We start from the raw sequence: 72,089 nt of genomic DNA on the forward strand, positions 1-72,089 counted from the left end.
CTTTCATGGCCACTTATATTCCTTTACCTATTTTCAATCTTCCCGGCCATGAACAACAACCTCAACCTCCAGTGGTTCAAGCCACCCAGGCTCCTCAAACATCAGATGCTCTTCCATTACAGGTAGTAATTCCTCACTCTCACTCCCTTCCTACTTCTGTTGAAAGACCCCCAGTGGTTGATAGGGCTGACCATGAAGTTGTAGAACCACAGCTTCAATCCCAGGTCATAGAGCCAAACACAGAGTCACATTCTATCTCAACCTCTCCCCCACTGTCTAAAATGTTACCCAGAAGATTACTAGGAAGTAGTACATTGTTAAATATGAGTGAACCCTCAGCTCTGCCTCCTCCTAAGAAAAGAAGAACATATTCTGAGGCATCTGAAAGCCCATCCTTGTCCTCCCAACAGGACATGGACTTTGAAATGGCCAATGAACAGTTACTAGAGGCATTCTCTCAACAGGATGCATCTATTGAAATTCGCCATAGGGTCATGGCATCTTGTACTGAGTCAAGCACAATTCCATTACTCACAATGGAACCATACACTTCCCCAGATCATACCCAGGACACACAGCGAGGAGTGCACGTAGAGTCGGTTACAGTGCCTGCCATAGTTACGGCAGAAGAGCAGTCACATGCTTCAGAGGGAAAATCTGACTCTCCGCCATCTTTAATAGAGTCATTTTCTCCCCTCCCAGATCCAACACCTCTGGCTCCCTTATGGGATTCTCCACTCGCATATTTATCTGGAGAAAGTGGAGGGCAACTCGGTCAATCTATCCCTGAAGCAATTCAGACATCTATTCCAAAAGATTTGATAGTATTGACTGAGGATCGGGACTCGCGAATTCCCATTGCACCACCACTGACCTCTCTTGAAGAGGCTAGGGTGATTTTTAATGCAGGTACAGAAGAACAGCAACAGGAAGACTCCTCACGAGCAATTATATTGAGAGAAACACATGCACGTGAGGTGAGTGAACCAAACACGAGTGAAATTCAGGTGAGAGCACACACAGACACTGATACTGTAAACCTGTTAGCTCAGATTGCTGCCCTAAAAGAAGAACTTGCTAAAAGCCAAGCTGAAGCTCAAGCATTCAAAGCACAAGTGGTTGAACGGTCTTCTTCTTCCACCTCTGTCAACAATCAGCTTGCAATCATAAGGAATGACATCTCAGATCTAAAGACCACTGTAATACCAAAGCTCAATTTTATTCAGGACACTCCAACTTTATCAGCTGATGACATATCCAACTTCTGCTCTCTACACACAAGAATGACTTCTCTTGAAGACCTCGTTGAGATGAATCATTCACTGGACTCCTCAAGATTTCTAAAGATAGAGACGGGCATGGAACATCTCAATGAAGGGATGAAGCACCTATATTTCATGATCAAGAATTCTCATTGCCCTAATAAAGAACAAAGAACTTATTTTGAAGGACCTTCTGGTGGAGGATCAGGCTCTGGAGGTGATGGAGGTTCCAAAGGAAAGTCAGTAGAGGATCCCTCAACTAAGGGGGATAAGAAAGGGAGTAGTGCCAAAGGGAAAGAAAAAGATACCTCTGCTGGAAACAAAGGAAAGGCTGATGATGTCTACTACAGTGGAGAACAGGATGACTTTGATATTTTTGACATTCCCACTGAACCAGTTCAGGAAGATAAAGATGGGTTATTTGAAGCTGAAGAGGAAAGTGATTTTGGAGAATGGGAAGAAGAAGCTCAAGTGGATCCTATGTTTGAGAAAGAATTTCAGAAGGAGCAGTCAGAGATGAAAAGAAAAGAAGCTGAACTCAAGAAGGTCTCTCAGATCATTGACATGAGAAAAGACATTCAAAGAACAGAAACTCTTCAAAAGCAACGTCTTCATGACATTAAGGCTCAAGAAAGGAGAAGAGATGTCAGACTAAAGATTGGTGAAAAATGGGATGAAGCTAGGAGAGTACTTGATATGCCTCAGCTGAGCACTAACAATGATAGGCAGTTCTTACATCTTCTTGACAAGCTGGAAATCTCAAATCCTAACAATGACATGTACATGAATGCTATCAAGACTGAAGTCTCAAGGATCACAGCTGCTTTTGATAGATCCCTAAATGAGATGAGCATTTTTGTATATTGTCAGAGTGAAGGATCATTCAAGGTGTCACTTCATCTATTTGAGAATCGTTCTTTGTCAGAGATTTGGGTTCTTTTAAATAAAGTCAAAAGAAGCTCAGAATTGAATGAAGTTCTTCGAGAAAGGCTTAAAGAGTTTGCCAGCAGGGCTAGTCCTCAAGTGGTCAACAATCCTCATCAGGTGAGATTCTTTAAGTCTGATTGTCTTCAAATCTGTCAGCTAGATGTACAATCTCTTAAAGACTACTCAGCTAAGCATCTGGTCTGGATGGAACATCATTTGAGAACTGCTGGATATTCATCCATGTTGAAGACTCAAGCTGCTGACTTGATTCAAGCTTATTGTGAAAAGAATGTTAAAAGGTACAATCAACTCAAGAATAAGCTGAAGTCAGTTGGAGTTCAACCAGTCAGACAAGCAAGCTTCACTTCAGAAAAGGATCGTGTCTTTGACAAGGAATTGCTTCAAGATTTAGAAGAAGGTGAAGTCAGAAGAGAAGACAACTGAAGTCAATTAGCTCAAAACTCAATGTAATATGATTAGAGCTTTATGAATCAAGATAGTCTAATGTAGTTATATGTTCAGGCTAGAGGAACATCTATCTTGTATTCACTTGTAAATTTCATTTGGAATCTGGAAAATGTTAAATATAATCCAGAACTTTTATGCTATTTACTTTACATTACTGTTTATATCTTTTTCTTATTTGTTAGTTGAGTTATCCTCTAGGTATTTGTTGTTATTGTCTAACAAGCAAATAGGGGGAGATTGAAAGGCATATGTCATAGCCTACTCGTTTATTCGAGTATTTAACTCAACTCAAATAAGAATGTAATAAGTAAATAGTGGATCTATCATCAGAGAGATCTCACAAAGTAACATCTGTCAAAGAATAAAGAAACATTGTTCATCTGCAGACTTGAAGATTCACTGGAAGAAGTTCAAGAATTTGATCATGCCTCAGTGATATAAATCAAGATCGTGAATTTAATCAAGTGACAGAGATCTCGTCAGAGTATCATTTATTACAAGGATTCAATCAGAATATCAAAGTCAAGACATGAAGAAACGTCACGGAAGTTAGTCACTCATGAACCAGACAGTACATCGAGTGTCAGCATTGAAGTGGCGGAATTGATTCATAAGTCTCAGTGACTTTCAGAAGATTGTCAGAAGAATGGATGCTGCTCAGGGTTAGTATTAATTCTCTATTAATTAATTAAGTCATATAATTTAATTAAGAGAATAAATTATATCTGCAAAGATTAATTTATTGATTAATTGAATTAAATTGATTAATTAATTTAGAATTAATATTAAGGATTTACAAGATTTTAATTGGTTTAAAATCTGCTTAAATTCAGCAAGACAATTCATTTGAACTAGTATGACAATCGGTATGACAATTGATAGTCATACCGAAAATCATGCCAATACATTTAATTGTCTTATTAGAATTTCTGTTTAGATTAAAATCTGTTATTAATTCAGCAAGACAATTTATTTGAACTAATATGACAATCGGTTTGACAATCAATAGTCATACCGAAAGTCTTGCTAGCTCATTTTAATTGTCTTGCTAGTTGTAAATTTTGTCATACCGAAAGTCTTGCTGACCAAAGAGATTGTCATGCCAGTACATGTTTACATTCGGCCGTTTTGATAAAAAGGAGCAGAAGTCTATTATTTCACTATCGAAAAAAAACAGAACACAAACTCAAGAACAAAAGAAAAAGGAGCAGAAAAATATTTCATCTCATCTGCAACTTCAAGATCAATTTCTAGATTGTAAAGTTAAATCCAATCAACTAGAAATACTTATCTTGTTCTTGTGTATCAATCTAGCGGATTAAAATCCCTAGAACTTAATCTCAAATCGCATTTAGCATTTGATCTTTTAATTACAAAAATAGAAAAAGTTCATGTCGAATTTATTCTAGATTTGTAATAATTGATTTGAGATTAATCCCTTGTAACCGATACCGTAGTTGTAACACCTTTCAAGTTTAATAAAAGTTTTATTTAACTTGAATTTTGTTTCACAAATTTATTCCGCTTTTTATTCGACTAAACGGTATTGTTTGCATTCAACCCCCCTTCTACAAACAAATTGGGACCTAACACAACCATTATGTCAAATTTAACTAATCTAAAGGACACCAGAATGATGTCAGCGAGCATTGCACATTATACTTGATCAACAGTCACATATATTAGTTATAAAAACTGTCCTGATGAATAATGTGTGTAACACAGTAAGAGTCGAAACAATAATACTGGTGAATCACAACTTGCATTTGAGGATGATGCAAGAAATAAAATTTTTAAAATGCAGACACTGATAGATTTGTCACACATTGACACATTTGTGAAAGATGTATTAACTTTAAACTATAACTGTAAGCTAAGAATGCACAACGTAGACGTCAAGAATCTTGTAATCAAAATAAGTTTATAGAAACATGTCATATAGATTGATAGACATAAATTCAAGATACATAAGTTCAATTGAAGATAACACAAATCCATTGCGTAAATTTAATAATTCATAGCATAAAGTAAAATCTTGAAAAGCATCAGTTGAAGAGTGCATTTGTGATATTTTGAGTTCCAAAGATGCGCCATCTTCAGACCCTCTGGCCATAATTCACCTTCTTTCTGATAGTTTCCTTGTACTGCTCTAGTGCAAAGGAATTCCACAAGTCTTCCTGAAGCGGAGGTCCATCTAGCAGGTCTAATGGTTTATTACTCCGTGCATTTGGACAGATTTTGTTTGCTGGTAGCAGGAGATCATTTCCAGCAATGTTACCGTACATGTCTGAGAGCAGAGTAATAATCTCTTTCACTCTTCCTCTCATATCAGTATTGGTGACTGTCATATACATTTCAGTAGCGGTACTATCTAATTCAGCTGGTCAATATAATGTCTTAAAGAAAATGTAAGCAAAACTGGATGGGAAATATGTAGAAGATAGATTTGAAAAAACCTCAAGATGCATTTGAACATTATGCCACTACAACAGTGTGAGAGATAAGTTAAAAAAGCTTGCCTGATGAACATTGTGTCTAACACAATGAGAAACGATGCCATAGAACTAGTCATGTATAACTTCCATTTGATGCTGATGAAAGTCATATAGCTTATTTCAGTCAAGAGCTTCAAGATCATACTTGATATGTTTATTTGATTGTTTACGCTCCCATACTAACAAAAACTTCACAAACAAACTGAAGCTTTCTGTCTAGAAAATAAGGTGAGAAAAAAGAAGAGTGATCAACTCTAGTGAAATAGTGAAAATAGTTTGATCAGCCATTTGAGAAACCTTTGGTGAAAGATGTAGTTAACTTGTTACTATTTTGAGATTTAAAGAAAATGAATGCGTAAAGACTTAATGGACACGTGCAGTTATTTTGGACAAAAGGTTATGAACGTTTCATCTTCCTTTTGTGTGTAATATAGTTTTTTTTTGTCCGGAGAAAAAAACTATAAATATAATAATTTGTATGTACTTATTCCCAAAACCATATTTTATTTATAAAAGATCATGTAAATAATATAAGAAAATAAACTAAATATAATCATATAAGAAAATAAACTAAAGATAAAAGAAAGTCATTATATAAAAAAGTCATTAATGATTGATATATATATATATAGTAAATTTTGTTTACCCCAAAAAATGCTCTTCTTCAAGATATGATTTATTTTTATCTTTGGCATCCTTATTTTTTGTTCTAAATATATTTTTATTTATTTAACTTTAACAAAGTGATTTTTTAATAAACTGAAAAATAGATTAATAACAATTCAACAGTGTAACAAATACTTAAATAACCAACATTGATTTTACTTATAGTTCTATGTACTCTATACTTTTTTAAAGTGGTGGAATAAATGAAATTAGCAAATGCATATTATTTACTTTTCTTTAAAAAAATATGTAATTGGTATGTAACTTTTAAGTAAAATCAATATTTTCTCCAAAAAATATTAAAATTTAATTTTATTGGTCCTTTTAAAAATTTGAAATTTGGTATAATTCAACTTTATTATTTTCATCACATTTGGTATGATTCACTTAATTCCAATAAAGTCAATATTATTAGTAATTTTGTTTACATGACATAGTAAATTTTATTTACCCAAAAAATGCTCATCTTCTATATATGATTTATGTTAGGAATATATGTGCATTAGTTTGATGATATGTTTAACAAAATACTTAAGTAGAAATTTAGTGTCAGTAGCCTCAACGGATAAGACCACTTTGGCTATCCGTTGATGGTGTAGCTTTACTTAGAAATAAGTCTAGTATTGTAGCATATTTCAGTCTCTGTATTTAAAATGTAATTCTTAGAAGTTGAGAGAAACTATAAGTCATGTTGACTACTAGATGATATGCAGATAGGAAGGCCAATTATAAATATTTCATGCCTTGTAATTTTGTATAAATGAAGTGGTATCAACGGATGACTTAAAGACCTTCAACGGATGAGAAGCTAAGCTTCAACGGATGTCTCTAAAGCTTCAACGGATAACATCCTTCAACGGATGAGAGCATCAACGGATAAATGCATCAACGGATGAAAGCTTCAACGGATAACATCCTTCAACGGATGAAGTCATTAACGGATGAAAGCTTCAACGGATGTTCTGCTAATTAGCCGTTGATAAGTGGTAGTTGTACCTACAGACAGAGGCACATGGGTTGACAGAGAAAACTGAGATGTGGTAGCCGAATTTCAGGATCAACAGAAAAAGCAGCCGTTCTTCTTTAGTACAAAGATGCAATAGTCAACAAAGTACTGGAGTGAACAGGAAAAGAAGCAAGTGAAGAACTTATTTTACTATTGTAATTTTATATTGTTTTTCACTTGTACACTTGGTAATATATAAACCAAGAAGAAGCTAGTAATTAGAGAGAGATTTTCCAGAGCTGTTAAGAAATATCTTGAGAGAAAATTCATCTAGTTTGTACTAGGATGCAGCTGTGATCAACATTGTTGAACACAGATTTTCTAATATACCATCTCTGGTGGAACAACAAATCCACCAGAAAAGTTTTTAAAGTTTGTTGTGTTCTTTACATTTTATGTTTGAATATATATCTGTCTGCATTAGCTCAAAGCAATTCATACACTTGTTCATCTAGAACACACTGCTTTAATAAACTTCTCAAAACCTGAAAAAGTTTTGAGATTTACATTCAACCCCCCTTCTGTAAATCTCATTGTTAGTCCTCTAGGAATAACAATTGGTATCAGAGCAAGCTCTTGACACACAAAGAGTTTAAAGATCTTGGAATCTAACAAAGATGAGTAAGAAAGATATTGGAGTAAAGATCCCAGTTCTTGACAAAGACAGTTATCACCACTGGAAGGTGAAAATGCACCTTCATCTACTCTCCCAAGATGAAGGTTATGTAAACTGCATTGAGAATGGTCCTCACATTCCCCACAAAGTAGCCACAGTTGCTACGGCCACAATTGCTGTTGGTCAATCCATTCCAAAACCTAGAGCAGAATGGACAATGGAAGACACAGAAGAAGTCCACAAGGATAAGAAGGCTATGAACATTTTGTTTAATGGTCTTGACAAGGATATGTTTGATAATGTGATAAATTGTTCAACTGCCAAAGAGGTTTGGGACACAGTTCAGTTGCTGTGTGAAGGTACAGAACAAGTAAAAGAGAACAAAATGCAACTTCTCATTCAACAGTATGAGTACTTTCATTTTGAAGAGAATGAATCTTTAAATGACACATTTAATAGATTCCAAAAGCTGTTGAATGGACTGAAGCTGTATGGTAGAGTGTACCAGGTGAAGGATTCAAATCTTAAATTTTTGAGATCCTTACCAAAGGAATGGAAACCCATGACTGTTTCCTTAAGAAACTCTCAGGATTATAAGGACTTTACTCTTGAAAGATTATATGGAATCTTGAAGACTTATGAACTAGAGTTGGAACAGGATGAGGTATTGGAGAGGGGGAGAAAGAAAGGAGGTTCAGTTGCATTGGTAGCTGAAAATGAGAAAGAATGCAGAAAAGAAACTGTGAGATCTACATCAAGCTCCAAAGATGGTGTAAGAAATCCAGAATCAGACAAGGGTAAAGAGCAAGTTGCTGAAAATGAAGACAACTCCAGTCAAGATGACTCTGATGGTATTGATGAGCATCTTTCATTTCTGTCCAGGAGATTTGCAAAGATGAAGTTCAGGAAAAACACTAGAGCCACTAAACCCTATAAGAACATGGTGGACAAATCCAAGTTCAAGTGTTTTAATTGTGGTATAAGTGGACACTTTGCAAGTGAGTGCAGAAAGCCAACCTCTGAAAAGAAGAAATTTGAACAAGTAGATTACAAAAAGAAATATTTTGATCTACTCAAACAGAAGGAAAGGGCTTTCATCACTCAAGAAAAGGACTGGGCAGCTGATGGAGATGAAGAGGATGAAGATGTGGATTATGTCAACCTTGCTCTCATGGCTGATTCTGAAGAAAACGAAGTTAGTTCATCAAGCAATCAGGTAATCACTACTGATTTAACACAGCTTACTAAAGAAGAGTGCAATGATGCTTTCAATGACATGTCTACTGAATTGTATCATTTGCGTGTGTCTCTTAAATCTCTTGCTAAAGAAAATAGTAGGATCAAAGAGAACAATCTGTTTTTAAGTAATAGAAATACTGTGTTAGAAAATAAGTTGATTGACCTAGAGAAAACCAAATTGCATTGTATATCTGTTGAAAATGAACTAGCTGAATCTGTTAAGAAAGTAGAAATACTTTCCAATCAATTAGAGAAAGAGCAAGAGGTGATTAAAGCCTGGAAAACATCTAGGGATGTAAGTGCTCAAATTGCCAAAGTCCAAGGAATTGAATCATTCTGTGAAACTGCCTGGGATAAAAATAAAAAGAAACTGGAATTAATTGATGGACTGTCAACGGATGTGGAATCAATGGATGATGAAAGTTATCCGTTGAAGGAAGAAAAGGAACATCCGTTGAAGGTTCCTCAATTAAAACAGGCAGATGTTTCTAAAAGAGAAAATCTAAAGAAACTCAACAAAAAGTTTGGTTCAACTTCAAAGAACTTTGTCAAAGAAGGAGCAAGCACATCCAAAGATGTCAGAAAGGTGAATGTAGGGCACATGACCTTAGAACAGTTAAACAATAGGCTCAAGATGGTTGAGGATAAAAAGGAATCCAAAAGGAAATCCAACAGAAATGGGAAGGTAGGAGTTAACAAACATAACAATTACACACCTGACAAGTATGCTCCTAGAAAAAGCTGTGTGCATTGTAGTAGTGTTAATCATCTATCTGCTAACTGTAAATCTATTAAGAAATCTCCCATAACTGTACCCTCTTCCATGCCTAACATGTCTGTATCACCTCTACATGCTATGCCTGTTATGTCTCAACAAAATCCTTATGCACATTTTGCAAACATGCCATATTTTAACAATCCTTATCTTGCTGCATTCAGTATGCCTCAAATGCCATACAATATGCCAATGTGGAATAACATGTATGCACAATCCATGCCTAATAATTCTATAAATGTGATGGATAATGTTGTGACTAACCCTACACCTCAACCAACCACATCTAAGACCAAGGTTGACTCAAACTCACCTAAGTCTAAAGATGCAGGAGGAATGAAGTCTAGGAGAAAGGCTAACAAGAATGGACCCAAGGAAACTTGGGTACCAAAATCAAATTGATTGATTTTGTGGTGTGCAGGAAAATAGAAGAAATCTATGGTACTTGGACAGTGGCTGTTCAAGACACATGACTGGAGATTTCTCCCTGCTCACAGAGTTTAAAGAGAGAGCTGGCCCCAGCATAACCTTTGGAGATGACAGCAAAGGGTTTACTAAGGGATATGGCTTGATTTCAACAAGGAATGTCATCATTGAAGAAGTTGCATTAGTTGATGGTCTCAAGCACAACTTACTGAGTATCAGTCAACTATGTGATAGAGGGAATACAGTTTCCTTCAATTCTGAAGCCTGTGTTGTCACTAGTAAGGAAGACAACAAAGTGGTTCTAACTGGAGTTAGAAAAGGAAATGTGTACTTAGCTGACTTCAACTCTACAGATGCAGAATCTATTACTTGTCTCTTCAGCAAAGCAAGTTCAGTTGAGAGTTGGCTATGGCACAAGAAGCTATCCCATTTGAATTTCAAAACAATGAATGATCTAGTCAAAAAGGACTTAGTAAGAGGAATTCCTCTTGTTGAATTCTCAAGGGATGGTCTGTGTGATGCTTGTCAGAAAGGCAAACAAAGGAAAGCATCATTTCAGAAGAAGCTTGAAACAACAATTGATGAACCATTACAGCTGCTACATATGGATTTGTTTGGACCAGTCAATGTATTGTCAATAGCAAGAAAAAGATATTGCTTAGTGATTGTAGATGATTTCTCTAAGTTCTCATGGGTCTGTTTTCTTGGATCAAAGGATGAAGCAAGTGAAATCATTATCAATCACATCAGGCAAGTCAACAATCATCCTGACTTGAAGGTTAGAAATATCAGGAGTGACAATGGAACTGAGTTCAAGAATTTGACATTAAGGCTGTTCTGTGAAGAAAATGGAATCATGCATGAGTTCTCAGCTCCAAGAACACCTCAGCAAAATGGGGTTGTTGAAAGAAAGAACAGATCTTTAATTGAAGCTGCCAGAACAATGCTTGAAGAATCAAAGTTACCAACATATTTCTGGGCTGAAGCTGTTAATTGTGCCTGCTTCACTCAGAATATTTCTTTGATCAATCAAGCTAAAGGCATGACTCCTTATCAGTTGTTCAAGAGAAGAAAACCAACTCTAAACTTTCTTCATGTCTTTGGATGTAAATGCTTTATACTGAGGAATCAATCTGACCATAAAGGGAAGTTTGATGCAAAGGCTGATGAAGGAATATTTGTTGGTTATTCAGCTGGAAAATCTTATAGGGTCTACAATCTAAGAACCAACATTGTTATGGAATCTGTGCATGTTGTGTTTGATGATAAAAAGATTGATGGACTAACAGATGAGGGACATAATGAGAGACTCAAATTTGACAATATTGAGATATATTGTGATGATAGTGAAGAGGAGACTGATGGAGATGACACTTCAAAAGGGATTCAAAACATGCCCCTGGATAATGCACAAAATACTGCATCCATTGATAGAAGCAATGCAGTATCCGTTGAAAGACATAGTGCACCATCCGTTGAAGTACAAAATGAAGCATCCGTTGATCATAGTTCATCAACGGATAATCGATTTACATCATCAGTTGATAGAACTCCAAGTTCCCTGCAAAGGACCAACAACTCAGGGGGAGTTTCAACTAGTCAACACTCTGTCTCACATCATGACAATACTGAGGCCACCTCATCTAGAGCACATCTTCCACCACAAAGGAAATGGACCAAGAATCATCCCTTTGAACTGATCATTGGTGATGCATCATCTAAAGTGCAAACAAGAAGAGCTACTCAAGATGAATGTCTGTACAGTAGTTTTCTATCTCAGGAGGAACCTAAGAAAGTGGAAGAAGCTCTATTGGATCCAGATTGGATATTAGCTATGCAGGAAGAGCTAAACCAATTTGAGAGAAACCAAGTTTGGAAGCTGGTACCCAAACCAAAGAACAAGAGTCCTATTGACACAAAGTGGGTATTCAGAAACAAGATGGATGAAAATGGCATTATCATAAAGAATAAAGCCAGACTGGTTGCTAAAGGCTATTCTCAGCAAGAGGGAATATATTTTGATGAAACATATGCTCCTGTTGCAAGACTTGAAGCCATCAGAATATTTCTAGCCCATGCAGCCCATGCCAATTTCAAAGTCTATCAAATGGATGTCAAGAGTGCATTTCTAAATGGGAAATTAGAGGAAGAAGTCTATGTAAGTCAACCTCCAGGATTTGAAGATCCAAATTTTCCAGACTATGTGTATTATCTGTTGAAAGCACTCTATGGACTGAAGCAAGCACCTAGAGCCTGGTATGAAACCTTATCAAAATTTCTTTTGGAGAATCACTTCACTAGAGGTACTGTTGATAAAACTCTCTTCTTTAGGGATGTTAATGGCTCTAGTATACTTGTTCAAATTTATGTAGATGACATAATATTTGGCTCTATAGATGATAAACTTTGCAAAAAGTTTGCTAAGCTAATGCAAAGTAAATATGAAATGAGCCTAATGGGAGAACTAACCTATTTTCTTGGTTTACAAGTTAAACAAGTTAGTGATGGAATTTTCATTAGTCAAACTAAATATATTTATGATCTTTTAAAGAAGTTTGACTTAATGGAATGCTCATCTGCAAAAACTCCCATGGCCACTGCCACCAAACTTGAATTAAATAAGACTGAAAGGTCTGTGGACATTACAAGTTATAGAGGCATGGTTGGTTCACTTTTATATTTAACTGCTAGCAGACCAGATATAATGTTTGCTACATGTCTGTGTGCTAGATTTCAAGCTGATCCTAGGGAGTCTCACTTAATTGCTATCAAGAGAATTTTCAGATATCTCAAGGGTACACCAAATTTAGGAATTTGGTATCCTAGAGAATCTGGCTTTGATCTAATTGGTTATTCAGATGCAGACTATGCAGGTTGCAAAATAGACAGGAAAAGTACAACAGGCTCCTGCCAATTCCTGGGAAACAAGCTTGTATCATGGTTTAGCAAAAAGCAAAATTCAGTCTCTACTTCTACAGCTGAGGCTGAATACATTGCTGCTGGAAGTTGCTGTTCTCAAATGTTATGGATGAGGAATCAACTCCTTGATTATGGACTTCATGTTGATAGAATACCTATCTTTTGTGACAACACAAGTGCCATAGCCATAACAGAGAATCCTGTACAGCACTCAAGGACCAAGCACATTGATATCAAGTACCACTTCATTAGGGAGCATGTCATGAATGGTACAGTGGAACTACATTTTGTTCCAAGTGAACAACAAATTGCTGACATATTTACCAAGCCACTTGATGAATCAACATTCACAAGATTGGTAAGTGAGCTAGGTATGCTTAATTACTCTTAAAATTCATGTCTTCTTTGCAATTTGATGAGAAGCCTGAAATATATTAGTTGCTAGAACAAATTTGACTTTTAACAAAGTTTATTCCATCAACGGATGTTCCCTATCCGTTGAAAGTCAAAATTGCTCTATCAACGGATATTCATTATCCGTTGAAAGACAAGTATATCTCTGGAACTTTTATCCGTCAACGGATAAAGCTGAAGTACCTTTCAACGGATGACAATTTACATTATCCGTTGAAATGTCACATCAGACGTTTGAGGTGTTTCACAGCCGTTGATTCTATTTTCTTAACCGTTGATACCATACATACATCTGTATGTATTGGTTTTAAAGGTAGTTATTAGAATACTTACAGTTTATTCTTAAACGGCTGAAATTCACTAACACCTACTTATTGATTAATCCTTTATTTATTTCTTTTTCTTTGAAAGCATATAAGCCCTTCTGATTGTTCATTATTACTTTACGCTTTCTTAGAATTTCAAGCATTTACCATTTTCTCTCTGCAAAACCTTCAAGTTATTCTCTGCAATTTCTACTCACAACAATGGCACCAGTCGTGAAGATTATGTCTCAATCTGGGTTCATCTACGAGAAAAACAATTTCATAGCTCTGGTAGAAAAGAATGAAGCCCACTCAGATTATCACAAAATGATGGACTTCATCAAAAACTGTAAACTTAGCTATGCAATGCTGGAAGCCCCAACGATTTTCTGTGAAGTAGTTGAGGAGATTTGGACAACTGCTGAGTTCAACTCCATGGATATGACTATCTCCTTCACTCTCAAAGGTAAAAATCACTGTATTAACTGTGATGACTTACAAGCATGTTTTAAATTACCTGAGAACAATGCCATGACACCACACACTGATAGTGATGTATCCAGCATGTTAGATTCCATAGGTTACTCTCTTAACTCTGCTAATTTAGGGGGTATTAGACGAAAAGGCCTTAGGAAAGAATGGAGTTTTCTTGGGGATGCCTTCATAAAGGTTTTCTCTGGGAAAATTAGTAATTTTGATGCCATAACTTCATCTCTTGTTAATATGTTCTATATGCTTGTTTCTGATAGGTACTTTAACTTTAGCAACTATGTGATGCTAGAATTAGGTACTAGATTAGGTAACAAAGCTAATAGACCTAATAACATCTATTATGCTAGATTCTTTATGTTATTGGCTAACCATGTTGATGAAGGTTTAGTCATAATCAATGAGAATAATAAACTCAAGTGCTGGGCACAAGAGAAAAGAGTTCTTGCAGACTTGAAGAGAATGGATCTAAACAGCAGTGTGCAATTGGTATATTTACCAATCATGAATGCACCCCAGGTAGGTGAGGTAATTGCTTCTACAACTCCTACTTCTTCCAACCCCTCTATTTCTTTATCTTCTAGTGTGGCCATGAAATCTGTGTCAATGCCCCAACAGATTTCTACCAAGGTCACCAAATCTAAACTTTCAAAATCCAAGACAAAGAAAACCACCTCTGTTGTTTCTCAAAAGACAACAGTTGTAACAACAACCATTAACCCTGAGGGAAGTGAACAGGGTGTGAGTGGTGAGGGGAGGGGTGAACATCAAAGAAACCCCCAGGATAAGGAAGGAGAGTTGAGTGCTTCCCAAGCTAGCCAAGCCCCAGTTTCTCAAAAAGCTGTGGTGGTTGAAAAGGTTTCTAGCACATCCCTAGTAGCATCCTCCCAAAAGGATGTTACTATTGAAAAGAGTTCCCAACCAGGAACACAGAACAAAAGAGGGAGGGACACTAAAGCCAAACACTCACCTACAAAAGCTTTTATTAGAAGGAAGAAGGCTAGAACCCAATCTTCTACACAGGGTGCACACACTGCACAGATACATCCATCTGTCTCTGTGCCTTCTCAAACTCAGTTTGATGTGACTCCAATAAATGTGGAGTCACAGCCCCATTCTCTCACAATAACTACACATCAATCACCAAATACTTCTTCACCATCTCTGGATGTGGATATGTTATTCCCATCAATTCCTGATTCTCCCTCTTTACAACTCAGGGAGGAGCCCCACTCAAATACAGGTGATCATCATCTTTTAGATGATTTGTTGGATCACCCGCAAATTCTTTCAGATATAATTGAAGGATCTGTATCAACACATATCAAATCAATCTATACAGATTCAACAATTATATCACTTTCAATTTCATCTTCTTTTCCTTCTTCAACGGATATCACTCATCCGTTGACAAGTGGTTGCTCTTCAACGGATAAGCTTAACAGCAGTTATCCGTTGATAACAACAGTTTCAACTTCAACGGATATTCCACATCCGTTGATAGTCTCTACACAAATAACTGAAATGATTCCAAGTGTAGAAGACATGAATACTGTGCAATCACTTTTAGGATTGAGGGCAGGGAGTGAAAATTTGAGTGAGAGGCTGGGTTGCTCCCAGGCAAAAGGAGAGATTGAGAGCACAAAAATGCATGCTATTTCTTCCAGCATGGCAAAAGTCAGTGAGTGGAGTACCACCTTAGAAGGTGAAGGTGAGGGAGTGAGATGTGTGAGCCAGGGGGAGCCCCTGATGCAAGAACATAGAGAAAAAGAGAGAAAAGCAGGTACAGTTGATACAAGGGTGGAACCAGCCATTGCTCATGAGTCAATGATTGTGGATGATGCTGAAAAGGAAAGACAATTTCAGCAACATTACAAAGCTGTAATTGATAACATTTCCTTGGATGCTGACACTTTTACTCATCCTGTGACAGCCTATCAACTGTTGGCTGCTCAGGGCAATGAGGAGGCAGAGAGGACACTACATCTAGTGCACTCAACAGAATCTCTTCAAAGGGATAAAGCTGCTATTAACAGGATGCCTTCTACAGCTGGTGAGCCATCTGAGGAATTTGGAGTAAATTCTGATGATGATGACTCTATTTCTTCTGATGGAAGCATGAACATAGGGGGAGATGAAGACCCTAATTCCATTCCTAATCTACCTGAATGGGCCTTGACTAAGGAGCATAGAACAGGTGAATTCAATGTCCACTTGGTCAAACAAATCATCACTATTCAACAGGCCATTCAGAACACTTCAAATGCAAATATCAAGGCTATCCTCCAAGCTCACCTGGACTCACTGCATCTCATGAAGTTGCAGAAAGTAAAGCAAGATATGAGTCTAGATGATCTCAGGAAAGATATTGCTGACTTGAAATCCTTCACTTCAGAAAAATTGGATTCAGTCATGCCCTATGGTACTTTGCAGGACTTGGTTTCGAGATTGAAAAAGGAATCAGTTACTGAACAAAGGCTGGCCAAGTTGGAAGACAGAGTTCAAGGAATTGAAGATTCTGTGGCCACCCTTCTTCTCAACCAACAATCTCAAACCAATCTCCTAATGCAGCTGGCAAAAGCACAAGGCTTGACCCCTCTCCTTGATGATAACAAAAAGGGGGAGAATAAAAGGGAAGGGGAAGGAGAGCCCTCTACAAAGATTCAGATATCTAAAGTGCTAGTTCCTGCCATCACTACCTCTCCAATCATTCAAATCAAGGGAAAACCTGATGGAATTGATTTGATTCAGCTAGCAGCAGCTGAAATACAAATGAAAGAACAATGGAGGAGAATTGATGAAAGGTTGCAATTGGTGTTTGGTTCTACACAAAATAAATCAACATCTGTGAAATTTAGCACAAAGATTGAACCAATCAACATGGAGCTCAAGCCAGTAGGGAGAAATAAGGTTGGAGAGACTTCTTTCAAGAATTTAAAACCTATGGTTCTAAAGCCTAACACTAGATCCAGTATGGACTCCACAAAGAATCCCCTAGACTTTGCTCAGATGCAGGAAGTAGACTTTCCTCTTCCAAAACCTGATGGAGACAAAGTTCTAAGTGCAAGCATCATAAAGAAGAAGGAGACCAAGGACAAGGGTGAGAGAATGGACATGGCCTTTATCTATAGAGAGGGAAAGAGTATCTGTGTGATGCAAGGACATCCCAAATTTCTAAAGGCCAAAAGGGAAGAAACCAGAAGGTTGAAGAAAGAAGCTGTAAAACTCAAGGCTGACAAAAGAGCACAAGCAAAGCTTGAAAAACAGCTAAAGTCAAGCCAAGTTGAAGAAATGAAAGGAATTGAAGTCAGGGGTGAAGAAAAGATTGCTAACTTAGATGAGGTTCTTGGGAGCATATTTGGTGAAAATATGGAAGAAAGAGAGGAATGGCAGAAGGGAAACAGAAGAAAGGCCAAGGCACACAGAAGGAGTGAAGATAACCCTGAAGATACCAAATCTATATCTAAACCACTACCTTCCATATCTAAACCTTTTGTTGCTGATCCCTCTATAAATATCCATGGTGAACCAATCATTCCAAAAGAGGAACCTATTGATTGGGACAACATCACATTGCCTACCTTTTTAACCACTCTACCACTACCAAAGAAACAGAAAAGAAAATCTAAATCTACACCTCCCCTAACCTCTAAGAAATTCACTCAAAAACAAAAACCTAACCCTAAGCCACCCATTTCTAAAGATGATTATGTTCACATCTGTGACATAAAAGAAGCTTCAGACATTAATCTCTATCTGGATGAGCTGGAGGAAGTAAGGGGAATAGCTGCCTACAGACAGCTACCAGAGAGATTGGTTTTCAGATATAAGGGAGCTGGGGAAAGAACATGGCCTCTCTACAGGATTCTAAATGAAGGCTACTCTACCTTGATCAGAGTCTTTTCAGCCATCAAAAAGGATTCTGGCTTTACCAGAACAGCCAAGACTGAAATTCTCAACAAGATTGCCAACATAAGGAAGACTTGGAGGGAACCAAATGCTTTGCCCAGAACCTTACTCATACAAGAAAGGGGAACTAAAATTCACAAATCACCTCATTGGTTGATGGAATTTAGAGATGACAAAGGAGTCAGAAGATTTTTCAGACTTGAAGACCAACTCAAGATTGCCAGCAATGAAACTCTCAAAGAAATGCAATCTAAGTTGGATATCAGTGATGAAGATGAAGCTGAATTCTTCAGACAACTCCAACTCCAATTTGAGGAAAATGACAAAGGGCTAGGAAAGAAAACCAGGGAACAAAGAAGAAAATAATGATTTGCTCAGGCTAGAGGAGCACCCTTGGAAATACTGTAAATCTTCAATTACCTCCTAGTACATACACTTTTGCAGCACTTTTATATTTCTACTTAGTTTCAATTCAAATATTTGTTAAGTGTTTTGTTATCATCAAGTTAACCCTGAATTTATGCCTACAATTCTTATAGACATAAATAGGGGGAGATTGTTAGGAATATATGTGCATTAGTTTGATGATATGTTTAACAAAATACTTAAGTAGAAATTTAGTGTCAGTAGCCTCAACGGATAAGACCACTTTGGCTATCCGTTGATGGTGTAGCTTTACTTAGAAATAAGTCTAGTATTGTAGCATATTTCAGTCTCTGTATTTAAAATGTAATTCTTAGAAGTTGAGAGAAACTATAAGTCATGTTGACTACTAGATGATATGCAGATAGGAAGGCCAATTGTAAATATTTCATGCCTTGTAATTTTGTATAAATGAAGTGGTATCAACGGATGACTTAAAGACCTTCAACGGATGAGAAGCTAAGCTTCAACGGATGTCTCTAAAGCTTCAACGGATAACATCCTTCAACGGATGAGAGCATCAACGGATAAATGCATCAACGGATGAAAGCTTCAACGGATAACATCCTTCAACGGATGAAGTCATTAACGGATGAAAGCTTCAACGGATGTTCTGCTAATTAGCCGTTGATAAGTGGTAGTTGTACCTACAGACAGAGGCACATGGGTTGACAGAGAAAACTGAGATGTGGTAGCCGAATTTCAGGATCAACAGAAAAAGCAGCCGTTCTTCTTTAGTACAAAGATGCAATAGTCAACAAAGTACTGGAGTGAACAGGAAAAGAAGCAAGTGAAGAACTTATTTTACTATTGTAATTTTATATTGTTTTTCACTTGTACACTTGGTAATATATAAACCAAGAAGAAGCTAGTAATTAGAGAGAGATTTTCCAGAGCTGTTAAGAAATATCTTGAGAGAAAATTCATCTAGTTTGTACTAGGATGCAGCTGTGATCAACATTGTTGAACACAGATTTTCTAATATACCATCTCTGGTGGAACAACAAATCCACCAGAAAAGTTTTTAAAGTTTGTTGTGTTCTTTACATTTTGTGTTTGAATATATATCTGTCTGCATTAGCTCAAAGCAATTCATACACTTGTTCATCTAGAACACACTGCTTTAATAAACTTCTCAAAACCTGAAAAAGTTTTGAGATTTACATTCAACCCCCCTTCTGTAAATCTCATTGTTAGTCCTCTAGGAATAACAATTTATTTTTATCTTTTATAGGTATGACATCCTTATTTTTTGTTCTAGATAGATTTTTATTTTGTTTAACTTTACCAAAGTGATTTTTTTTAATAAACTGAAAAATAGATTAATAATAATTCAACAGTGCAACAGATACTTAAATATATTTACATATTTAAGAATATATTTATATTGATATGTTATATTAATCAGAATAGCATGACGGTTAAAAATAACTGAAACAATATTTTTTTTAAATATGAAATTCACTATATAAAATAGTTACATTTTATTGATTAATTTCTTTTAAAATTTTAGAAATTATTGATTATTTTAAAATTTTGAGTTAATAAATATTAATTATAGTTTTAGTTTACTCCCATGAGTCATTATATCCATCTGAAATTTTACTCTAAATTATAAATTGTGATAAAAAGTATTATTACCCATATTTAATCCAGTGTAGCGTCACAAAATTTTTATTTATCATATATATTAATTGAAAAAATAATTACAATTCTTGTAATACAAAATTAACATTTAGGAATTATTATATTAAATGACATCATTATATAACATCTTTAGTTTAAACATATGTAATTTATATAATAAGCATGTTGTTGTGTACCATTATTTTTGAAATTTTTTCTAGAAGAGATTTAATTATCTATTTATGATGTTATATGAATATTCACCTCATATTACTAAATATTCACCTTAATCGAGTTATATGTTTTAACTTTTTCATTTGGCCTCCCGTTTGCAACCTGGATCATGCCATTCAGTACCAACTCAATTAAAATTTCTTCACATGCACTGCTGCACATTATCTCCTAGCACGAATTTCACTCTTGGAGAAATGTATAAATTGTATAAGGAACTTTTTGTGACTTGCTGACATAAGATCAAAGCTGGAGGTCAAGGAAGGACAATGGGATGCAGGGGGATCATTGATCTGACTGAGTGTGCTGCTCCTGTTTTGCTGCTTTGCTGGACATGAAATCTCCAAAAAAATCATATCATTGATCATTGATATTTTAGTTTATATCTAAGCATATTAAACAACAACTCTTAATAATGAACAAATGCACTAAAATGTTAATAACTAAAAACTGTACTCTGAAAGAAAATCAAATATGGTAAGAGAGAACTTTGTACATGTTCTTATATAATCTTTTGGATTAAGAAAGATATTAATAACACAATTCACAACTATGTTAGCTAAAAATATATATCTAGTTCAATACAATTCTGCAAAATAAATCATAGTTACCAGTTTCAACTACTTGCAGGTAGTTATAGTACAGCTGCAACAGCTAAGTTTGCAAGTGCAGTAGTAGTCTACATAATATCGAACTTGACTTCCATTAATAATACATAAAAAATCATATTTAGAAAAACCAAGCTTGTTGGCCTTAGGTTAAGTACGAATGCACTACTATACGTAAGACATAATTACTTGATAGAAGCCAAGAACATAGGTTGAACAGCGACAGCTTGGTCAAGGACTAAAGGACAAGCATCGATAAACAGAAATACATAGAACTGTAATGTACCATTAGAAGAAATAGTGGAATTTATATTTTTTGAATTTAGTCATTGTAGAGTGTGAGGTCTGAACTGGTGTTATAGGATTGCAAGTCAGGTCCCAAGAGCGTAACTTTTAATCTACAGGGAAACAACATATTTAGCTACATCCATATATACATAGCAAAAATATTAGTGAAAACATCGTACCTTTGTGCACTAAATACGTATTAATCAAAGAAATTTATTAACAAATACACCCAATACATTGATCATTAGCTGATTAGAACTTGTCAATAACCACAAATAGATTGATTTATTAAGATAGACAAAAAACCCGCGATGCTATGCAGAAAGAGCGGGATCTCAAATACAAAATGCAGAAGAAATGCAGTAGAATATTGCAGAAAATGGATACAAAAAAGTACAAAATCTGGTGAAAAATTTGTTGTAGAAAACTGAATTATTTGGTGCAACAATCTGCAGATAAATTCTATTGTAATACGCTGCAAAAAATACCAAATTTGTTGCTTGAATATGCATGAAACAGTTACAGAAATCTGCAAGCGGGATCTCAAATACAAACTGCATAAAAATTGCAGTAGAATACTAAATAATTCGGTAAAGAATAGTGCAGAAAAGTACAAAATCTGGTGGAAAAAATCGCTGCAGAAAATTGAATTATTTGGTACAACAATCTGCATATAAATTCTATTGTAATGTGCTGCAAAAACATACCAAATTTGCTGCTTGAATATGCAGGAAACAGTTACAGAAATCTACTAAAAAAATTGCAGAAAAATGGTACATGTTTGGTGCAGATAAATGCAAAATCTACTGCTAAAATCTGCTCAAAAATTGTAGCAGAATTTTGCAGGAAAATGCTACTAAACTACAAAAATTGTACAGTCATATTGGAAGCAAAAAAATTATAATAATCCAAAACAATGAATCAGAGCAATCCACCTTTTGCAACAAATTCTTAAAAAATCTCCACCTTTTTTTGCAAGTTTGCTGGTAGTGTTCATGGAAGACTTATTGTTCCTTTTCTCATTCCACATTCTAGCATTACACTTCTGGCAAATTTTGGACGGTGGTTCAAGGTCCATTTATCCACTCCACAAATCTGTGATTTTTTATGACAATAAGATGATAACTTGTGATCTGCTTAATTATTTATAGAAATAAGTAACCAACATTAAAAAGAATTTATACCTGGATTTGGTTCATCACTTTCTTCATCAGATAAACATTCGCCTCGATGAATGTTTACTGTAACATTCATAAAATCAAATTAATATGGAATTGTTAGACAAGCTAAACATTAATACAAATGAGCAACTTATATTACAACATACAATGAGGATCTGATGCATCTTCATTGTCATCTGAATAGAACACGAAACTATAGATATTAATAAATTGGGCATTGCAAAAATCTTTACAAAGTTAAGTCAAGTACAGAAAACAGCACCAGAAACAAATTGCTCGTAGTCTGGCATATGCTCAAGTGGTTCTTCATCCGCGTCATTGAGTGTTTGTAACAATTTCTTTATATTCATGCATAATTGATCAAAAAATAGGTTAGACACACATACACATAATTCATCATAATTTTATAAACACTGCTTTAAACTTTATCAGCACACCATCATCTCCTGCCAAAACAAAAACAAATATAAGTAAAAAATAAATATATAAACATATAAAATCTACACAAATAACAATACTAATAAGAGATTAGACACAAATACACTTAATTCACCACGATCAAAAAATCATGTGCTATGTATTTAGGCATAGGTTAAAAAATCATGCATCATTAATCAAAAAATAGGTTAGACACACATATACTCTAAGTTTTATCAACACATCATCATCTCCTGCCAAAATCAATATAAATATAAGTAAATAATAAGTATATGAACATATATAATCAATATAAAAAACAATACTAAAATCATGAAAAACAGAGATTGAGAAGATGAACATAATTACTAACCTTAGAGCACGTATAACCTGCAAAAAGAGAGAGAAGAATGGGATTCAGAAATTAGAAATTTATGTAAATAAGAAAATTGATTCATTCATCTCATGAAAATTAGGCACGTGTTTATATCTGTATATATCTATCTACTTCAAATAAAAGCAAAAATTAAGGAAGATATTAATTAATGATTATTTTGATGAGGAATTTGAAATTCAAAACATAACCAATAGGGAAACTAAAGATTATTATTGACATAGAGATTTAACCAGATGTGAGAAAATCATGCAAATCTTTTTAAACATTATCAATTTCCTTAGATAAGATGTTTAAAATTCAAAATATACCTAATTTAGTCTTAGTATGGTTAATAAATGGGTAAAAGATGGATAATCCATGAGTCTATAGTTCTATATGCAAAATGGACCATGGGTAACCCATTTAAAGTTGAACTATCCATAACTGAAAGTATATTTACCAAAATGAATATAGAGTAGTATAATTTTTATTGGATGGGAGGGTATTTAGTATAATTTGGTTTTTTATTTGCTAGCAAAGTTTAGGAATATATTGATTTGGTTTTTGAAAAAGAAGATATAAGTTTGGATTTTTCAGAACTTCAAATAATGTAATACTCCAAAATGAAAATATAAGTATGGATTTTTAAGAACTTTAAATTTGGTTTTTGAAAATGAAGATATAAGTTTGGAGTACAAAGAAGTGCATTATTGTTTATATTTGGAAAATCTAGTTTAGCAAAAAAAAGTTAAAAATTCTAAAAAAATAGGGAAAACAGTTCGGTATTTGCAATTTAAAAAGATATTGTAGCGCAATTTGTGACTCGTTTACCTCGTAATTTTTCTAACACTAATAAAACAATAAATTTCTATTAGTAAATTGGGTTTTCTTTATGAAAAATACCTAAGTCCAAAAAGATTTCTGCAAAAATACTATCATTTTTTATAAAAATTCAATTTTTTTTTATTTGCAAAATACTATTTTTCATATTTTTTTTGCAAATAACGTTTTTTTGTAACTTTATGCAAGCAAGTTGTAACCTTGACCGTTTCTGCAATTCCCAACAACCTCAAAGGAGATAAAAAACTAGATACAATTAGTTGCATATCTAATTGATTTTGGTTGCACTTTATTTTTGTAAAAAATAATAAAATTGTAAAAAAAAGTTATTATTTTTTAGAATTCCTCTAATAAATTTTCATTAATTTTATTCTGAAAAAAAATGTTTCAAGCGCGGTCTAGGGTTCTTAGCTCATCCCAGATTCAGCCCAGCTCATATTCAGAACAAAAGAGTCCAACATTTTCGAAAAGTTCCAAACCAATGTTTGAGATAACTATTTCCTCTTTATTATCTGCAAAAAGGAAAAAAAGAAATAAAGAAAAGAAATTATAAATTCTGATTTGATATTATTTCAACAATTTTAAACATATTTTATTATTAAGAGTTTGAATGCACTTTTCACACTCATACTTCGTTTTAAAAATAAATTTTGATGAGAATTTTGGAAAATTCAGCTTACACCCAAAACTTCAACTTTGGCTATGATTCCTTTTTAGAATTTTATTAAATTGGGAAGGAGCAAAATCGAAAATTTAGCAAAATATTTAACCGAAATAAATTCATATTTTTCAAATAATTTTAAAAATTAAATTTTAAATTTTCAAATAATATTAGTAATTTCAATTTCAATTTTCATTCTATAGCATTAATACCAATATTTTATGATTATATTAATTTATTTAACAATTAGTTTCGAATATATACTTAAATTTAATTAAGAGAGTTATAAATTTTAAAATTAATAATATAAAATAAAAATTGAAAGTGAAAATTTTTTAGAATTTAATATTTTATATCAAAATTAAATTTAAAATAATATTTGAAAAATATGAAATTTATTTTGATCAAATATTAGACTGAATTTTCAATTTTGCCTATGCCCAATTTAATAAAATTCGGAAAAATTGAATTATATGGATGCGAACCGAATTTTCCAGAATTCTGCTACAAATTTGTTTTAAAAATAAAGGACTTTCTTAATGATTAATGGGTTTTTTTACGTGGGCACATGATAAGTACTAAAAAATATAAAATTGACTTATTTTGCTTGATGAAAATTTGGGGGTGTATTTATTTTAAATTTTAAAAGATTGTTAATAATTTATGGATTTTAAAAAAAATTGTTGATTTTAATTGTTCGCGAATTTTGATGGAGTTGATTTAAAAATTTTGTTGAGTATTGCATATTTTGTGAATTTTTTTAGAAATCTATCAAAATCTCATCTATTTTGAAGAGATTTCAAAATATTAAAAATGTTTCAGCAAATTAATCAAAATAAAAAAACATAAAATCGATGGAATTTTGAATACCATCATATTTTGATGCATTTTTTAAAATTCAAATCGAATACACCAAATTTTGATTTAATTTTTAAATTTAAATTGAATATATTCAAATTTTATTAGATTTTAATTTTTTCCCAATTCTTGTTGAATGTTTTCAAATTTTAAAGAATTATTTTAAATCTAAATTAAATACCCAATAATTTTCAAAATTACTTAAAAATCTTTTAAAATTCAATTGAATACATCATTTTGTGCAAGTTGGGGGTAATTAGCGTGTGCACCCGAAAAAATCGATAATTGTTGTGAATTGATTTGCCATGTGGTCAAATATTGTAATAGTAGGGCTAAACTTTAGGAGTAGAAATTTTGATAATACATTGATTGCTTTTGTTCTTCACCTTGGCTATAAATACATGGCATTGGTGAATGTAAAACTTGCACCAAACATCCTAATACATGATTTTTATCTCCATCCGATTCATTCTTTCTCTCTTAGATTTAGTAAATCTTCTAATATTATTAAAGCTAGTACTCCCTCTGTTTCATTTTAATAGTCGTTTGACTTTTATGCACTCATTTCTAAGTGCTTTGACCGCATACTTAAAATAATAATTTTTAATTTTTTTTCCTGAATAAAAATATATAACTTAAACTTTTATTTACAAAAAGAAAATTTTAAAAATAATAATTTTTACTATGCGGTCAATGCATCTTGAGATGTGTGCAGAAAAGTCAAGAGATAAATAAAATGAAACAGAGGGAGTATATTACAACACGTTATCAGCACGAAGCCCTGCCGAAACTGAGAAGGTATAATTTTAATTTAAATATACATATATATGAGTAGACGTGGTTACACCCTCTACATATAATTCAAATATATATAACCGGAGTAGACGTGGTTACACCCTCCACTAATAATTTAAATATATATGGCCGGAGCACCGCCTATTAAAATTATTTTACGGTACCATTTAATTTTGGGTAATACCGAAGTATAGTGGGAACCTTAATTTATAAATTGCATACTTATCGGATAATAATTTTTTTTGCCCCTAACTAACTTATGCAGGATTGTCCACTTTAAGTTATTATTGGTCGGAGATAACCTGCATACGCAGACGTCCGTATGGCGGGTGAAATTCCATTTGTCATTTTATATATAGATCTGTTTATAATATCAATGATAATAATGATATATACATTGATTATTGCGTACTTGTTAACGCACCCGATTAACTAGGATTTTATGTAATATTTACATTGATGAATTAAAATTTAATAATTTTCATGTTAATTCAGATTTAGTATGACAAATATTACAAGCTTGTCGTTCGTTGCCTTGGACATTTCTGGCGATAATTATTTATCATGGGTACAAGATGTAAAGTTGCACTTGGGTTCAAAGAAATTAAGCGATACAATAAAGGCAGAAAATAAATCCACAGCCGAAGAAAACTTTACCTCTATAATTTTTCTCCAACACCACATGCATGAAGATTTAAAATCTGAGTACTTAGAAGTCGAGGATCCCTTTATTTTATGGGAAAATCTAAAGGATAGGTTCGATCACCATAAACTAGTTTATCTACCTGCAGCTGAAAATGATTGGGCTAATTAAAGACTTCAGGATTTTAAGAGTGTTCGAGCATATAGCTCTGCTTTGTTCAAAATAAGTTCTACGCTTATTATGTGTGGTGAGAAAGTTACGGAAAAAAGAAAAATCGATAAAACACTATCAACTTTTCACCCCAACAATATCAACTTAGCAGAGATGTACATGGAGCGCAAATTTACTAAGTTCGGGGATCTTCTATCAACTCTTCTCGTTGTTGAACAGAATCATGAATTGGTGATTAAGAATCATCAATCCCGTCTAACAGGATCTGCCCCATTACCTGAAGTAAATAACATGTCATTCCAGCAGAATGTACGTGGAAAATGGTATAGAGGTGGACGGGGCCAAAGGCGGTACCGTGGACGAGGTCGGAGCCACGGGCATTTTCGTCCATATAACAACTCTGGTCAGCGGAAGTGGCAATCTGAATCACAGAGTAAAAGAAAGGCACCACGAGGAGGAAAAACTGAAAATGTTTGCTATAGGTGCGGCATGGATGGGCACTGGACACGTAATTGTCATGCCCCATATCATCTTGTTAAGCTATACCAATCTTCACAAAAATCAAAAGAGAAAATGGTAGAAACAAATTTCGCCAACAATAACATAGATGATTTTCCGAGAATCACAAATGGAGGAATAAGCATTAATGGTCCGAATGAACCTAGCGAAACTCCCATATGGGAGGCTGAAGATTAGTTTCATATAATTACTATAGTAGTGTGTATTGTGTGCTTTATTTTGTTTGAACTATGTAGTGTGTTATGTTCTTATCAAATAAATCATGTTTCTTAATTATATACAAAATGGATTCTGAAGATATATGCATTGCTGATTGTGGTACAACTCATACGATTCTACAGAATCGAAAATATTTTACCCAAATAACCAAAACCGAAGCTCAAGTCGGAACGATTTCCGGCGTTTCTAATATAATCGAAGGTTTTGGAAAAGCTAGTTTTATCCTCCCTAATAGTATTCATATACACATTCCAGATGCATTATATTCTAGTAAGTCTACTAGAAATCTTCTTAGTTTTAAAGATATCCGACTCAATGATTTTTACATCGAAACTACCTCTGAGGCTGATAGAGAATATCTTCTTATTACTTCCGCTAATTCTACAAACAAGAAAATCTTAGAAAAGTTTCACTTACTTTCCTTAGGATTATATATGATGAAAATTAGAACTATTGAGTTACACAATGTCATTGCTTCCAAATTCATAGATCCAAAATCTTTTACACTTTGGCATGAAAGATTAGGTCATCCTGGCGTCTCTATAATGCGTCGTATTATAGAGAATTCTATTGGTCATCCTCTTAAAGATTTTAAAGTTCTTTCCAACAATGACCTTCCATGTTCAGCATGATCTTTAGGAAAATTGATTACTCGACCATCCCCTACTAAAGTTCAGCTTGAAAACCCAACTTTTCTAGAAAGGATCCAAGGCGACATATGTGGACCTATACACCCATCATCTGGCCCATTTAGGTACTTCATGGTATTAATCGATGCCTCAACTAGATGGTCTTATGTTTGTCTTCTCTCAACTCGTAATGATGCTTTTGCAAAATTACTTGCCCAAATAATCAAATTACGAGCTCAATTCCCAGATCATTGCATTAAGTCAATTCGTTTAGATAATGCCGGCGAATTCACATCTGTAACTTTTGTCGACTATTGCATGTTTGTAGGAATCTCAGTTGAACACCCAGTTCCTCATGTACATACACAAAATGGGTTAGCCGAGTCCTTTATCAAAAGACTCCAACTTATTGCAAGACCGTTGTTGATGAAAGAAAAATTACCTACATCTATTTGGGGTCACACAATACTTCACACTGCTAATATTATTAGGATTAGACCAACTTCCTACAACCAACATTCTCCGCTATAACTGGTACTTGGTCAAGTTCCTAATATTTCTCACTTCAAAATTTTCGGAAGTGCTGTATATGTACCGATTGCTCCACCACAAAGATCGAAGATGGGAGCTCCAAGAAGAGTGTGTATCTACGTTGGTTTTGATTCCACATCTATAATTAGATATCTGGAGCCTCTAACCGGAGACTTATTTACCGCAAGATATGCAGATTGTCATTTTGACGAGTCTATGTTTCCTCCCTTAGGGGGAGATAAACATTCAAATAAAGTTAATCCTGACATAACATGGAATGCATCAGGATTATATTTTCTAGATCCACGTACCGGTCAATGCGAATTTGAAGTTAAAAGAATTATTCATATGCAAAATATCGCAAACCAAATGCCTGACGCATTTAACGATTCTAGAAATATAACTAAATCTCATATACCTGCAGTAAATACTCCAGCTAGAATAGATATACCAATTCAAAAATCAGATACAAAAGAATTGGTTACAGAATCAAAGCCACGCCTGAAGCGTGGTAGACCGGTCGGTGCAAAAGATGTTGCACCACGAAAAAGAAAAATAAAGAAAATTGCCCCTGAAGTGGCACATGCTCCAGAAGAAGCAAATACCCCTGAAGTGGTATTATCTCCTGAAGAGATTCCAGTCCCTGAAGATACGGGATTAAACAATCACGAAATTTCAATAAATTATGTGCATGATATGAAATTATGGGATCGAAGTAAAGCTATAATCGATTATGTATTTGTGTATTTCGCAACATTGGATGTAGACATAAATTCTGATCCTGAACCACAAAGTGTGGATGAATGTCGTCGAAGAAAAGACTGGCCAAAATGGAAAGACGCAATCCAAACAGAATTAAATTCATTGCGTAAAAGAGAAGTATTTGAACCTGTTGTCCAAACACCAATCGGTGTGAACCCTATTGGGAATAAATGGGTATTCATAAGAAAACGAAATGAAAAGAATGAAATTATGAGATATAAAGCCCGATTTGTAGCACAGGGGTTTTCTCAAAGGCCTGGAATTGATTATCAAGAGACATACTCGTCAGTGATGGATGGAATTACTTTTCGTTTTATATTAGGTATGACATCTATAGAAAAATTGGAAACACGTCTTATGGACGTCGTTACTGCATACCTATATGGTTCACTTGATAGTGAAATTTTTATAAAACCCCCAAAAAGGTTAAAAATGGATGAGTTCAAGAAACCTCGTCATATATACTCCATTAAACTTCAACGATCATTGTATGGGCTGAAACAATCTGGTCGTATGTGGTATAACAGACTAAGTCGTTATTTACAAAAGAATGGGTATATTAGTAACCGAATTTCTCCATGTATTTTTATCAAAAAATCACAATCTGGTTTTGTGATTATTGTTGTATATGTGGATGATTTAAATCTTGTAGGAACAGCTACGGAGGTTAATAATGTTGTCATATACTTAAAAACAGAGTTTGAAATGAAAGATCTTGGAAGAACAAAATATTGTCTTGGGATACAAGTCGAGCACTTGTCAACATGAATTTTCCTCCACCAATCCACATATACAAAAAAGGTTTTGGACAGATTTTACATGGATAAATCTCATCCATTAACTACTCCAATGGTGGTTAGATCTTTAGAGCCTGATAACGATCCATTTCGACCACGAGAAGACGATGAAGAGGTTCTTGGTCCTGAAATCCCATATCTTGGTGCACTTATGTATCTTGCAAATAATACAAGGCCATATATTGCATTTGCTGTGAATTTATTGGCTAGAATTAGCTATGCTCCGATGTACAGACATTAGAATGGGATCAAACATATATTTTGTTATCTTCGTGAAACAACAGACTTTGGATTATTCTTCCCGAAAAAATCAACATCTCAGTTGATTGGATATGCACACGCTGGATATTTGTCAGATCCTCATTTTGGTAAATCACAAACTGGATATGTATTTACATATTGCGGTACAACCATTTCCTGGAAATCCACGAAGCAAACTACGGTGACAACCTCAACAAATCACTCAAAACTCATTGCAATTCATGAAGCCAATAGAGAATGTGTTTGGTTGCGATCTATCATCAAGAATATTCGGGAATCTTGTGGATTACCAGACATCACTAGAAGTCCTACCATTATGTTTGAGGATAACACTGCATGCATTGATCAACTCAAGGAAGGATATATCAAAGGAGACAGGACGAAGCACATTTCACCAAAATTCTTCTACACTCATGAGTTTCAAAAGAATGGTGAAATTGATGTACAACAAATTCGGTCATGTGACAACCTTGCTGATTTATTCACGAAATCATTACCGAATTCAACCTTTGAGAAATTACGACAGAACATTGGAATGCGTCGACTCAAAAATTTGTTTCAACAAAATTCAGAGAATGATTAGTTTTTCCAAGGGGAGATTGTACTCTTTTTCTTTCGTCAAAGTTTTTATCCCACTGGCTTTTTCTTTGACAATGTTTTAACGAGGTAGTCTATGATCCATACCACAATGACAATCAAAGGGGAGGGTTGTGAATTGATTTGCCATGTGGTCAAATATTGTAATAGTAGGGCTAAACTTTAGAAGTAAAAATTTTGATAATACATTAATTGTTTTTGTTCTTCACCTTGGCTATAAATACATGGACTTGGTGAATGTAAAACTTGCACCGAACATTCTAATACATGCTTTCTATCTCCCTCCGATTCATTATTTCCCTCTTAAATTTAGCAGCCCCTTCTAATATTATTAAAGATAGTATATTACAACAATAATTAATTTCTGAAGTGTGGACGCGTATCTGCATTTGCAAACACCATCTCATCATTACCTCCGTTATACCTACCGTGGTCGCGATTTTCACTTTCTCCATCTTTAAAGCCCCCGACACCTTCTTTCTTCACAATTTTCAAAGTCATTCCATTAAAATTGCAAAAATACACACACTTATTATATCTATATATATACAGATTATCGGTGAATTACCTGAATTTTATGATAATTCATTTTCATGTCAAGTCGCCACAAAATTAAATCTGCTGTAAAAAAGCTTTTTACCCGTGGAAGTTCAAGCACAGGTAATTTCCCTTTGGCCTTTTCTCATATATTTAGTAAAGTATCGGCCTTTCTACCGCTGCGTACGAGCATATTCTAAATATTAAAATGTTCTAAATATTAAAACGGTCCACAATGACCACTAACTCTCGTGAGTTTGGTATATTTTGATCGGTGGATTTGTTGTAAATGCAGGGGTCCATCAATATTTATGATTAAAGTACCAATTAAAATGCACCAAACTCGTGAGAGTTAGTGCTTACTGTGTGTCCTAGAAAACCCGATATTAAAATCTTCATAACTTTTACAACTTGTCATTGTGGATATTTTTATGAATAATGACCGATTATAAAATGCAACCTAATACCTTATTATTGTGTGCCTATCGATCCATAGTAGAAAATGTTATTCAGTATCAACACATAACTCCATTAATTATTTATCTAAACTGATAGCTAAAATAATATATTCACTGTTTTTTAAACAAGCCGGGTTTTAAAAAATTTAATTCCGCTAAAATTTAATTACAAGTTTTATCGTGATGTACTACAGGTAAACTCCTATTAATTCCGCAAATTATAAATGCGACACTGTGAAATGATCAATGTGATACAAAGTAATTTTAGTGATTTGTTATGAATAGCTCACACCCTATCAGTTTGTGTAATTTTAGCGTAAAATAATATGCAAATTTAGAATTCTTTCAGCATTCTAGGCTTCTAGCCTATGAAACAGTTGAACTGAATTTTGTTAGAATTATATAATAAACAATTTTATTCCGTACGATTATCACAATGTCTGCAGTCTTGAGGTTCTCTTGGTACCTAGTTACACCAGGTTCCAAAATCTTGATTGCATTGTTCGTAAATAATTGGATGATGTAACCTTAACCAAGAAAATAATTATATTCTTTCTCCGTAATTCAGTAAAGTAAATATATGTTGCATGTGGAAATTAGTACTAGACGTTTGATTAGGAAAAGGAAGTAGAATTGTTCTATATTATCTTCAGATGTAGTTAGTTCACAATGTGTTTTTTTTCCGCAGAAGATCAAGGATCAATGCCGCCCTATGGGGTCAGATTGTTCATCCAGGGAAACCATGTATGTGTAACTTTAAATCATCGCTATATATGTATGTGTTTTTTTGGATAAATGTACACACTTATACAATGTCAGTTCTGTTTACATGATTTTTTGGCATTAGTTACTAATACCTGATATCGATGTAATCGCATTCCTGTTTTTTCTACGAAACTTCTGTTTGATCTTTTTAATTTTTTTTTATCATGATCTCTTTGATCATTTTTGTATATTGCAACCATTTGTACAAGTTGAGGGTGTTAGAGACTGTAGGAAGTCGATAATCTTAATGTTGATATAAATCCTGGTTCGTTATATCAGATGTTCATCCATACAAGTAAAACTAGTGTGTGTTTTTTTGTATAATTACAGGTGGTGATTGATAATGGGATCCTCCAAGTCACACTATCTAATCCGGATGGGATAGTCACTGGAATACGATATAACGGTGTTGACAATTTACTTGAGGTTCTTAATAAAGAAGATAATCGAGGGTAATTGTTGATGTTGCATTTTCTTATAATTTTATAGAAGTTGATAAAATGACATAGCAGCATAATCATTGTGTTACCTGTAGGTACTGGGATATTGTTTGGAATGCGCTTGACGGAACAAAGAAGGGTGGAACATTTGAAGTGTATGTGGCCACCCTGTGTATATGTATACATAACTGTACAATATTGTATTTATGCTATTATTTGTTTTTTACTGCTATTGTATAGACTAAAATCATTTCTTTTACAGATTTAAAGCTACAAAATTTAATGTTATCGTGGAAACTGAAGACCAAGTTGAGGTTTCATTCTCAAGACCATGGGATCCTTCTCTCCTGGGGAAGCTTGCTCCCATACATATTGACAAAAGGTTTTATCTTTAATCATACCATGAAATTGTTTCTGTTACTAGCATAATTATCGAGTTTACAACATATTTCTATGATAGGTTTGTATTGCTGCGTGGTTGTTCCGGCTTCTACACTTATGCCATTTATGAACACTTGGGATCAGAGGACTGGCCTGCCTTCAGCATTGGTGAAACCAGAATTGCATTCAAACTAAGAAAAGACAAGTAAAGATGTTAAATTACAGTAATGAGTAATTATCTATCTGATATTAAATAACAGTAACGACTAGTTAGAAATTTTATGTTTAATAATCTAAGCAAAGTAGTATAAAATTTGTGTGTTAAAAGTGGTAGTCTTTAAAAATATGTAAGTGTAAATTTAAGTGGATAAAGCCCGAGCGCGGCGGGCCTTTTGTGCATCTCTATGTTAGCCTAAACTGTCCTGCTTGACTTGAAAGAATAGTGATTTTTCCAATTATTATCAATTCAAAATGGTACTCAACCTTCTGGACAGGGGAGTAACTATTAGTAGTAATATTGGTCTTCAAATGCCAAAGGATAAGAATTACCACTTATTCCATTTTGTGATCTATTGCTTGTTGGAATAAGTACCGCATAAGGATATTTAAATTGAATATGAAGTATGTAGACCCCATGTGGAAGTTGTGAGTCTGAAGCTTTCCTAAATTTTTGTTTAATGTCCTTAGGCCAGCCATGTTATTAATTTTATTTTAAATATAATTACTAATTAGCGCCAGTTTACCACTACATTTTATGGCACATGAAGTCCTTTTTTAGGAGCTACTGCTTACTTAAATGAACAGGTTTCAGTATATGGCTGTGGACGATAATAGGCAAAGATGGATGCCTCTGCCGGATGATCGTTTACCGAGGAGAAGTCAACCCCTTGCCTATGCAGAAGCCGTCCGATTAGTCAATCCAGTAAATCCTCAGCTAAATGGAGAGGTCACTTTTCTTTCACCACTTTGTTTTTATATCTCTAGTTTTAGAGCATCAAATGCTTAAATTTATTTTTATTATCGAGAAAAATTATTCTGACTGTTCTAGAGTCATTTGTTCTTCTTTAGGGATTAATGTAGTTAAATCACCTTTGCTCTGCAAATTGCTAAGTGTTAAACATGGGATATCGGAAGGGGTGTCCAGTTGAGCACATAGTTGAGAGAAGCATACTAGAAAGAACGTGAAATGAAGTATTTAATTTTTACAATTTTCTATTGTAGGATATATGAACGGGTATCCCACCAACAAACTGTATTAATGAGGCCAACCATTTACAGATTTGACACTGATATATGGCTTTACCCATCATTATTAAGCTAATTCCAAATGAATTGGTTTGCATCATCCTAGCTTTCGCAAAAGAAATTACTCCGTCATGCACATTTGTAAATTTCATCAAGATATTTAATAGACTTTCATTTTAAAGGACCGGCAATGAATTCATACATAAACAAATCCTTAACAAATAACATATTAGCTCACCAAGAAGATGGTTTTTACACCAAGCCTTTAATTTGATGTTTAATGTAATAATGTGCAGGTAGATGATAAATACCAATATTCTTGTGAGAACGAAAATCTTAAGGTCCATGGATGGATATCTATGGCGCCACCTGTGGGGTTCTGGCAAATTACACCCAGTGACGAGTTTAGATCAGGTGGACCTGTTAAGCAGAACCTCACTTCACACGTGGGGCCCACTTGTCTAGCAGTGAGTTTAGAACATAAACTGTATCGCTTCAGCTTCTGTTTTTAGATCTTTAATGAAGAAAAGAAAATTGACAATCTCATTTGAAAATTTGGTCATAATGTTTTTCTGAGAATTTAAAGTTTACCCAGGTATTTCTTAGTGGTCACTATGCTGGTGACGACTTGTGCCCCAAAATCGGACAGGGGGAGTACTGGAAGAAAGTTTTTGGTCCGGTATTCATTTATCTCAATTCCGCGATGAATGGAAATGATCCGCGAACACTTTGGGATGATGCAAAAAACCAGGTCGTTTGCCAAAAAAATAATTAGCCACTTATGTCGATATTATTAATTTCTCAATTCAATGTTTCTATATATTATAAATAGATGGGTATTGATATTTCTTGTTCTTACTAGATGATGATTGAAGTTCAAAGTTGGCCCTATAATTTTCCAGCATCTGACGACTTTCCTTCATCTGATAAACGTGGTAATGTCAGTGGTAGACTATTAGTTAAGGACAGGTATCTGCTTATCTCTTAGTTATTCTTGACTGATTTCTCATTACATTAACCTCATTATTTTTTAATCTTAACTTTTTTCTATTGACCTCTCAGTTATCTTAACGCTGATCTTATACCAGCTAATGGTGCGTATGTGGGATTAGCTAGACCAGGAGATATTGGTTCTTGGCAGAGAGAATGCAAGGTAATATATAAGGACCTATATATTTTGATTTCCAAATTTTAACGAAGTATCTTTAACACCTGTCACAAGTCAAATTATCTTCGGAAATATCCTTTGGTGAAATTAAAATGTATTAAAGCTTCTTTCTTCACAAGAATACATTTCCTGAAATGAAATAGTTTATCAAATTATGAAGAGAAAGTGTAAACAAATGCATGTCTGCAATATATTAATAGTCTAATTGCATCTTGTAGATAATTTAGGCCTAGAACCATCAAGTGCTTAACACCACTCAAATCCACATGAGGACAGATGATAGGAGTGTCTGTGATGCCAGACCCTTTTGGAAGGATCTGACCGTGATCATGGATCCCAGTGTCAGATTCTTCGAATTCCAAAATCAAGACACTTCGAATTGGACACGGCCATTTGTAATTTTAATTGAACTAATTAATTTATTTTAACACAAATTAACATATACATGTATATCTTTGTTTAGAAACATATATTTTTATATATGATCTATTGTTAGCAAGTTTCATCAAGTTACGCAGTTTCTTTTTCATTTGAATTTTTTGTTCACCTCCTAATTAGGTCTATCTAGAGCTATGGCCTCTTCAGCAATACCCAAAGTCAAACATGTGCTAGATTCCGGTTGCAATAAGGAAGCAAAGATCCTCTTTCCCGCCCCCATTTCCTCTTTCATATTGTTTACCACTTTGCACACACCAATCCACAAACAAATCAATGAAATTACATTCAATTAACAAAAATATTACACAGTAGAGATATTTAATTTTAAACTTACCATTACAACAACTTTAGGTCAAATTTTTTCCCAAATCAAAGCTTGATGATCCAACTATGTCCGTGTTTCTCTATGCTATATTTCTCTGTTGTCCGTGTTTCTAAAATGAGGGTTACAGTCAGTCTTTTTTTTTGGTCAGCAGTCGGTCTGTTTTTTATTTAAAGGAACAAGGGTAAAATTGGAACAGGCAAAAACTACGGTAGTCCTCAAATAGTTTTGAGGACCTCAAATTTTATTTTATTTTTGTTAGTGAGATAAAGCTTTATAAATATTATGAGATAAATCTTGGATGAGCGAGAATCGAACCTAGAAACCTGGGATCACAGAGTAAAAGACTCACCAATTTGGCTATTCCATCACACTTTAATGTAACGAGATATTGATAACAAACCACATGTTGTAACAATATCAAGCAGTAGTAAAAAATAGTTATTCACATGTTTAAATAGATTCTGAAGCAAAGAATCTACGTTGTATTTTAATCAGGACTACCAGTTTTGGACAAGAGCAGATGAGATGGGCTGCTTCTCGATTAACAACATACGTCCTGGTGACTATAATTTGTATGCTTGGGTCCCAGGATTTCTTGGAGACTACAAAAGTGATGCTTTGGTTACTATAACCCCAGGTCTAAGTTCTAGACTTGTCTTTGATGATAATTTTTTGCATGTTCATCAAAAAAAATTGTGGTTGGTTTTGTTTGATATGCAAATCAGGTTGTCATATTATAAAGGAGAATCTCGTGTTTGAGCCTCCACGAGATGGACCGACACTATGGGAAATTGGAATCCCTGATCGTTCGGCTGCAGAATTTTATATTCCTGACACAAATCCAGAGCATGTAAACAGAGTTTTGTTTAATCATACTGACAGGTAGAAGCTCATATTTATTCAAATTCCATTACAAACATTCGGAATAATGCAACTTGTGGTCTTGTCACTTATACCAAATTGACTATCATTATAGTGCCTCTATTACATTTTATAGCTTTGATTATATTAGAAAACTTATAGTATATTTAGCAATTGTCATTGAATTTGAGTTCTAAGATTTTATTGGAGGGACTCGTGATAGAAAAATAAATAATGAAAAGGTTTTTTATACAAGCTATTAGCTAAGAGCCAAGTATTTTTATAATTGGAAATTGTTGTATTGAAGTGGACTATAAAAAATTAACTGCACTCTATTCTCTAATATTTATGTAAGCTATGCCTGGTCGTGGGGAAGATTCTTTTTGGGATGATGAAATTAAGTTTGCTAGTCTATACTATTGGCAGGTTTAGGCAGTACGGGTTATGGGAGAAATATGCAGAGTTATATCCAAATGGAGACTTGGTGTATACAATTGGTGAGAGTGATTATCGGAAAGATTGGTTCTTTGCTCATGTAACCAGGTACGTTTCATAGAATTATATGTTCCAATAGATAAGTTCGTTCACATTTATTGTGTATCGCGCTTTGGGTTGATTCCGGAAGAGTTACGTGGTGAGATTACTCCGGTACTTCTAAAGCAGGAAAAGGAAAGTGAAAAAAGTCCGATACTATATATTCAAATAAAAATAATTCCATTCCAGTATCCCTGATGCGTCTTAAGATCACCAGACGGTTATCTAAGCAACTGCTCTAAACTTGAGAAACTAGTGTCTGGCTAGGGGGGTTCGGAGAATTCATCATTCTTCAATTTGTAACAAGCTTTCTCGCTATTCAGGAGAAAAGAAGATGGTACTCATCAAGGAACAGCTTGGCAAATCAAATTCAAACTGGACAGCGTTGATCAAAAAGGAGTATACAAGCTAAGAGTGGCACTGGCAGCCGCAGCTCTTGCAGAATTGCAGGTAAATAGCTAATTTTGCTTAATGTAGGTTTGTTCTCACTGATTGTGCGCTTACCTTTCAACTTCATATGTAGATTCGAATCAATGACCCCAACACCATTCGCCCACTATTTACAACAAGACTGATCGGGAGGGACAATGCGATTGCTAGACATGGGATTCATGGGCTGTACTGGATGTACAATGTGGATTTACCAGGAAATCGATTGTTGCAAGGTGAAAATACCATGTATTTAACACAGCCGAGGTGTGTGAGTCCTTTTCAGGGTATCATGTATGACTATATTCGTTTAGAAGGTCCCCCATATGTATGACTATGTATCATTTTTCAGGAAGTATGTGTATTTTGTCAGATCATATGTGAAGTCTTATGATTACTCTAACTTTTATGTTCTTTCGTAAAATGTGCCTTGAAGACGTGCGTTGTACATTAAATTGAGCCTGCATATCAGAAAAGAGGTTCTATGGAAATCGGGATTCCTGCTATGGAGGTTGATATGCTATTAGACATATTACGTAGTTTTGATCATATATAACATGTCGAAGTAAATTTGTAGCAGTGGCATTGCCAAAGCACGATAAAAAGATGAGTTTGTATGCATTAGCTATCGGCACACAGGAGATTGCCTGGGTTTGTCAACCTTCTGCACCTCTCGCGTTCATGATGTTTGGGGAAAATATGAACTGGCTCAACTTTGAATAATGTTATATTCGAAATATATTATTTAACTGACTGTCACTGTCTATATAAATATAAACTAAATAGCATCGTAAATTATAGTATTCTCTTCCATAAACATGCCCAGTTTTTGAATGTTACAGGAAATGAGAAAAAAAAAAGAAGGTAATTCAGCATCTCGCAGTTATTAACTATTCACATACACTGATAAGGCCAAAGACAACAATGTCAAAAAACTCAAAACATGGAAAACAAGAAATAAGGAATAAAATCTCATCAGTACACTTCTTGAAACTAACATTTGGGAAGATCTGCTGGAGGTGGTAGCAATTTTTGATTTGGAAGCTTTCCATCTAAAACAAGCCATGCCATCTTCAAACCCCAGCTTGTGTGGACCTCCAGATGACAATGCATAAACCACACTCCTGTAGATCAATAAACATGGTTGAATGATGTTTCTAACAGTAGTGAATCAACACAGTTATGTTTCTATACTTATTAATTTTCAATTAGCTTACCTGGGTTATCGGCTTGGAAACGTATAGCAACCCATCCACCAGAGGGCACGCCAACAGTGTTACGTTCAACAGGATCGACAAGATTGAAGTTCTGGGGGTCTACATTTGGATTGTAGTTCCCAAAACCTTGTCCAACAACAAAGAAATTGAAGCCATGGAGATGAAGTGGATGACTTTCTGCACCTAGTATGCTTGTATCCTGCATGACTAGCTCTACGCTTGTGTTGAAAGGCAAAACCATAAGTTTAGTACCATTGCTCACTAAAGTATTATTTGGAGGGTTTCCAGTATAGTTAAACCACTGCAAAGGACTGACTGGGAAATTAGGTTTATAAACACCGTTTGATTGGCCAAAAAAGTGAGATTGAAGTAGAGATGTTGTTGGCAGTATGAATGAAATGTTATTAATGGAAGCTGCAAATCTGGTTCCATTTGGACCTTGGCAAGTTTGGTTTTTGAGCCCTCAAGGGCTTGTTCCAAGGCCAACTGTAAAGAAAAATTGTTTGTCAACTTTCTGAGGCACATTAGCGGGAAATCGAGCTGTGGCTAAACTACGAAGTTTCTTGGAAAACTTAGTGGCAAAAGAGGTGTCATTAAGAGAAGGTAAGGTTGGTTTGAAAAGTGGAAGTTTCTTCATTGAAAGATGAGAAGATCCTTCATACTCAAGAACTCCGGCAACTGTGGAGTTGTCAAATGTTCCAGAACCGGTAACATAAGGTCTAGCTGTCATGAGAAAAGAAGCTTTTGGATAATTAGGTTTGGTCTTTAAAAGAACATTTGTTGTTTGTCCAGGGGCAAGTAGAATTGTCCCGGTCTCAAATGGTTTCACATAAATCGCGTCTGCTTCAACTACTGTAAGACTATGGTTTGCGATGCCAAAAAATAGTTCATCATTGAGTGCAGCATTGATAAATCGGAGGAGATATGTTTTTCCTGGCTTCACCTTTAACTTGAATGTGTCTGCAGATGAAGCTAAATAGAATTAAACACATAAATTTTTTTGAGAATTTTTGTTTGGTTCTTATATCAATGCATATAATGCTTTTCTTCGAAGGCATCATGTAACATTCGTGCTAATATATTCTGTGAGTACCTTTTGAGGAGCAGTTGTACAAAGGTCCAGGAAGTCCATTAAATGTATATGCATCCGAAACATTAGGACCTCCACCAGTTTGTAGAGCTTGGGTTATAATGGCTTCAGTATCAGCATTGAACCACTCTCCTACAAATGAAGAGATGTAAGCTTCTCATGTAAATTTACAAGTAACTGTGCTAGAACTTGCATAAGCTTTAATACTAATTGATCATAGGTACCAAATATGATGGGAACTTCCTTATGGGGATTGGGGAATGGGTAAGGCACATTGAGCTTGGAAAGAATAATAAGAGGGCCATAAAGAGTTGATCTTAGCCATGAAATATGAGCATGCCAAAACAGAGTTCCTCTTTGCCCAACAATGGTGTAGTTATACACGTAGCTCTGGCCGCTTTGTATAGGGCACTGTGTTATATATGCAGGTCCATCTGCCCAGCCGCTTCTAAGCTGTCGAATTCCATGCCTGTTCCATTTATAAATGTAGCATTTTACATTAGTTAAGCTTACCGAATAAAGTTTTATATGAGGTTAACTTACAAGACATGTGTTGTATATACCAGTGGATAGAGACATTGTTTGGAACATGATTAATGACTTTAATGAGTAGGCGATCACCCTCTCTAGCAACAATCCGAGGGCCTGGAAATTTTCCATTTACTGTAACAATGCTCTTGGTGTGGCAGAGCCGCGTCACATTTTGCAGCTTAATCTATTTGCAGAAAAATAATACATAATGTTGTATGTTAATTGTTAAGAATAGAAAGGAAATATCACAAGGAGAATAATTATTCTTTTTATAAAAAAATGTCTGAGGTCAGTGACAATATCGTCACTATGAGAAGAAACTTACATTGAACTCGTAGTGCCTAGTTATGGCGCCTGCATTGCTTGCAGAGGCCAAAGGAAGAAGGAAGCACCATAATGACAATGAGAAATGAAGAATTCCTCGAGAAAATGTTAAAGGAATCCCCATTGTCAGAACCTGGTCACTGGTTTTTGTATTGTGAGATAGGCTAATAGATAGATATTGTGTTTTGTTTGAATTAAATTTCTTGAAGTTGCATATGTATTTATAGAGAACTGGTGCTTTACCTTCAAGGTGATGCATGAATAATAATAATAAATTTATACATGCAGTATTATTTTGTGAATTTGAAGAAACCAAATATGCTAGTATTAAGCTTCAAACTAGGTGTAGTTTGGACCAACTGTTGTTGGAAGAGCAACTTGTGAGTTTTGAGTGATGTCAAAGACAATCTTTGTAATATATGTCATATTAACGAGGAACTTAAGTGTCTATCTTTTTTTGTTTAGAGCCTGATAAACGAAAGCTATATATATCTAGCTGTCCGAGTTGCATGATTAGGATGATTAAGTAAAAGTTTAAGGAATCTATGTGTAAACACGAACGTTGTCGATGAAAAGGACATGGGAATGGTTGAAAAGGATAACTGAAGAAGCTGAGGTTGGTCTGCTATGTATTTTCATCTGTCAATTTGTAGAGCTTTCAAGAATGCAGTTTACACTATTCCTTATTAAGCAAACAGGGAACTCCCTGGCCCTTGCTGCATCCTTATCTGTAAACGGTCTTCACTTAAATGTTAATATGCATCTAGATTTATAGTTCAAATATTACAGATTTTTGCTCAACTTAACTTGTCAATGCATGGAAGTTTATTTAACTTACAACTATATTTTTCATTTTTATTTACAAATGCATTCATTTAAAAATAAGAAATATATATGTTAGTTTGATATATTCTGATCACAATCTAGAGTTTTGTTGTCCAAGGATCACATTTCATATGCAAGAACAGGACAGAACTTAAGTCCAGCCCACAGCTAAGGTATGTGTATAACTTCATTTAACTTGATAACCGATTAGTCGAAAGTTACCTACAGGAATTAGTATAAATACATAGGAACAAGAATGTAAACTAGGTCTTCTGATGAGATCAAGAATCCGGTACAGGGAAACTAAAAGCAGGGAGACGATGAAAGTATTTCACGGAAGCAACCAACTCTCTAGTTGCTTGACAAACAGTTGAGATGTAAAACATTGCTGCAGAATTTGCTGGCGGAGGTGATTTGTGCCTGCTTTCAGAATCTGCTGAAGTTTCTCCATTCCTTGCAGAGGGGTCATTCTTTGCTTTCTAGTCAATGCTCAAGTGAAGGCCTGCTTTATATTGGAATGCCGTGTATGTTAACTAATATAACTATTTATCGACCTTGCAAATTGTCGTAAATTTGTATGTGCAGATATGGTGACTAACAAGTAGGTAACACTTCCTTGGGCTCCTTGCACGTCCTAATTTGGCAGAGACCTGCGAGTATCAGATATTTCAATCCTTCGATCAGTCCCGGAGAATTGAGTTGACGAAGATATACTATTACTTCGTAAAAATCGAAGCATGTTCAAAAATCAAAATATCTGCAAACATGAACAAAAATATCAATGTACAAGAACACAATGCCATCAAACTCGAAAATGGTACTTAGATTTTTTGCATAATCTTGATCATACTACCTGCAAAGTGAAACGAATAATTTTTCACCATAATTTCTAATAATTGTTGCTATTATATGAGACTCGCTGTAAGATAAACTGATGTTGCTTCTTTGTACTTACAGCGAGTGCACACATAATAACAGTAATAATTAGAAACATCTTAGAGCATAGTTCCGTATACTGAGAGCAAAAATAGGGTAGAGATTTGGTTATGTGTGATTAACTATATATAGAGAGAGAATGCACGCCAATCAAGGTTGACCTTCATGTAGGTTTGTTTGTTTTGTCTCAGGTCATAAAATAAGCATTTTTAAACTTTGTTCAGGTTGAGTGGCCATAAATTATTAATCTATAAGGGCTCGGATTTCATGCATTCAGACTGTAACAAACAATTACAACTAATAGGAGTGCTCCCTTCGTTAAGTTGCTCAATATCAAAATATTGTTAGTTAGATATATATTTTTCATATGAATATCCTTAATTTTTTTTTTGAAATAATATGAATATCCTTAATTAGTACATTGAAAACTCAGAATCCACGTAAGCTTTAAAAACATGAAAATAGAAAATATAGGGATAATTTCAGATAATTATATCTACAACTTTTGCTTTGAATGTATAAATGAATGTGTGACAATGTACAAATTTTATTTAAAAATGAATCCGTGTAAAATCGAACAGAGGTAACATCATTTATATTTTTACAACATTTGTTAATTGTTTTCTATAATATCGATCACAATGTTATACAAATCAGTAAGTGGAATAGATCGGTCGAGGTACCGATTTAGAATTACTTAGAAAAACGGGGATTAATCGAAGTAATAATCGGATATATTTTATATTTAAATTATATGTATTTCTAATATTATTAATTTATTAATAATTTATAAATTAATATATATATATATATATTATTAATTTATAATTATTTAAATTTAAATAAAATATTATATTATATATAATAATTTATTTACAATATACCGATCAAGAAAACACATACAAGTTACTTGAATCGGATCGATCTTATAATATACAAAAAATTAATGGAAAATAAATTTTTAAATCGAGGATTTTTAAAATCATAAATATAATCGATCCTTACGATTGGAACTGGTTTATTTCTGCTCCCACTATCTAGAGTTTTATCTCCAAATTCACGGTCTACATCAGGGCAGTGGTATGCATGGCACCCAGCTCCACTTTGTAATTTAAATATTAGATTCTCCACCATGGATAAATAAATGTACGTGCGTAGAGAAAGAGAGCAGGTAAATCGCTTTTGCTTTTTTTCTTTTTACAGGGGAGCTCAACTAATGGTAATGTTCTTTTAATAATTTAATTTATATCCCTTTTGCAAGTATATTCAAAGATTCCATCAGGGACACCGATAAATAAATAACAATAAACTCTTAACTACCTCATCGCCCTTATAAGTTTTTAAATAAAATAAATTAATTAATAATGAATGAACTCACATGCATTTACGTAAATTCTAATAATAATATTTCTCTAAATTATTAAGTTAGTAATGCCATATCATTTATTTCACCCCAATTTTTTGCTTATTCATTTTCATTCACCGTACTCTTGTACATGCTCGCCTTCTTGATATATATATTTTAACTTTCCCATTCCATTAACACAACCTAATAGTAAATAACTAATGGAGTGCACTTTTTTTTGCTAAGCAATGGAGTGCACTTTTAATCAAAAAGGCCTAATAATTATGTTTATCATAATCCTGTTTTGGCACTAATTTAAAGAAATACCTTAATTTTCAAGAAAATTCAGACCCGTAAAGAGAATTTGGTTTTGATTGACAAAGCAATTAAACTTGGTATACAACTTAGAGCATCTCCAAGGGGGTGCTTGTAAGAGTGTCAACATCTATATAACAAGTACCTTTGGGTGCCTTCCTATTGAAGAGGTAAGAGCATCTCCAATGGAGATTACTAACAAAATTGTCAAAACATGACAAATCATTAAATATATTATTTTTTAATTGTCTCTCACATTCATGTCACTATTGACAATATTTATTAAAATTTTACTCCAATAGTTAAACAACTTTAAAGGTTGCCCATGTGTTCCCTCTATATTAAGTTTATATTTAGTTCAATATATAAGTGTGTTGAGTAATATACATTTTAAATATTTTTATGACTTTTTGCTAATTTAGGTTGTTGTCAAGGGTTGCCAAGTTTTGGCAACCTCCCAACTCCAATAGATAGGCAACCAACAGTGTCATGTCATATAAGTTTGACAACCTCCTTGACAGCCCCTTATTGGAGATGCTCTAAGAGTGCTCAAAGGTTGCCAAGAGAAGTTGCCAACTTTTGGCAACCTCTTGGCGCCCCCTCTTAAGAGTTAAAATACATTTTGTACTAGATGTGTGTAAATTACAACTTCCTCTTTTATTGTATCATATTCATTTATTGATTAAATGTGGGGACCATTTAGGCAACTTGAAGATGTGTTAATTATTGAAGATAAAAGTTGCTACATTTGACATGGAAGGAAAATAAAATAAAAAACTATTATTTTTAGTGAGTTGGCAAGTTTTGGCACCCCTAGAGGGTGCCTCTATTGGAGATGCTCTTACTAACCACTAATACAACTTATGTATAATTTACAATCAAATCTATGTTATATTTTAGGGCTTTTCTCATAAATATTTAAATTTTATAATTTTTTTAAAAAAGTACTGTCAGTTTTTAAAATAAATTGCAAAAATACTATATTTCAAAAAATATTTACAAAAATACGGAGGTTGCATTTGCAACCATATCTGAACTACTAGTAACCATGTATGCAACCACAAATACAAATTTGAAAAAATCTGTTGAAAATTACATTTACTTGCAAAATAAGTTGTCCGGGTGGTTGCAAATAGCGAAAAATGATTGCCCCTGCGGGGCCAGTACTAATACCACAAAAGCAACCATGAAATCAACTAAAAAACAACCAAAATCCATCTTTTTAATCTTCCTCCTCCTCTTCCCATGACCGGTAAACACCTTCGCAAAATAAAACTAAACTAATTCATCTTCAATAGTTCTAGTGTTACACATTGTACCAAACCACGAATTACAAAACATTTAAAAACTCAATTACAGGAACAATGATGATTCATGTAAATAAACTGATCTTGATTGATAAGAGCATAAAACATTAACGATAAGCATTAAGATCTACAAACCACTACCAACAGTAACACCAGTAAAGAGTCCTACCCTGCCTTTTAAGTGCATAAACAACATTTATTGGAGGCGGCGGCGGTGGACGTCGTGAAGACGGCGGGGGTTATGGAGGTGACAGTAGATATGGAGGCTGTGGTGGGGGTTATGGTGGAAGAAGAGAGGGAGGTGATGGTGGTTACGGAGGCAGATGAGTGAAGGAGGTGGTTATCGGAGGTGAGTGATGGCGGATGAGTGGAGGAGGTGGTTATTAATGAAATTGTGGAGGATGAGGTTGTGTAACGAGGATGAGAGAGGAGAGTGAGTGAGAGAGGGGGTAGAGAAGTTAAAAAAAAGGAGTGGGAAGATAAAATATTGTATTTTTGCAATTTAATTGTTTGTATGTTTAAAAAGATAGTAAATTTGCAAGATTTTAAGTAAGCTAGTAGAGTTGCAAATAAATTTCCAAAAGTTGGTATATTTGGCAAATTCCCTATATTTTATTATCCCATTCGTCCCAATTTATTTGTCATATTCGATTTTTTTCGGTCGAACTGACCTAACTTTGACTGAAAATTTCATATATTATATAATTCAAAATATTTATAAAAATTAAATCAGTAAAAAGTACATTTAATCTATTTAAATATGTAATGTTAAATTTTTCAAAATAATATAATAGTAAATTTTTATTTACGATTAAAGTTGACTCTGCAAAAACAAATAAAACAGATAAATAAGGACGGAAAAAATGTTAAATTTACATACCACGTCCTTACCTTATATGTAGCCAGGGTCTACGGGATCGGTAAATGTATGTATCGTTTAGTGGGCCTGTAGTTGATGCTCATCTTTGGGCCTGTATGTATGTTTGACAACAGAGAACTGTGGGTATGTGTTTGTGCCCGCGAGGTTAATTTTATTTCTTGCCAATGATTCTCGAATCTCGCAGCATTAATTGATTCATATTTCGTAATCGTAATTAAATTTAGAAACAGCTCGTTAAGAAATATATCATAATCTCATATACAATTCTAGGTCTAAGAAATTTTTTATAGATTCCCGAAATAAATTAATAAATTATGATTTTTGACGACTTTATATGTTTCTTTTTCAATTGTACCATAATAACATGGTATATTTTAAAGTAAACTAAAATTTATTTAAAATTTTAAATCTACTTATTCAGAATTTTTTAAATTATACTCTCTCCGTCCCACTAGGTTCTTAGCGTTTCAAATTGAAAGTTCGGCACGTATTTTAGGACTCTTATTTAGTATAATTTCATAACTTATTTTCAAATTTTTTTTTTTTGAATAAAAGTTCAAATATTAAACTTTTATTAAAAAAAGAAAATCTTAAAAATAAGTTATGGAATTATACTAAATAAGAGTCTTAAAATACGTGTCGAACTCTTCATTTCAAATGTTAAGAACCTACCGGAACGGAGGGAGTATATTTTGATAAAATTGTACAATTAATTTAACAAAGAATAAAATAATTGCATGATTCTATAACAAAAATATAATTCTAATGCTGCAAAAAAATGATGAGTCACGAGAAACACGTGAATCGATAATGGCCGAAAACTTGCCACGTAGAAAGAAACAATTTAGTTTTAACAAACGTGGCAGCCAAACAGACATGTAACCAAACGTACGAACTTTGTATAAATAAACAAACGATATACAGACAGTCTCATTGTCTTGACGGGATAAATTTAAATTTCAAGTATCCAATATGGAAGCAGCTAGAGGGGAGTCACCACCGCCAGCTCCGGCAGCCAACGACGGCGTTAAGCCGGAAGAAGTGTCGACGTTGAAGAGAGGATGGGTGAATCTGACAGTTTCATTACAAGAACATTTCAGATATTTTAAAGCTTCTCTCCTAGGCCTGGTGTTTATTTATATCCATTTTTATTTATTTATTTTAAATTCCGTTATTAAATATGATTATTATAATTTAAGTTTTATGTTGAATGTAATGATGATAGGGGAAGAAGATGAGAGCAAGAAATGAGAAAGAAGCAGCAGAGGCTGATTTACAAGCTGCGAAGATGCAAGTTGAAGCTGCTGATGCTGCTGAGGATTCCAAGAACCAGCTTTCTCATTAAATTTCATTATATTATATTTAATCTTACTAGTCTCCACCCAGTACCTGTTTTTTTCCTCGTTACGTTAATTTGTATTATTTACTCGGGTAATATAAATAAATATTAAGTTTACGATTTTAAATTTTGTTGTTCTTTATACATATTGGAGCCAGTGACACGTTTTGTGATTAATTTAAAACTAATTTGTTTAGGGTTATTGTAATTTCTTGTTCGTGAATCTTAGTTTAGTGTCATTTTATAGTGTAAAATTAATTATTGATTAAAATAAGTTAAAATACATAAATAAATATAAAAGTGTAAGATTCCAGATTACCTTTTTTTGTAAAATATATTAAAAATATATATTTAGGTCACATTATATATAAGAGAATTACCAAAAATACTATTTTTTTTGCGATTTTACAATTTTCTGATTTTTTTATCAAAATATGGAATTAACTAAAATAAAATAAAATCAACTAGATATTCAACTAGTTGAAAGAAGTTTTTTTGGTGGCATTTGAGGTTGAAACTCATCAAAAGTTACCGTTGCCAGAAATCGTAATTTTTACAAAAAAAAATTGAAAATAGTATTTTTGTAAATTAAAAAATATTTTTGTATTTTTTTTAAAATTATATTATTTTTGTAAAAATATTTTTAAACTTGAATATTTTTCAAAAAAGCCCTATATATAATGCTAGAAATTAGATTATTATTCTAAAAATGAATATGTATATAATTTTTATATATGTTTAAATATTCGTTATAGATATTAATATTTAATTATCATATTTATATGTTGTATATCTCATGTTGTTTATTGGAGGGTAAAACATTTTTTTTGTGTTATTTAACAAATGTAAAAATAAATATTAAAATTTCTTATTTTATCATGTCATAAATCCAATTGCGGGGTTAATTTATACATTTACATTATGTGGGTGTTCTATTGTTATATTTACGTTATGTTGGGATTTATATTGGGATGATAGGAAATTGGAAGAATGAAATTAAAAGAAATTATGAAAAGTGAACTGAAAATTTAAAAGAGAATAAGATATTGGAAAATTATTATGATAAGAATGATGAAAAAAATGAAAGAAGTGCAATTTTTTATAATTAAAATTGAAAAAAAAATAGGAGGGAAACGTTCCATATTGAATTAGGGGGTTTAAATTCTCATTTAGACCGTTAAGCATAAATCAAAATGTATAACAAAATTTTAAACTTCTCCTTCTATTGAGCCTTTAGAATCGAACCTTTAGCCCCCAAAGGATAAGTTGGATGTCTCTGCACTATGATACATAGATCACTAAATTCACTTTTAAATCTTATTAAATAAGCTATATTATTTCTTTGTATCATATTTTTTTATTATCTTAACTTTGAGTAAGTAAAATGTTATTTTATATTATTTATGTAATTCTAATATTTTAGTTTCTTTAGTTTTACTTATAATTATATATGGATCAATTTGATAATTTTTATTGCACTTGACTTTTTATGATTAAATAGATATTAGTTATATTTTAATTTTTTATATAATAATTTTCTTTTTATATTTTTGAATTAGTCAAATTTTGATAAAGACGTAGAATGAGGTAAAATCGAACATTCTTCTACTCAAGTTTGTCATCAAAATATTTTTTCATATCGACATTAGGTTTAGCTCTGTTTTATTCGGATATAAGTCAATCTCATGTATAACACAATTAAGGTTTAAACTGAATATGAGTCAATATTTTATTATTTTTGTCTAATAATAGCTTGTGATCCCTTTAACCTGGGTCGAGTATGATCAACTAATATATAGTACCATCTTTAATTAGACTACATAGATAAACATTAATTTAAAATTTTTTAATTTTCCACTAGCTATCAATTCTATAAAAAAGTTAAACCAACTTGTATCATTTTTTTTATTATAATTTTAACTTTTGAGTAAGTAAAATGTTATTTTAAATTATTTATGTAACTCCCATTTTTCAGTTTTCTTAGTTTTACTTGTAATTATATATCAATCATCTTAATAATTTTTATTGCACTTGACTTTTTTAATTAAATAAATATTAATTATATTATATTTTTATTTTTTGTATAATAATATTTTTCTTTTGATACTTTTGAATTAGTCAGATTTTGATAGGGATGTAGAATGAGGTAAAATCGAATATTCTTCTACTCAAGTTAGTCATCAAAATATATGTATCCAAAATATATAAAATTTAATCAAACTAATAAAAAAATTATTTATTAAAACGATATGTAATCTTAGAAAATATAATATAAATAAATGATAAAATAGCAAAATCACTATAAATTATATTTTTATTATAAACTTATAATGACATATACTCATAATTATATGCAAGAAATTATTTTAAAATAATTACAGGCGCACGGGCTATTACGCTAGTTTTGTCATTTTATATTTCAAATTTATACGGTTCCATTCACTAATTACCACAACCAAACACTATGTCAATAGCTGTTTAACTAATGGAGATGTTATACCTGGTATAACTAATGCACTAACATTCCTAAGTACATCTTTGTGCAGAGTCATAGGTTAAATGATTAAAAATTTATCTTCTGTCATCATTTGTCAAAAAAGGATATATCTTTCTCTATAAATAGTTAAATGTAGAGGTGGAATGTTTCTTCCGTTTTCAGAAAATTTTGCCGAGAGATTGCATAAGTGCTCTTCCCAGGGAGCATTAGTTGTCGGAATATTGGAGTGGTTAATGTTAGAAACGCGAGATAATGATAGTGGAATTAAGTACGTTATCTGTGAATATTGAACAACGGGAGAAGTTGATCCGAATCAATCAAAGCGCACAACCTCAGGGTCTCGAACGGTGAGTAGCGGTAGTCTTATAAAGATGAAAATTTTCCGTAGAGTATACATGAAGGCTTCCATTGTTGGTACCTCTGACGCCCTCCCAATCCGAGGTCTAAATTGGGGAGTCACTTTTCACGATTAATCACATTTTTCGCAATTAAATATATAACCCCCTTTACACCACAAGGATCTCGAACATGTTATGGTATTGTTGTGCAAGACATGTCTGTATTATAACAAGACTAAGTCATACTGACAACCCTAAAATTAGTTGTATTGTAACCTTAATTTGTAATTCATACTTGTAACACTTAATGTTTGTAAAATGTAAATGGAGCAGACTGGAGCATTTTTCTCTAAACAGTGTCAAGCCTAAGAATTCTATCTGGAAGAAGATCAAGAAAATCATGCCTCAGAAGAATTATGAAGAAGCTTAGAGTTGAATAAATCTGTTTGGTGTAAAATATTCTAAGTCAAGATCTCTACAAGTCACAGAATTAGTGTTATAGAGAAATTATTCGAGAACTCCAGAATGACTTATTGAGAAGTCATTTAAGCTCCAGAGAGTACCGACGGATGAATAACATCTACCCGACGGATGAGAAATATCTACTCGACAGATGAGCAATGTCTACCCGACGGATGAGCAATATCTACTCGACGGATGAGCAATGTCTACCCGACGGATAAGCAACATCCACCGGGTGTAGAGAACTCAGGAATTGCTATTGGAGATATCGATAAGTCAGATACCCATTCGAGAACTCAGAGATATCGACAAGTATACATTCATTAGAGAACTCTGATTTATCGATAAGCCAAAGTCCATTAGAGAACTCTGAGTTATCGATAAACCAAAATTCACTAGAGAACTCAGAGTTGTCGATAAGTCAAGTTAACAATGAAGTTTCAGAGATATCGACAAGCCAACATGCCTATCGAGATGTTGAGTTCTCTACAGCTTAATTGGAGATCTCGAAGTGAAGAAATTTCTCTAAGTACAGAATTGCAGAACAGTTCAATATCCAAGGTTGCAAATCAACAAACAATTCACACAGCTGGATTGACAAGTCTACAAAAAGCAGCTTGAGAGATGTGCAAGATCAATGACAAAGATTAACTGACAGGGGAGATTAAAGTAATCACGGGATGCTAAAGATATGCTAAGCCAAAAATGGAAGATTTGCTTTTCTATAAATAGAAATGACAAGTGACAGTTTAGAAAAGCTAATAGCATATTTATTATCCACTATGTAAACCAGCAGTTAACTGAGTTATAAAGTTAATACTGGTCCTCTAGTTAAGTAGAACAATCAGAATAGAAAATTGTGTGTTCTCTCTCAAGAAATAAGCTAAGTTCTAAAACAAGAACTTAGAGATTTTGTAGCAAAACACTGCTTGATTTTTAATATAAAATTAAGTGAGTTTTGAAGATCTTTGTTTTACATATTTGCATAGCTATTTAGGTTTAACATCCATTCTACTAAATCATTAACAACTACCAACTGCTAAAGCCTAAGTCGATCGAAAATCAAACATTTAAGCCAAAACAATTCACCCCCCCCTCTGTGTTGTATTCATACCTAACAAGTGGTAGCAGAGCAAAATCTGAAAGTAAACAGATTAGATCTTGGAAAAATGAATACATAGAAAATTAGTAGTATCAAGATTCCTCCCTTTGATAAGGCCAATTACACTTTATGGAAAAAGAAAATGTTGCTGTTTATAAGAATGGCCGATCATCTTTACATTGGTATCCTCAAGAATGGGCCCTTCACTCCTGTAGTTAGAGTTGAGGAAACCACATATGGAGATATGGTTATTCCAGCTCATTATGCTCCCAAGGATCCTTCTGAGTATACTGAACCTAAAAGAGAGAAAGTTTCCCTAGACAGTGCTTTGCAACTGATACTAATTGAGTCACTTGACAATGTAATGTATAATAACATTGTCAACCGTGACACTGCTAAACAGATCTGGGAAAAGATTAAAATACTTTGTGAAGGAACTGAGGAGGTTAGGTCAAATCAAAGAAGGATATTGATTTCTCAGTATGAGGGTTTTATGGCTAAACCAAAGGAGGGTATTACTGATGTGTTTGAAAGGTTTAATAAGCTGATAAATGACTTGCAGTTTCATGATAAATTTTATGATGTCGAAGAAGTAAATTTGAAGTTCTTGCTTACTCTCCCTAATCACTTGGAACAGAAAATCTCTGCAATTAGAGAAGGAAGGGATCTGAGTAGATCACACTGGAAGTGCTCTATGGGGTTCTGAAAACTTATGAACTTGAAATGATTTAAAAGAAGTCATTAAGGGCTGGTCAAGGATATGTAATGGATGGCTCAAGTGCACTGATTATGAATGATGGCCAGACTTCTAATGATGAGCAAAGATCCCCAACTCCAGCAATTTCTACAAGTGAGAAAAGAGTCAATGACACTGAAGAGCAAGTCATACTGGAATTGGATGAAGAAGATGAGTTCTACACTCTTGATGAGCTTGATGAGCTAGACAAATCAATGGCTTACTTGGCTAGAAAATTCTCTAATATTAGAGTAAAGAAACCAAGATTTTTCAAGAGCAAAGGACAGTCCTTCAACAAAGACAGCGGCTGGAAAGGAAAAGGGAAGTACACTCCTGATAGCAAAACTGGCTACAAAACTGGATCTGTTGATAGATAAAAAATAAGGTGCTTTAACTGTGATCAGTTGGGCCATTTTACTACAGAATGTAGGAAACCCAAGAAGGCAAAGAAAGACAAAGCCTATCTTGAATTGGAAGCAAAGTATGATGCTCTTCTAAAGAAGCAACAAGGGAAAGCTTATATTGCTGAGGGCAAGAGCTGGGATGATTCAGATAATGATGAAGATGAAGAAGTTGTAAACTATGCATTCATGGCCTTGAAACAAGGAGATTCTTCATCATCTAAATCACAGGTACCAACTCTTACCACAATTGATTTAAATATGAGTCAATATAAGGAAACCGTTGAAAAGATGAGCATAGAAATGTTCCACATTCATACAAGCATGGTTGCTGCAAATGAGGAAGTTAGCAGATTGAAAAAGATCAATGAAAAACTTGAGAGTGAAAAACAAGAGACTGAATTATTGCTGGTTGAGCTTGATACTGCTAAGCAATAAAATGCATACGTAAAGAACAAATTAAAGTGTGCAAGTGAAATTGAAGCAGTATTGAGAGAAAAGCTGGAGAAGAATGAAGTGAAGCTGAAATCCTTCAGAAATGCTTCTGATTTGATTGGCCAATATCATGAAAAGAACAAGCCATGTGCAAACATTGCCATTGGTCTTAATTATGAGGATTTGAACAACAAGAGGAAGTCTATCAGTGACAAAGGGAAATCAACTGAAACTGAAGATGTTCCAATTATTTTGAAGAAAGTTGAATCACCTTTGTTTAAGGCATGTGAAGTGAACTTCAGTGAAGAAGAGTTGATCATCAAACATGAGATAGCTGATGAGGACAAGGAAAAGAAAAATGATGAGACAACTCAGTCTTCCATCTCTGTTAAAACACCAAAAGCCAATCAAGAAACTAAGGAGCCTGTGAAGGATATTAAAGCTAAACAGGTCAAAAAGAAAAAGAAGAATAGAAATGGAAAAATTGGGATAAACAAAAGCAATAATTTTGCTTATGTTGTAGATGCTCCTAGAAAGAGGTGTGAGAATTGTGGATCAATGAATTACCTAACTCATCTTTGTAAAAAGACTGTTAGCAATTCACCTGAAGGAGTCTGCAAGTACAATGAAGCTAAGGCAAATGATCCCTATTCATTATGTGACAAGTTTGACTGCATTCCCTGCAACATGAAAGTGATGAAGAGTTGCTACAAATTGAGAATTGATCTCATAGAATCAAAAGTTGGTTCTATATCTGAAAGGGAAAATGCTCAATAGTCTATGAATTCCATTTTATCTCAAAATTCTCATTCTACTTCTGCAAAATCAGTTAACAAGAAGAAAGTGCCCAACACAGCTTGGGTAGCTAAACACACTTAATCCTCATTGTATGCAGGGAAAAGGGAAGAAGGTCATATGGATCATTGATAGTGGATGTTCCAGACATATGACAGGTGATAAGGCCCTGCTATCATAATTTGAGGAGATGGCTGGCCCTTTGGTGACCTTTGGAGACAACAACAAAGGATTCACAATGGGATATGACAAGATTATTTCTGGAAATGTTGTCATTGAAGATGTAGCACTAGTTGCTGGATTAGAAGTAAATCTCCTAAGTGTTAGTCAATTTGCAGACAGAGGTTTTCAAGTTGTTTTCAACAAAGAAGATTGTGCTTTTATTAGCAAAAAGACTGGTGAAATTGCTCTTAAGGTAGTAAAAAAGGGAAGCTTGTTTGTTGCAGACTTAGACTCAAAAAATAAGGAAGGAGTGTGTTGTTTCTACACCAAGGCATCAGAAGAGCAAAGTAAACTGTGGCATAAAAAGCTATCTCACTTGAATTTCAAAGCAATCAACACCTTAGTCAAGAAGGAGCTTGTGAGAGACATGCCCAGTCTGGAATTTACTCAACTGGAAGTTTGTGAAGCTTATCAGAAAGGAAAGATGAAAAGATCAAGTCACAAGTCAAAATCTGTGAATTCCATAAGTGCACCTCTGCAACTTATTCACATGAACTTATTTGGGCCAGTAAATGTCTTGTCCATTTCAAGGAACAAATATGCCCTTGTCATGGTTGATGATTTTTCAAGATACACTTGGGTTGAGTTCATGTACTCTAAGGATGAAACTCCAAATATTATAATTGAGCACATCAAGAAAATTGAGAAGCAAGCTAAAGGAAAGGTTAGTGTGAAAAGATTGAAAAGTGATAATGGAACAAAATTCAGAAACTCAACATTAAGTGAATTCTGCAAAAGCAAAGGCATTGTTCAAGAATTTTCAGCAGCTAGAACACCTCAACAGAATGGAGTAGTTGAGAGGAAAAATAAAACATTGGTTGAAGCTACTAGAACTTTACAACAAGATGCTCAGTTGCCAACTAGTTTTTGGGAAGAGGCTGTTAATACTGCATGCTACACTCAAAACAGATATCTCATCAACAAAGCTCATGGCAAATCATCCTACTCAATCATGTCTAACAGGAAGCCTACAGTGAAGCATCTACATGTGTTTGGAAGCAAGTGTTACATTCTAAAAGACAACTCTGAATATGTGGGAAAATTTGACTCTAAAGTTTTTGAAGCAATTTTTCTGGGATATTCATTGGAAAGAACAACCTATAAAGTTTATGTGATTGATCAAAAGAAAATTATGGAAAGCACAGATGTGACTTTTGATGATGACAAGTGTCCAGGCTTGGAATGCCTTGATGAAAATGATGTTGAAGCCCTTGCATTTGGAAATCTAACCATTGATAGTGATTTTGATGAGGAAGATGAAGTTGTGACACAACAAGTGACAAATGAAGAAACCTCTGAACAAAATCATGGAAATGAATGCTCTCTTCAGACACCTGAATTTGATGGCACAAACTCAGGGGGAGAAGGAGAAAATGGAAATGACAGTCATGGTAATACTGAAGAAAATGATGAAGGCACTAGTCAACAGACACACACCAGAAAGTGGGATAGGAGTCATACAGTAGAAGCTATTATTGGTGATCCCTCAGCTGGTGTGAGAACTAGAAGTGCAACTGCTAATGAATGCCTACATGCATGTTTTCTATCTCAAGTAGAGCCCAAGAAAACTGAAGAAGCCCTAATGGATCCTGACTGGATATGTGCCATGCAGGAGGAGCTGGATCAGTTTGAGAGAAACAAAGTTTAGAAATTAGTTCCTGCACCAAAGAACAGAAGCATAATTGGAACTAAGTGGGTGTACAGGAACAAAATGGATGAAAATGGAATTGTTACTAGAAACAAAGCAAGGCTGGTTGTTAAAGGCTACTCACAAGAAGAGGGAATTGACTATGATGAGACTTTTGCTCCTGTTGCAAGACTAGAAGCAATAAGAATTTTTCTGGCATTTGCTGCACACTTAAATTTCAAGGTGTATCAAATGGATGTCAAGAGTGCTTTTCTCAATGGTGAACTAGAAGAAGAAGTTTATGTGTAACAGCCACCTGGCTTTGAAGATCCAGAATTTTCTAACTTTGTTTACAAATTACTTAAGGCTCTATATGGATTGAAACAGGCACCAAGAGCCTGGTATGACACACTGCCAGAATTTCTACTCAAATATGGTTTTACCAGAGGTACTATTGATAAGACTCTCTTCTACAAGAAGCATGGTGAATATATGATCCTAGTTCAAATCTATGTGGATGATATCATCTTTGGATTTACAAATGAAAAGCTTTGTCAAAGATTCTCTAGGCTAATGCAGAGTGAGTATGAAATGAGCATGATGGGAGAATTGAGTTACTTCCTTGGCCTTCAAGTTAGTCAAAGAAGTGATGGTATTTTCATCAGCCAAACCAAATATGTGAATGACTTATTGAAGAAATTTGGTATGGTGGATAGCTCACCAGCATCTACACCAATGTCTACTGCAACCAAGTTAGATGAAGACAAGAAAGGCAAGAGTGTGGATATTTCAAGCTATAGAGGGATGATTGGATCATTAATGTATTTGACTACTAGTAGACCAGACATCATGTTTGCTACTTGTCTATGTGCCAGATTTTAATCCAATCCAAAGGAATCACATTTGATGGTTGTCAAAAGGATTTTCAGATACTTAAAGGGAACTCCAAACTTGGGATTATGGTATCCTAAGGGAACTGGTTTTGAAGCTGTTGGATACACAGATGCAGATTTTGCTGGATGCAGGGTTGATAGGAAAAGTACTAGTGGAAGCTGTCAATTTCTTGGTCAAAGACTTGTGTCCTGGTATAGTAAGAAACAGCAATCTGTGTCAACTTCCACAGCTGAGGCTGAATATATAGCTGCTGGAAGTTGTTGTGCTCAGGTGCTTTGGATTAGAAATCAGCTAATGGACTATGGTCTAGTGTTACACAAAATTCCTATTATGTGTGACAATACTAGTGCCATATCTATAGTAGCTAATCCAATTAATCATTCTAGAACAAAGCACATTGATGTTAGGTACCATTTTATCAGGAAATATGCTGCAAATGGTACCATTGAGCTCATTTTTGTTCCAACAGAGAAACAATTACCTGACATTTTTACTAAACCTTTGGATGAAGCAACCTTCACTAGACTTGTGAGTGAAACTGGAATGCTCAATTCTTCATCCTAAGGCAAGAACTCAGCTAATATTTTGCAGCAGATTAATTTCTAATAAATCAACCCAGTTAGATTTAATTGGAAATTAACTGAAATATGAATTATAAATATTTCAGAATCTCCGTATATTTATTTTTCTTTAAAAACTCAAAAATTAACTTAGAATATTTTAAATTCTAAGTAAACTGCTTAGTTGTTAATTTACATCTTAAATGTGTAAAAATTAGCACAAGGCAAAAAAACAGTACTCAAAGGTATAGAGAACTGAGTTCTCGATAAGTCAAAATGACTTATCGACAAGTCATTTTGGAGTTCTCGAGTGAGTCCTCGATAAGTCTATTTACAGACTTCTCGAATGACTTCTCGATAAGCTCTATTATGACTTATCGATAAGACCATGTAGAGTTCTCTAATAGTGTTAATTCACAAAGTTCTCGACAAGGATATTTTGAGAATTATCAATAACTCAGAACTAAAATAATTTAATTCAATGAATTATTTTAGACAGATTCTTTTAGAAAATTTATTCTGATTTCAATTTGATTCAATTCAAATAAATTAGAAGTATTTCAGTCCTTTTTGGACAAACTGGGCATTTATCAGAGTTCTCGATAAGTCACTTGACTTCTCGAATGCATCTTTTTCATATTTAAAACTACTTCTCGATAAGTTTAATATCAAATGTTTATTTGACTTCTCGATAAGTATTTTACCTTTTTCTATAAATACCCAGACTTCTCCATTAATATTAACTTGGAATTTCTCAAAATTCTAAGTAAACTGAATATTTATTACGTCATATCTTCAGTATGTGAACTTAATAAATAACAGATCAAAAGAAGCAAAAAGTATGAAAATCTGAACAAATTTAATTCATAAATTCTGTTCATAAAAATACTTTTGACATACTTAGTCTCTAAATTTCTCTGACTTATTGACACATTTACATGCTTATATGATTTCCTCTGCTTACGTGGAAATATGTTAGTCCAATGTTAGTAGACTAGTACATTATTTGTGTTGCTTTGCGTATGCTGATAGTGATAATTTTATCTGATTGCTTGCTGATAGGGAGAGTTACTTTTTGTGTAGGGAGTACACGCTTATTTGCATGGGGAATAGTTACTCTTTAAAATAAACTAATATTCTTGAGTACTTGCATGAGGAATAGTCACTAGTCATTTCTAGCTGTCTAGTAGGCTTATGTGATTATTACTCCTATTATTCGGGCAACTCAAGAGTCTCTTGATTTCTATCTTTACTCCCTCTATAAATTAAAACGATTCACTCTTTATCACTCATCACTCTCCTACTCTCAACAAAAGCATCAAATTTCAAACTCACCTTCTGTTTATCTCTCTCTCTCTCTCTCTCATTCAAATGGATGCCCCCGTCTTCTACAGACTTGTTAGTGGAGCTTATCAACCGGTCCATCATTTGGATGATGATCTGGTGTACTTTGATCCTTTTGGACTTCGTGTCCGCCTCAAGGGGGTTGTTTACTGCTCCTTTGATATTCCACTTGAGGTCTTTTACGAACTCTCGTGGGATGATCAAATCGATATTCTTTTCTTTGAGATGGAAGCCTCCTTCGAGCAGTAGAGACGAGCCAGGGTGGCTGAACAGCAACGCCTTGCTGCTTTGGAGTTACAGGAGAGGATCATCTCTCTTGCACACTCCATGTCCAGGGCTTACCAGCGCAGGGCAAGGAGGTTGGAGGCTGAGAAGAAGAAGTCTAAATTAGAGTAGTTAGGATTATGATTTACTTGATGTAATCTGCATCTTAATGTACTCTGTGTTTAATATTAATGAAATTATCTTCTTCTTTATCAATTTGTTTTTGTTGCTTGATTGTTTATGTCATGATTGCCTTGTGTTTACAGATTAATTGATTATTAGTTTTCCTATCATAATGCTTGCAACTGCATGTCTCAATGGTTATGCCTAATCAATATGCTTGCAAATGCATGTCTCAATGGTTATGCCTAATCAATACAGATAAATATGTTCAATGCATTACAGGTTCAACACAATCCACTCAGACAATAACAGGAGATTCAAGTTTCAATCAACAGGTATTTGTGTTAAATTGCAGCTAAAACATTTCAAAACCAAACTGCGGTTTACCCAGGCACAGCAACACAAACACAAACTCAAACACAATCCCACTCAGGTAACTCTCAAAAGGAACCTGTTTTACAAAAGGACAAAATCCCCAAAATGTTCTTCAGTTGTTTTGATTGTTTGAGAAAAAGGAACTGGTATCACAAACATGGAAATTTATCAGCTTTTCATGAGTATCACTAATGCACCTTCATGTGCACAAACAGTCTTCACAGATTGAAAGGTTTGAGGGTAGTACTCCTGAGGGGGAGCAATCTAAATCCTCTCCAATTCAATTGGAGGTTCCTCAAGAAGGAACAACTCCCCTCATAACTCTAGCAGAAGCTGTCTCATCAGTCAAAGCTAGAAGAACAATTGCCTATGACAATGTCATAAGAAGGGCAATCTTATCACATTTATGTGACAGTGCTCTGCAAGGTGCACAAAGGTTTGAGGCTGGTGTAGATGACAGTAACCCAGTCAAATCCTCTCCAATTCCAATGGAGGTTCTCACTATAAGTGGAGGACAACACACTGTCATAACCACAGAGCAATCTGTGAGTCAAACTGTGACCCCAGTCATAGATGCTTATGCACTCATTTTTCTAGTGAAATGAGTATGATTAGCCCTATATGGTCTTCCTCTAATCATATGATCACATATTACCTCTTCTCAGCCACCTCTTATTTCTATAGGTCTAACAACATTTGAGCCTTTCATGTGAGGATAAGAGAAAAGATTGAGTGAAAAACAAAGAATAAGAGAGGCAGGATCCTTTCTGGCAAAAGGAGAGGTAGATGAATGTATGGATTTAGTAATCCTTCTGAGGGAACTCTGACTCTCAAAAGTCATGAGACTAGTACAGTGAGAATTGATGAGACTACTTATTCAAAAGAATAGAGAGCATAGGACTTTTATCACTAATAGACTTTTTCTGTAAATCTAAGTGAAGCTTTTTTTTTAAATAATCACCATGAATCTCAATGAAGCTTGGAGCTGAAGACAGTGTTCCAAATGGACATTGACAGCAGCTTGAACAATGTGCATTTAGCTGGATCTTTCTTCGTGGAGATAATGTCAAAAAGGGGGAGAATATATCTAAATGCCAAAACAGCTAATGGATGTTGAATAAATCTGAATACAACTCAACAAAAGAAGACCTGATAGGAAGACTGGTTTTGGTTTCTGCATTTAGTTAAAGTTTTGACATCATCAATCAGAACTTGTGCATAATTTCATAATGAACAAATTGGGGGAGATTGTAATATATAATAGATGATGTCAAAGAATTATGCCTCAGAAGAATGTCAAAGATTACTGGAGCTAATAATATCATCAACATCTATGATCTGAGTATATCAGAAGATCAGAAGAGTTGAAGGCAACAGGCAAGAGCAGAATATCAAAGGATGGAAGATTTCTAAATATAAAAGCTGGCTCTTTGTCAAGTTACAGGATAGGGATGTTAGCTAGATATCCTAAGCCAGATTTGCTGAAACTAATAGAGGCTCTAACTGACACCCCCATCCTAGAAGAATTGGAAATACTTGTGCAAATTAAGAACATAATTGAGAAAGAATCAGACAGCTCAGTCTTTACTTAATTATTGTAAACTGTCAAATATTCATTGTACAAGTATCAGCTTTTGTATTATCTTATTTTCATTCTTTAACTTGGGGTTAGTCTTGTTAACAGGCATGAATTTGTGATAAACAATCTTCTCACAAATTGGGGGAGATTGTTGTGCAAGACATGCCTGTATTATAACAAGACAAGGTCATACTGACAACCCTAAGACTAGTTGTATTGTAACCTTAATCTGTAATTCATACTTGTAACACTTAATGTCTGTAAAATGTAAATGGAGCAGACTGGAGCATTTTTCTCTAAACAGTGTCAAGCCTAAGAATTCTATCTGGAAGAAGATCAAGAAGATCATGCCTCAGAAGAATTATGAAGAAGCTTGGAGTTGAATAAATCTGTTTGGTGTAAAACATTCTAAGTCAAGATCTCTACAAGTCACATAATTAATGTTATAGAAAAATCATTCGAGAACTCCAGAATGACTTATCGAGAAGTCATTTAAGCTCCAGAGAGTACCAACGGATGAATAACATCTACCCGACGGATGAGCAATATCTACTCGATGGATGAGCAATGTCTACCCGACAGATGAACAATATCAACTCGACGGATGAGCAATGTCTACCCGACGGATAAGCAACATCCACCGGGTGTAGAGAACTCAGGAATTGCTATTGGAGATATCGATAAGTCAGATACCCATTCAAGAACTCAGAGATATCGACAAGTATACATTCATTAGATAACTCTGAGTTATCGATAAGCCAAAGTCAATTAGAGAAGTCTGAGTTATCGATAAATCAAAATTCACTAGAGAACTCTGAGTTGTCGATAAGTCAAGTTAATAATGAAGTTTCAGAGATATCGACAAGCCAACATGCCTATCGAGATGTTGAGTTCTCTACAGCTTAATTGGAGATCTCGAAGTGAAGAAATTTCTCTAAGTACAGAATTGCAGAACAGTTCAATATCCAAGGTTGCAAATCAACAAACAATTCACACAGCTGGATTGACAAGTCTACAAAAAGCAGCTTGAGAGATGTGCAAGATCAATGGCAAAGATTAACTGACAGGGGAGATTAAAGTAATCACGGGATGCTAATGATATGCTAAGCCAGAAATGGAAGATTTTCTTTTCAATAAATAGAAATGACAAGTGACAGTTTAGAAAAGCTAATAGCATGTTTATTATCCACTGTGTAAACCAGCAGTTAATTGAGTTATAAAGTTAACACTGGTCCTCTAGTTAAGTAGAACAATCAGAATAGAAAATTGTGTGTTCTCTCTCAAGAAAGAAGCTAAGTTCTAAAACAAGAACTTAGAGATTTTGTAGCAAAACACTGCTTGATTTTTAATATAAAATTAAGTGAGTTTTGAAGATCTTTGTTTTACATATTTGCACATTTATGTTTAACATCCATTCTACTAAATCATTAACAACTACCAACTGCTAAAGCCTAAGTCGATCGAAAATTAAACATTTAAGCCAAAACACATTCACCCCCCCTCTGTGTTGTATTCATATCTAACAGGTATGAAACAAGTTACAACTACTAACGGTCAATATAAAATTATTAAAAATCTTAATAAATAGCGAAAATCATAACTCCGGTTTGGAATTACACAAAACAACTCAAAGGTACTGAAAACAACGATCTTATTCAACATAATTTACTCCCAGCTATTATTTATGTGTGTCTGCTACCTGAGCTGATATAGAGATTCTAACAGTACGATGAGGACCACTATAGATATTCTTAAGAGCCGAGTATAAGCCTGACCATCTTCCTCATGCTTAACTGTCAGGGTTAGATAAATAACAGAGTGAGCTACAAAAGCTCAGCAAGTAACTAAATTAAACAAAAAAGTTAAATTATTTAACGAGTATTATATATACATATATACTTCACGTACACATACCAATTCAAATAATTATACAGGTAACACTTACCAAATAACATACCTGCACGTCAGTCTTATGTGAACACAATCCAAAAATATTTTAAGAAAATATTTATCTTGATAATACAGAGTAAGTATAGAAAATAATATTTAAATATAACTCAAGTTAATTGGAATCAATTACTATTTAAATAGATCCCTAGTCGATAAAATTAATCAGTTAACTCTTTTAACCAATCAATTAAATCAATTAAATATTATCAAAATATAATTTAAAACCAACTAAGTCAAGTCAATTTGAGTAAATAAATCATTTTCGAAAACAATTTAATATAATCAGATAAATTAATATAGAAGTGTGTTTCTTGTTTCTAATATTAAAATTACTTTATCATATCATTTTTTTAGAAAAATTGAGCAGCACTCCCCCTATTTTATTAGCTCCCAGTCGATCTCAAGTCGACACCAACAACAACACCAACAACAAACATCCACCTTAATCGATTAAAACCAACCATGTCCAATTTCAATTAAGCAATTTCATAAATGAATCACCGAGCATTTAACGGAATTGATATATACAACTTGGTTCCAATACTCACAAATTGGAACCTTTTATTCACAAAATTCAAGTTACAATTTTGAAAAATCGAGTTTAACATCAACACTATCATTACATAATTACGAAACACATAATCAGTAAATACCCATCAATTTCATCACATAATAAACTGAAAATTGATAAAACTCTAATATAATTAATAAAATCGATGTTTTTAATATAATAAGACTCAGTTTTAACATCATCATCCACCGCCGGCTCGCCGGAGCTTATCGCCGGCGGTGGCAAAGTTCCGGTGGTGCCCGTTAATCGGGTTTCCAACCGAAACTTCACTGATTCGCTTATACACATACATCATTCACTCGTTTTTGTCAAAAATCAAAGCAAATCAGAAAATCTGAACCCGATCCGAAATGAGTTCGTCACAAAATCGATCGATACATACAACCATATATGTATATAAGACCAAATCGGCGTATATGAGAAACAACGAAGCAAGAATCGAAATGAATCAAGAACTCTAAACCCGACCCGAAATGGGGGGTTCAAAATTGATGTATATACATAGAACTATACTTACATGCACTTCAGTATATTGATTAGAAAAGTAAGAGGAGTAGAACCCCGGTTTCCGATTTAGAATCGGCCGAAAAATTGAAAAAAGAATGAGGGGAGAGATAGTCTAAAGAGAGAGAGAAGAAGCGCGAGAGAGAGAGATGATACTTGGGTCGACAAAATGAGAAGAAAAGGCTTGGTCTGATTTCAACACAGCCATGGGTATTTTAGGAATTTTTCTGTTAAACAAATTTCTATATTGAAGTCATTTTATGCTTGAGAAATTCCTAAAATCGTACTTATTAAATAGAAAACTGGAGATTAACAATCCAGAATTATTGAAATTATATTTTTAACATGTAGATAATTAAATTAACTTTCTCCCCATATTTTTAAAATAATTTTTGAGTGTATATATTATTTTATACGAATTTTACAAGCTAAAATCATTTAAATATACCAAATCACCAAAATAAATTCATCCATCATTTTTATAAAGTCTCTGGGGTATTCTAGAGATAATATAACAAATCTCATTATTTTATATAATTTTAATTATTTTATAGGAAAATTTAAAAGCTCATATACTCCTATTTTCACATAATAAAATGTTTAAAATTGTTTAAAAATGCATCGACCATATTGTCCCACACGTACAAGCCATGTATCACGTAATCCCACATTCCTCAATAGAAGCTTCATACTTCCATTAATTTCCATATTAAATCTTAATATTCTCACTTTTCCATTCTCGGTATATATACAAAAATCCGATATCTTTATCGGTCACATCTTCGCTTTATTCATTTAATCATATCAACACATACGGGTCACTTAATTGTGTACTCATATATATATACATATTTATTTATTTATTTTATTATTATTTTTTTTCATACTAAATCACACATTGATATATAATATTTGAGAATACAAGTTACGAAATCCCTGAATATTACATCTTTCTCCCCTTAAAAGGATTCGGTCCCCAGAATCACACCTTAGTAAATAAATGAGGATATTTATCAAGAATTTCGCTTTCAAGCTCCCACATTGCCTCCTCAATGCTGGGATTCTTCTATAAAACTTTTACTAATGACACTATCTTATTTCTAAGCGCCCTCTCTTTCCGGTCTAGTATTTCTACCGGTTGCTCTACATAAGACAGATCTGGCTGAATCTCTAAAGGTTCATACTCTATCACATGACTTGAATCTGGGTTGTACTTTTTAAGCATAGATACATGAAAGACGTTATGAATGTGCTGCATCTGCGGCGGCAGAGCCAACTCATGCGCAACCATTCCAACTCTATTTAATATCTCAAAAGGTCTGATGTATCTTGGATTCAGCTTTCCTTTCTTTCCGAATCTGGACAATCCTTTCCATGGAGACACTTTTACCAATGCCTTCTCTCTCCAGGCTCGAATTTCATATCTCTTCAGTTTCGTTTAGCATATTTTCTTTGTCGATCTTGAGCGGCGATCAATCTTTTACGAAACAGTTCCACATTTTCTATGGTTTGTTGAATCAATTCTGGACCTGAAAGTTTACGTTCACCAACTTCGTCCCAAAATACAGGAGATCTGCACTTTCTCCCATAGAGGGCTTCATATGGAGGCATGCCAATGCTTGCGTGGTAACTGTTATTTTAAGATAATTCCACCAGAGGCAAATGTTCATCCCAACTTCCTTTGAAATCTAACGCACAGACTCTTAACATGTCTTCAATTGTCTGGATAGTTCTTTCACTTTGCCCATCTGTTTGTGGATGATAAGTAGTACTCATATTCAACTTTGTTCCCAAATGCTCTTGGAATTGTCGCCAAAATCTTGAATTAAATCTGGGGTCTCTATCCGACACAATATATACCGGTACCCCATGCCGCATAACGATCTAATTCAAATATAACTTAATAAGTTTATCTAACGAAAATCTTTCGTTGATTGGTAGAAAATGTGCCGATTTGGTCAATCGATCAATAATTACCCAGATAGCGTCGTGATTCACTCTAGTTCTGGGTAGTCCCACCATAAAATCCATAGTTATATGCTCCTATTTCCACTCAGGAATCTCCAATGGTTGAAGAATTCAATTTGGTTTTTGATGTTCTACTTTGACTCTTTGACATGTATAACATTTACTTACCCATTCTGCGATCTCTTTCTTCATGTTTGGCCATCAGAAGTTTTCCTTTAAATTCCTATACATTTTGGTACTCCTGGGATGGATGGAATACCTTAAATTATGAGCTTCGTGTAAAATTTCGTGCTTCAATTCTGTGACATTAGGAATCCAAATACGAGAAGAAAATCTCAATATGCCTTCACTATCCTTTTAACTATTTATCTCTTCTCCGGTCAATTTATCACTTTCTTGAATCATCACCTGCTCTTGACATCGCCGAATCTTTTCTAACAACTCAGGCTGAAACGTCATTACATATATTACACTACCTTTTGGCTCAGGGAATCGCACTTCAATTTCTAACTTTTCAAATTCTTTTATTAACTCTTCTGATGATGTTAACGTATTTAATCTTTCCTTTCGACTAAGGGCATCTGCCACGACGTTCGCCTTTCCAGGATGATAATTTATCGTACAATCATAATCCTTGATCAATTTCATCCATCGTCTTTGTCTCATGTTCAGCTCCTTTTGGGTAAAGATATACTTCAAGTTTTTATGATCCATATAGATTTTTCACTTTTCTCCATATAAATAATGTCTCCAAATCTTAAGTGCAAATACGATTGCTGCTAACTCCAGGTCATGAGTTGGATATTTCTGCTCGTGAGGCTTCAATTGCCGAGAAGCATAAGCAATCACTTTTCCATGCTGCATTAACACACATCCTAGTCCTTTGTGAGACGCATCACTGTATATCACAAAATCACCTCCTTCATCCGGTAGAGCTAACACGGGTGCTGAAACTAACCTCTTCTTCGGTTCTTGGAAACTCTCTTCACACTTGCCTGTCCATATGAATTCTTCATTCTTTCTGGTCAATGTTGTCAACGGAACCGCTATCTTTGAAAAGTCTTGTACAAATCTTCGATAGTAGCCAGCTAGTCCCAGAAAACTTCTAACTTCTGTTGGCGTCCTAGGCCTTTCCCAATTCATTACTGCTTTGATCTTTGCAGGATCCACTTTGATGCCTTCACTGCTTACCACGTGCCCAAGAAATTGAACTTTCTTTAGCCAAAACTCGCACTTAGAGAATTTAGCATATAACTTCTGTTTCCTTAAAATTCCCAAAGCTATCCTCAAATGCTCAGCATGTTCAGCTTCCATTTTAGAATAAATCAAAATATCATCGATAAACACGATCAAGAACTTATCCAAATATTTCTTGAAAACTCTATTCATCAAATCCATGAATGCGGCAGGTGCATTGGTCAGCCCAAAAGCCATCACTAAAACTTCATAATGCCCATATCTCGTACGAAACGCCGTTTTAGGTATATCTTCCACTTTGATCTTCAACTGGTGATAACCCGATATTAGGTCAATCTAAGAGAAACATGCCGCCCCCTTTAATTGGTCGAACAAATCGTCGATCCGTGGTAATAGATATTTATTTTTAATGGCCAGCTTATTAAGTTCACGATAGTCGATACACAGCCTTATGCTTCCATCCTTTTTCTTGACGAATAAAACCGGTGTGCCCCATGGAGATACGCTTGGTCGAATCACCCCTTTGTCCAATAATTCATGCAATTGCGTAGTTAACTCTTTCATTTCTACAGGTGCCATCCGATAAGGAGCTTTCGATACTGGTTCAATGCCGGGTGCCAAATCAATCGCAAATTCTATCTCTCAATTTGGTGGCAATCCCGGTAATTCGTCTGGGAAAACATCGAGAAACTCATTAACAATCGGAATTTCCTCTATCTTAGGTGGTTCTTTACTAGAATCCACTACATGTGCTAAATAGGCCATGCATCCTTGTCTTAATAATCGTTTTGCTTGAATCATCGCTAGAAACTTATTCTCTTGTTTCCGCCCCTGAAAGATGACTTCCTTATCGTCCTTGGACTTCAACCTCACTTTCTTGATTTTACACTCAATCTAAGCATCATGGTCTGCTAGCCAATCTATTCCTAGGATGATGTCAAATTATCCTAGTTTGAATGGTATCAAGTTCGCGAAGAAATGACGACCTCCTATCTCAATATCACAACTAGGACAAATTCGATCGATAGAGACTCTATCTTGATTAGCCACTTCTATAACCAAGTTGGGCTCTAAAGGTTGAGTAGCACAATTCAATTTATCAACAAAATTCTTGGATATAAAAGACTTGGTAGCTCCTGAATCCACTAATACTTTTGCATCTAAAGAGTTCACGATAAGCGTACCTGCGATCACATCTGAGTCCTGAACAACATCCTTCATCATCATGTTAAAAGTTTGAGCCTTTGGTTGCACTTGAGGTGCTGGTGGTGGTGGTCCAATTATCCTGAGAACATTTGCTTGTTGAACAGGTTCCTTACAATCTCTAGCCATATGTCCCAACTTGCCACATTTAAAACATGTCACACCTTTCATGTCCGAAGAACTGGTGCATCTGAAGAATAATGGCCCTTCTTGTTACACTTGAAGCATGTGATGTTAGGCTTGTTACAGATTCCAGAATGCTTCTTCCCACACGTCTTACATTCTGGGGCGGGGGGTCTATTGCCTTTTTGTTGCTGATTCTGAGTGGAGAAACGGTTACCCTGTCCAACATTTCCGTGTTTGAACCCTTGGAATCCCTTATTTTTTGGGTTGTCAGAACCCTTCTTGAACTTTCCCTTCGACTTTCCACTTCCTTGTCCTTGACTTTTTTCAGAACCCTGAAATTTTATTTTCTTGTTATCATTCTCCCTCTTTCACATTTCACTTTCACCTTGTATAATCATAGCCTTCTGAACCACTGTAACATATGTCTGGAGTTCGAGAACTGCCACCTGTCTACGTATCCATGATTTAAGTCCTTGTTGGAATCATTTTGCCTTCTTACGTTCTGTATTCACATATTCTGGCACAAACCTTGCCAGTTCTGAAAATTTCGCTTCGTACTCTGCTACAGTCATACCTTCTTGCTTCAGTTCTAAGAACGAAACTTCCAATTGATCCTGTAAATATTAAGGTAGATACTTTTCTAGAAATAGTTCAGTAAACCTTTTCCACGTGATTACACCATCTTCTTCTAAAGCCTTGGTGGACTCCCACCAGAAATTTGCCTCATCTTTCAGATAAAAACTTGCATATTCAGACTTCTTATTTTCACCAACCTCTACCAAAGCAAAGGCTTTTTCTATCTCTTTTATCCAAGACTCCGCCTTAAATTGGATTTGTTGTTCCCGTAAATTTTGGTGGATGAAGGGAATGGAAGGCTTTAAAGCTTCCGACTCGAGGAGCTTAGGGCTGCTGGTGTAAAGCAGCGGTTTACAGCTGAAGAAGATGGAAAATCTGAGTCATTGTAGGATTCTCTTGATTCTGACTTTGGGTCTGGTTACCCTCATCTGGGTTCGTTGATGTAGTTGACATCTTCTTATAATGAATAGACAAGCAACTTATTAAGCAAAATGCTAGCATGACAATATATCACAACATAATATCTCATAAACTTTTTAGCATCCATTATTTAAAATGATTAGCACATGCAGCCTTATTGCTACATAAGTTGCTCGTCATATAGTTGAGATCGTAGGGTAAGAGTTCAGGGGGTCATTGTGAAGCATAAGTATTATTCAAAACAATATGTAAACATGTAGGAAGGGAACAGTAAGGTGCAATAATGTTATGAGAAAGAAATACGCATACGAATAAAATGATAGTCAAGGTTTCAAGATTAAGATCGGAATAATAGATAAGGAAAAATGTTAACATAGCCATATGATCAAATAAGGGAAAGAATTTTGGGAATATATCCCCTTAAGTACCACCAGGTGCAAACTAACTACTACCATAAATAAAATAAATCTTAACCAACTAAGGTCATCCTATTGACTCGGCATCCACCAAGTCTTTCCCATCTTAATAATACCAAGATAAAATAACTACATGTCATAATTTCACCCACCTGCATAGCCCCAGCGTAAACTTCATCAGATCACTGGCGGTCCAGACTTTTTATCAATACATTCGACATGCATCTTTTCCGCCTAGAGACTTTATAAGTCCCGGTCATCGCATAACTAATCGGCGAATCCTCATCCAAATATTATCGGGATTACCCAATTACACCTTAAACTTGTAAACTTACCTAATCATGACTATATTCGATAGTCTCAAC

General features: G+C 34.3%; 6 protein-coding genes across 6 annotated transcripts; 3 read left to right on the plus strand and 3 right to left on the minus strand.

The window, feature by feature from the left end:
* Positions 1–27,187: 27,187 nt before the first annotated feature.
* On the plus strand, positions 27,188–27,730 carry LOC141685463 (uncharacterized). Its single transcript, XM_074490562.1, has one exon. The coding sequence runs from the start codon at positions 27,188–27,190 to the stop codon at positions 27,728–27,730; it is 543 nt and encodes a 180-aa protein (XP_074346663.1).
* A 3,918-nt stretch (positions 27,731–31,648) lies between these two features.
* On the plus strand, positions 31,649–39,302 carry LOC141706961 (uncharacterized). The gene is made up of 16 exons (XM_074509876.1): positions 31,649–32,009; positions 33,033–33,088; positions 33,440–33,561; positions 33,645–33,704; positions 33,812–33,931; positions 34,010–34,135; positions 34,735–34,876; positions 35,472–35,642; positions 35,771–35,926; positions 36,038–36,144; positions 36,238–36,328; positions 37,602–37,743; positions 37,832–37,988; positions 38,394–38,510; positions 38,825–38,951; positions 39,025–39,302. Exons 1-16 carry the CDS (start codon positions 31,943–31,945, stop codon positions 39,262–39,264), a joined length of 2,001 nt encoding a protein of 666 aa, XP_074365977.1. The 5' UTR covers positions 31,649–31,942; the 3' UTR covers positions 39,265–39,302.
* Positions 39,303–39,718: 416 nt separating this feature from the next.
* LOC141706962 (laccase-17-like) lies at positions 39,719–42,503 on the minus strand. The gene is made up of 6 exons (XM_074509877.1): positions 42,094–42,503; positions 41,801–41,952; positions 41,462–41,706; positions 41,241–41,369; positions 40,148–41,107; positions 39,719–40,054 (listed from the first exon to the last, which is right to left on the minus strand). Exons 1-5 carry the CDS (start codon positions 42,349–42,351, stop codon positions 40,611–40,613), a joined length of 1,281 nt encoding a protein of 426 aa, XP_074365978.1. The 5' UTR covers positions 42,352–42,503; the 3' UTR covers positions 39,719–40,054; positions 40,148–40,610.
* LOC141685473 (laccase-17-like) lies at positions 39,924–40,388 on the minus strand. Its single transcript, XM_074490571.1, has 2 exons — positions 40,148–40,388; positions 39,924–40,054 (listed from the first exon to the last, which is right to left on the minus strand). Exons 1-2 carry the CDS (start codon positions 40,386–40,388, stop codon positions 39,924–39,926), a joined length of 372 nt encoding a protein of 123 aa, XP_074346672.1.
* Positions 42,504–48,613: 6,110 nt separating the features above from the next.
* On the plus strand, positions 48,614–49,167 carry LOC141705811 (uncharacterized). Its single transcript, XM_074508701.1, has 2 exons — positions 48,614–48,828; positions 48,926–49,167. Exons 1-2 carry the CDS (start codon positions 48,673–48,675, stop codon positions 49,043–49,045), a joined length of 276 nt encoding a protein of 91 aa, XP_074364802.1. The 5' UTR covers positions 48,614–48,672; the 3' UTR covers positions 49,046–49,167.
* Positions 49,168–69,925: 20,758 nt separating this feature from the next.
* On the minus strand, positions 69,926–70,357 carry LOC141685480 (uncharacterized). The gene has a single exon (XM_074490579.1). It carries the CDS (start codon positions 70,355–70,357, stop codon positions 69,926–69,928), a length of 432 nt encoding a protein of 143 aa, XP_074346680.1.
* Positions 70,358–72,089: the final 1,732 nt, after the last annotated feature.

Source organism: Apium graveolens, chromosome 2 (genome assembly GCF_009905375.1).
Source record: "Apium graveolens cultivar Ventura chromosome 2, ASM990537v1, whole genome shotgun sequence".
Taxonomy (NCBI): Eukaryota; Viridiplantae; Streptophyta; class Magnoliopsida; order Apiales; family Apiaceae; genus Apium; species Apium graveolens.

What these genes read in the sequence shown, in the direction of transcription:
- LOC141706961 (XM_074509876.1), top strand. Translation starts at nt 31,943, where the DNA reads ATGTCAAGTCGCCACAAAATTAAATCTGCTGTAAAAAAGCTTTTTACC. An exon ending in TTCAAACTAAGAAAAGACAA is followed by an intron (nt 34,136 to 34,734) that starts GTAAAGATGTTA and finishes TTAAATGAACAG; the next exon opens with GTTTCAGTATATGGCTGTGG. An exon ending in ATCCTCAGCTAAATGGAGAG is followed by an intron (nt 34,877 to 35,471) that starts GTCACTTTTCTT and finishes AATAATGTGCAG; the next exon opens with GTAGATGATAAATACCAATA.
- LOC141685473 (XM_074490571.1), bottom strand. Translation starts at nt 40,388, where the DNA reads ATGGTTTTGCCTTTCAACACAAGCGTAGAGCTAGTCATGCAGGATACA. An exon ending in TTTCCAAGCCGATAACCCAG is followed by an intron (nt 40,055 to 40,147) that starts GTAAGCTAATTG and finishes ATTGATCTACAG; the next exon opens with GAGTGTGGTTTATGCATTGT.
- LOC141685463 (XM_074490562.1), top strand. Translation starts at nt 27,188, where the DNA reads ATGTACATGGAGCGCAAATTTACTAAGTTCGGGGATCTTCTATCAACT.
- LOC141705811 (XM_074508701.1), top strand. Translation starts at nt 48,673, where the DNA reads ATGGAAGCAGCTAGAGGGGAGTCACCACCGCCAGCTCCGGCAGCCAAC. An exon ending in AAGCTTCTCTCCTAGGCCTG is followed by an intron (nt 48,829 to 48,925) that starts GTGTTTATTTAT and finishes TAATGATGATAG; the next exon opens with GGGAAGAAGATGAGAGCAAG.
- LOC141706962 (XM_074509877.1), bottom strand. Translation starts at nt 42,351, where the DNA reads ATGCATCACCTTGAAGGTAAAGCACCAGTTCTCTATAAATACATATGC. An exon ending in AACAATGTCTCTATCCACTG is followed by an intron (nt 41,707 to 41,800) that starts GTATATACAACA and finishes TAAATGGAACAG; the next exon opens with GCATGGAATTCGACAGCTTA. An exon ending in GGAAGTTCCCATCATATTTG is followed by an intron (nt 41,370 to 41,461) that starts GTACCTATGATC and finishes CTTCATTTGTAG; the next exon opens with GAGAGTGGTTCAATGCTGAT.
- LOC141685480 (XM_074490579.1), bottom strand. Translation starts at nt 70,357, where the DNA reads ATGAAAGGTGTGACATGTTTTAAATGTGGCAAGTTGGGACATATGGCT.